Raw genomic sequence first — 59613 nt, forward strand, 5'->3', positions numbered from 1 at the left:
CGGGAGCAGCATAGATTTTCCGGAAAAGCACTGATGATTTTACATGAGATCGTCAGTTCTTTTCTGGAAATTCAAGCGGCCAGTGTAGACAGCTGGCAAGTTTTTCCGCAAAATCATCTGATTTTGCGGAAAAACTTGCCAGTCTAGACACAGCCCATGGGTATGTCTACACTGGTGGGTTATTGTGCAAGAACCTGCAACGCGTCCATACTACCCACCCACGCTCGCTCAAGAAGATTTACAGTACGGCGTCGGAAGAAAGGGCTTCTTCCACATGAGCTACACTCTTTTCTAACAGGTGTATGAAACTTATACAAAAGCAAATTTTCAGGGTTTTTGTTGAAAATGAAAGAATTTTCAATTTCTGGCAACCAAATCAGCAAAATAGTCTGGCTTGTAACCAAAAATGCAAAACTGAGGTATACCGAACGTTTTTCAACAAAAAGTCTCATCAAAACCTCAAATTAACAAGTTTCAACGAGCTCTGCTAACCATCTGTCTGCCTATTGTCTGTGCATTGTCAGAGTCCTATTTCCGTTCACACTTCTACCTCCTTAGTAACTCTCCTGACTCTGCAGAGCCGGCCAGTCCTGCCCTGCATGCGCCTCCTTCTCTTTCCCATTCTTATGCTGACTCTTGCTCTTCCAGAACCTTCCATCTCTACACGCACCCCTGACTGACTCCCAAAAACTAAGAGCCTGGAGCTTTCCCCCACCCCTTGTGACATACTTGACTCACTATTTGGCTCTTCCATTTTCTAACCCACGCCCATCCCACCACCATTTCCTGTAACTGCACTGGCCCCTGCAGAACCTCCCCCCACCTGCACTATCCCTAATTAACTGCCAGGCTCTGCCCCCAAGAAAATGTAGTTTTTCTAGAACCTTCCATCTCTATATTCCTGACGGCCATTACACCCGCCCTTCACTACTAAACCCCTCACTTCCCAACACTGTCCTCCACACAGCACCTCCCACCCCCTGCTAGCCTGTCCCTGCCCCCACCTTATCAACTACCCCAGCCCTGCCTAACTCTCCTCCACGGCCCCAGTGATATCCCTGACAAACAACAGACTCCCCACTGCCCTGGTCCCCGTCCCCCCTTCCTGCCTCTGCCCCCAACGTCTCCCCCTACCCCCACTGCAGCCCCCTGCCTGCCCAGAGAGACCCTGGCACCTCCCAGAACTTCCCCCCCCCCCCCATGTGCCCGGCTGGCAGAGGCTGCTCTGCACTGATGGCAGTTACCTCCCCCAGATACATTTCCACCCCCCACTGCTTCACAGGAACCTCCCCCCGCCCCACGGCCCTGACCCACTGCCAGTCTGTGCCCCACGGACAGAGCCCCCCTCTGCCAGCCCCTCCCCCACTGCCCGTTTGTGCCCCATGGACAGAGCCCCCCTCTGCCAGCCCCTCCCCCACGTTCCCCACTAACTGCCAGTCCGTCTCCAGACTCCCCTTTTACAGCCCCTCCCCATATCTCTGACTAACTGCCAGTCTGTGTCCCACACACAGAACCCCACTCTTGCAGACCCCCATACCTGACTGCCAGTCTGTCCCCCCACTGAACCCCATTTTTCTAGCTCCTCCTTCCACATCAGTTCTCTCTGTTATTAATAGCTATAGTAAAGGAAAGAACAAGCTCTACGATCCTCCCCTCTCCAGCAGCCAGACCCTCTCCCTGTTAGTGCCAGGGAGATCCCAGCAGTTCCTCGCTCCCTGCTGCCTGCTTTATACTCTTGAGCCTCAATGCCCCCGGCTGGAGTCTGCCCCCTTCCTTCTGCTGCAACCTCCGCTCTGATGGCAGAGCCCTGGGGTCCTTTCCCCCCAGGCTTAGAGAGATTTAACCCTTACACCTCCCCTGAGACTCCCTCAGCCTTAGGAGCCAGGCACTGAGCAGTGTGTGTAGGTTGAGTGATGCCAGGGGAGATGGTCCCACCGATTAGATTGGATACAGCTGGGGTGGTGAGGTAACCCAACCCACTCAGCCATGGGCAGCACTGCAGGCTGTTTTGCCTCTAACACTCCTCCCTTTCCTCTCTCTTCATCTCCAGCGCCCGCAGTGCTAGACAGGCCTGCCAGACCAACCTGTGTCCATGGGCCTCTCTGATGCCCATGAGTAAACCTGAGGGCAGGTGATGCCAGATGGAACGAAAGCTCTTTGCTGCCACAGAAACCAAATGTAAGAAAATCCCTCAGTGCCATGACTAACCATCTCCCTATGGAAACCCAGGTCCGGCTCATTCCCTACAGCCCTTCCCCCAGGGCTCTGACCTGCCTGATCCTACGTGTGCCCAGCCACAGGGCCTCAGCTCTCCCGCCTATGAGAGACAATTTCACAGCCCAACAAACCCATCAGTCACCGAGTCTTTCCTCAGCCTCCCCTGTAGGGACAGACCCCGACCCATATGGGAATAGGAGGAAAAGCTCAGACCCTGCAGACAAAAGAGGTTTCCCCAGATCCAAGAAGGGTGGGGAGAAAGGCAAAGACACCACCAGACAGACAGGGCCCCAGAACCTAGTTCCCATGGGAGGGTCAGATCCCTGTTGGAGTAGCAGAGGCGCCCCAGGACCCAGTCAAACATAGGAGGTTATGAAGAGCAGCTCAGGCACCCCAGAGGGGAAAGGCCCCCTGGTCGCTGGCTCACAGAAAAGGAGGGAGAAACCCTCCAACCTTGGTGCACACAGTGGGTACAGAGAAGGAACTTCTTTCCTCTGAGGGGACAGCTCCCTCCAGATCCTGACAAACCCATGAGAGGGGAGAACATGGAGGTGATAGATGCTCCAGCCTTATTCTCCCCCAACCCCCTGCCATTCACCCTCGTCCCTCCCTCCCATTTTCCCTCTCCTCTACTCCCCACCTCTTCTCCCTTACCTGTGTCCCATGCCTCCCCCCCGTTCTCTTTTTTTTCTCTACCACCCAACCCCATTTACCCTCGTCCCCATAACTCTTCTCCTCTCTTCTCAGCAAGCATTAGCTTGTACTATTTATTTTATTTTCTAACCCAGTTTAAGCACTGTCAGCAGAGAAGCTAGTAGGGTCTAGTGATGGGCTCAGACGTGTGTGGGGAAGGCGGAAGAGTTGGGTGTCACTTGAGTTCAGAGCCTGCACTTCCTGTGGTTTCTCATGGGGAGGGTCTGTGCTGCTTTGGGAGGTGAGCCCTGAGCTGCAGAGCCTGGCGGTCAGTCACTAGCTGTTCTGTTCCCTCCTCTGAGTACCTGCTGAAAAGGATTCACAGCCGGGAAAAGCTTGGCTAATGGAGGATGAAGAGGGTTATACGTCATTACACCTTCGCCCAAAGGTGAGAACAGCAGACCGCTCACGTCAACCTGAGACCCAAGGTAAGTGACTCACTGTCTCTCTGGGAGTCCATTCCCAACTCTGCCTTTACATGGTACTTTGCAGGGAGGGGCCAAGGGGAAATATCACTTATGAATGGGAATTCTGGATGTGCCAATGTGACATGCCAGTGACGGCACAGAGAACTGCAGGGGGCGTTGGCTAGAGGTGACAAAGTGAGGGTGGGGCTATCTGGTGGAAGAGAGATTGCACAGAAAGGCTGGACTCTGCCTTAACTAGAGTGGGAGCAGACTTTTGGCATATGCAGTAAGTAGGAGTTGGGAAGATTATTTACGGTAGGAGCTGGGGGAATGCTAATGAGTGTGGAGGAGCCTTCTCTAAGGTGAGACATCTGTCCATTGGGGATGTTAGTAATATCAGGGGTGCAAGATCCAATAAAAGACAGGACATACAGGGATGCTACTAGGGAGGCTGTGCAGGATAAGATCAAAAATGTAAATGATACAAACGGGCATCAAAAGATTTAAATAAAAACAGGCCGATGGTTAAAAGTGAAACTTGTAAAAGTCTGTCCACAAATGCGAGAAGTATCAAAGCAACAAGCCGGTGAACTGGAATGGAGTCAGAACCCCGGACATAACAGGTGGTAGAGTTGATCAAATTAATGGGGCACTATAGCACATGTGTAAACAAAAAAGGAAGCAAACATTAGATTTTGGAGGCACAATATGCCAGTGTAATTCCAAATGCTCATAATACAGATACACTTATTCTCACACGACTGCACCAGTCTCCTGACTTTCAAAGAGCTTTTGATAAAGTCCCTCACAAGAAGTTATTAAGGAAAATAAGGACTCGTATATATAGATACATTGACCAGGACAGTGATTTTAAAAGTGATTTTTTTCAGAAATAATTACTATGCTTTGAAAGGGCACTGCTTATTCTGGAATAAAGTGATTTTAATTGGAATAGAGCATATAGAGAGCTATTTGGGAAAAACCATCTGGTCAATTTCCCTGTGTAGACAAGCCGCTGGTATTCAGAAACTACAAGCTGGGAATTGAGACTTGCAGGAGACAGGAAAGAAGTAGTAGGACTTAGTGGTCAGTTTCATTGTAACAATAACTTAGCAGGAGGCTGGCACAAGGTTCAGTGCTAGGCTGGTGTTTAATATACTCCTGATCTGGAAAGGAGGTTGGTCATAGGCTTCAAAGCTGAAGAATGTCACTAGAGGCTATGTCTAGACTGCAGGCTTCTTTCGAAAGATGCTCTTTCGAAAGCATCTTTCGAAAGAGCATCTTTCGAAAGATCGTGTCTAGACTGCAGGCGGATCTTTCGAAAGAAAAATCCGCTTTTTCGAAAGAGAGCACCCAGCGAGTCTGGATGCTCTCTTTCGAAGACGGCCTCTTTACATTGAAGAACGCCTTCCTTCGAAAGAGGAACTTTCGAAGGAAGGCGTTCTTCCTCGTGAAACGAGGTTCACCGCCATCGAAAGAAAAGCCGCGTTCTTTCGAAATAATTTCGAAAGAACGCGGCTTGAGTCTGGATGCAAGGGAAGTTTTTTCGGGAAAAGGCTACTTTTCCCGAAAAAACCCCTGAGTCTGGACACGGCCCAAATGAATTATGTCAGTCACTCCGGATTTACTGTATCTATACAGGAGCAAGAACTGTGCTCAAACTCCATCTAGAGCTGAGCTAGTTATCTTCTCCCCTGTGAGTGCTGTAATATACAGCTCTTCAGAGCCTTTTCTCCTTTCTATATTTGGGTCTTCTGGTTCAGTTCTCCTATAGAAGCATCCCTCCGACCTCAGAGTTATAAAATCAGACACCAGTAAATGCCTCATGGTCACGTCCTGGAATGAAACTTTTCACAGTGCAATACAAACAGGTCCCTATTGCCTCCTTGGGCCAGGAGGCAATACGCAGCAGAAGCTGAGGTTGAAAGTGCCTGATTTTGCATATCCTATGATGGCAGTTCTGGGTGTCTGGGAGTATATAAGTGGGCTCCAACTTGTTTCAAGTTGCCAGACAAGACCTGGAGCTAATGGGGTGTGGCAGAATTTTGCCGTATGTCTACACTGGGGCTAAAGAAGTGAGCTCAGTTGGGGGAGATATATCTACGGTAGCCCATATGAGCTACTGTACTAAAAATAGCAGCATCTCTTGGGTTAGCCACCCCCAGAGTAATCCCATCCAAGGTGCTAGGTATATTGTCACACAATTACAACAACAGGAAACTTGGAAATGGCAGAAGTGCTTAACAACATCTTTGTTTCGGTTTTCACCAAGAAGATTGATGGGGATGGGATGCCTAACACAGTAAATGCTAGAGGAAATGGGGTAGGTTTAGAAGTTAAAATAGGAAAAGAACAAGTTAAAGGTTAGTTAGAAAAGTTAGGCGTCTTCAAGTCACCAGGGCTTGATGAAATGCATCCTAGAATACTCGAGCTGATAGAGAGGGTATCTGAGCCTTTAGCTACCATCATTGAAAAGTCATGGAAGTTGAGAGAGATTCCAGAAGACCGGAAAAGGGCAATATAATGCCCATCTATAAGAAGGGAAATAAGAACAAGCCAGGAAACTACAAACGAGTCAGCTTAACTTCTGTGCCAGGAATGATAATGAAGCAAATAATTAAGGAATTCATCTGCAAATATCTGGAAGATGATAAGCTGATAGATAACAGCCAGCATGGATTTGTAATGAGAGAAGCAGGCAATTTAGAATAGCAAAAGGCTGGGCATTCCAGTCACTAAGGGTGTGTCTACACTACTGCACTAATTCGAACTAACTTAGTTCGAATTAGTTAATTCGAACTAAGCTAATTCGAACTAACGCATCCAGACTAAAAAACTAGTTCGAATTAGAGTTTCGTTAATTCGAACTAGCATGTCCACATTAAGTGGACCCTGAACAGGGCTTAAGGATGGCCGGAAGCAGTGCCGGCAGGGCATCAGATGAGGACTTAGAGCGTGGAGATGCTGTCTCAGGCTAGCCGAGGGCTGCGCTTAAAGGGTCCCGACCCCCACCCCGACAGACAGTTCTCAGGGGTGCCCCACTTGCAAAGCAGTCCTGGCTTGGATTGCCCAGAGTACCCACACTGGGCACATCACAGCACTTGGCCATCAGACCGGCTGCACTTGCCGCAGGCTGCCATCTGGGGAAAGGGGACAATTGGGGGGGCTGCAGGAGAGGTTCCACCCCCAGAAGCCTGCAGAGCCAGCCCAGTCCTCCCCATCGGGGGCTCGTACCCCATTCCTCCCTCACCTCCTTCCACTTACCCCTCTCTAGCCCCCTTCCTTATGTACAAAATAAAGGACAATTGTGTTCAAAAATAGAATCTCTCTTTATTGAACAAAACTGGGGGAGACTGGGAAAAGGAGGTGGGAGAGGGGAAGAGAGAGGGTGGGAGAGGGGAAGAGAGAGGGTGGGAGAGGGAAGGGCAACTAAAATGATCAGGGGTTTGGAACAGGTCCCATATGAAGAGAGGCTAAAGAGACTGGAACTTTTCAGCTTAGAAAAGAGGAGACGGAGGGGGGATAGGATAGAGGTCTATAAAAGCATGAGTGGGATGGAGAGGGTGCATACAGAAAAGTTCTTCATTAGTGCCCATAATAGAAGGACTAGAGGACACCAAAGGAAAAGAATGGGTAGCAGGCTTCAAACTAGTAACAGAAAGTTGTTCTTCACAAAGCAAAGAGTCAACCTGTGGAACTCCTTGCTGCAGGAGGCTGTGAAGGCTACAACTAGAACAGAGTTTAAAGGAAGTGAGATCAAGTAATGGTGGTTGGGTCCATGGAGTGCTATTAGCCAGGATGTAGGAGTGGTGTCCCTGCCCAAAGTTTGTGGCAGGCTGGAGAGGGATGGCACGAGACAAATGGCTTGGTCACTGTCTTCGGTCCATCCCCTCCAGGGTCCCTAGGGTTGGCCACTGTCGGCAGACAGGCTACTGGGCTAGATGGACCTTTGGTCTGTCCCAGTTCGGCCATTCTAAGCTCAGGGCTCAGGGTCGGGGGTCTCAGTGGACCCTCTTGATTTTCATGCACACCTGCTCCTGGGTGGCCAGGCTGGCAGCTAGCCTGCCCTAGACGGCCACTTTCCTGTGCCTAGTGCGGAGGTCATGGATGAGGTCCACGATGTCTGCACTAGACCAGGCGGGTGCCCGCCTCTTGCGGACCTGGGCAGGCTCCTGGGAGCCGCCAGCCTGGTCCCGGGAAGAGGCGGAGGGCTGGTGGCAGCGGGTGGCTGGCTCGAGCCGTGCCAGGTGCAGGGTCTGCTGGCTGGGTGCTGGCAGGCTTGCACCTGGCATGGACACTGTAGCCAGCCCGTGCCCCTTTAAGGGCTCCGGGGCCGGGAGGGGGGCAGACAAGTTTCCCTGGTGTTGGCCAGAGTGGCCACCAGGGAAAGCTGGGGAGGGCTAGCCTCCCACTAGTTCCAATTAAGTGGCTACACAGCCCTTAATTCGAACTAGCTAATTCGAACTAGGAGTTAGTCCTCGTGGAATGAGGTTTACCTAGTTCGAATTAAGCGCTCCGCTACTTCGAATTAAGTCTGAACTAGCGGTTTGCTAGTGTAGCGCCTATCAAAGTTAATTCGAACTAACGTCTGTTAGTTCGAATTAACTTTGTAGTGTAGACATACACTAAGGGATTGTTAGATCATCATGAAAAGACTGCAGCAAACTGCACTTAAAAGGGATTGAAGCAAAGCTTTGATATGTAACGTCGTCAGATACACACCACTCTAAGAGGACTAGAACCATGTTGTGACATAATTGACAGTAGGAATTTGTTAGTATTTTCTTCACTTTGGCAGTATTTTTCTCTTTCATCACCAGGGTGCCCTCAGCATGATGTAGCTCTTAACTTACAGGCTTTAAACTATTCCTGGTATGTCAGGAGGAATATAAATATCCATTGATGGGTGATGCACATGCACATCCATTATTGCTTGCTCTATGTGCTGAAGATCTTTCACCAGACTCTGCCTCTTACAGATCATCCTCCGTGCCCCTGCTGGCATCGGCTCGCTCTGCGGCTGGGAGCAGCTTGGTTCCTCGTCCAGGTGGCATCTGTGATTCTGAGGGGCATTTGGGGTAAGCACCTCCAAATTAATTTGTGCCAAATGCAACACCTCGAAATTTCCCCATCTCCTGCATTTCTGATTCCAACGCTCTTGTGAATAAAATCCCAGACACGTCACTAGCACCAAAACAGGATCAATAGGACATTTACAGGACAAAGTTGGAGCTTGATACACGAACCCCATGTGAGCCCTCTCCTAGAGCTTCACTGCAATCAGTGAGCAGGGCAGAGTGGGAGACACCGAGCGCTGTGCAATAACTGCAATAGTCTCTCATCTTCTCTCATGTTCTATCTCCCTGGCCCAGTTCTGAATGTGAAAGCTGCAGTATGTCATGGGCTGCTGATCCCTGAGCAGTAGCTGCCATTCATGCTCATGCTGTTCTGAAGTTTTTCAGCCCAGACGGTGTCTGAATTGCCTGGAGAACAACAGTACCGGGGAGAGACTCATCCCTCAATGCAACGGCAGCTGTAACCGGACAGATTTCCAGTCCCGCCTGAAACAATTTGTGTGTGAATCATCTCCCAGCAACTCAGCAGGTACCTCACCTCCTTCTCTCAGCTGCGCCTTGCACTGCAGCACCACCTACTGGTCTCTTGGGGTAATGACACAAACTACTGCAATAAAACGAGATTGGTGGGTGGGATCAAACCTGGGACTTCTGAAATTAGACATATGAGATTCTACTGCATGAGCTAAAAGCCACAAGGCCTTAGCTGAGTCTGTAGAGCAGACTCATGAATCTCTAAATGGTCTCAGTGACACTACACAGGAAGGTGTGAGAGTTACACAATAAATACCCTATTGCTACAAAATACTTAGGGCAGCTGGCAGCAACTCCTGTTTAGAATCAGAGGGGTAGCAGTGTTAGTCTGAATATGCAAAAGCGACGAGGAGTCCTGTGGCACCTTATAGACTAACTGAAGTGTAGGAGCATAAGCTTTCGTAGGCAAAGACCCACTTCGTCAGATGCATGTAGTGGAAATTTCCAGAGGCAGGAATAAATATGAAGGCCAGCAGTTTCTCTTTGAAGTCTGGTCCTGAAGTTTTTTTGCTGCAGGATGGCTACTTTTAGATCTGCAATTGTGTGTCCAGGAAGATTGAAGTGTTCCCCTACAGTACCTTCAAAGAGAAACTGCTGAGCTACAGTTCATCTTTAAGTTTGACACAATCAACTCTGGATTAAACAAAGACTGTGAATGGCTTGCTAACTACAAAAGCAGCTTCTGCTCTCTTGGAATTCACACCTCCAGATCAGCTGCTAGAAGTGGGCCTCATCCTCCTTGATTGGATCCACCTGGTCATCTCCAGCCTGATCCTGGCCTGCATATTTATTCCGGCCTCTGGAAATTTCCACTACATGCATCTGACGAAGTGGGTCTTTGGCCACGAAAGCTTATGCTCCTACACTTCAGTTAGTCTATAAGGTGCCACAGGACTCCTCGTAACTCCTGTTTAGTTTCCCTGCTTCTCCCATTGTAAACAGGTCCTGTGGTACCTTTGAGAAGCTTTTACACTTCCATTATTCAAACCAGGCCTTGGGAATACGGGATGAGGGGAACCGTCGGGCTGATGAAACAGGCTTTCTTTGAGCCAGGAAATGCCATGCAGGATTTGCTGAGATGTGGACTCTGAAGAGTCGCCATTTCCCCTCTGGCTTCTGATGCTCAGGAAGACTCTGCAGCACGACACCCGTAACAGCATGAACAGTCAGAAATGCTGGGCTCACCCTGGTATGGCAGCTATGCTGTGCTTAAAAGATCTTTTTCAGGGGGATAAGGCAACATGCCACATTTATTGAACATACATAGATCAATCAATACTTATCATATGTATATGATACATTACACTCATGCAGTCTCTCTCTCTCTCTCTCTCTCTCACTCATACACACACGTACACAAGCACACTCCATCTTGTTGTTACCAATAGTTGCTCCCCCTAACTGCACTGGCCAGGTGAGTTAGATGGAGAGGGAGGGAGGGAATGGAGCCAGGCTTCTGCAGATCTGGATTGATGCTCCCATGTAGACAAGATGAAAACCCGGGGTCCCTCTGCAAGATGCCTCCTATTTATCCCTCTCTTGCAGCCAATTAGTAATCACCTCGCCTTTCCTAATACTGCTTCAAAGAGAGTTCTTCCAAGGGCAGGCACTTGCTTTACTCCCAAGGTGTCTGTATGTCCAGTCTTCTTAATGAGTTCACTTCACAGGTATTGTCTTGGATCTGGCTCCCAGACCTTCACCACCCTGGCAACTGCTGCTGGAGGTGCTCCCCTTTCAGTCTCCATTCACACCTCATTCATTTCAACAGGGCAATCAAGAAAAGGGGAGAGTTCAAAAGACATTTTTATCTTACAAGATCTATATATCTTAATACAAAGCTATAGGAGAAATGTTACAGAGAGACTATAAGAACACTTAACAAAGATAGATCTAAAAGGACAAGATCTTAATACAAAGTATAATATTACAGGGATTTATCCACAGCTCACTCTGCACTGGGGGCTACCCATAGAGGTGGGGAAGGGGGTGAGTTCTGGGCCATGTTCTCCCTCACCCAGCACACAGGGGCAGCAAGTTTGTAGAAATTTTGGTAGGGTCCAGAATCCCTGCACCCCTCCCCCACTCAAAGTCCCCGCCCCCAACATGTGCCTAAGGTTCTGCGAGGGAGTTTAGATGCTGGATGCAGGCTCTGGGCTGGGCAAAGGAGCGGGGCGGGGGGAGGGGGGGGCAGAAGGGGGTTAGGATTACAGGGTCTGTGATGGGGTAGGAGGTGCAGGAGTGCAGCGCTTACCTGGGGGCATTGCCCTCTGGCAGCAGCTCCTAGGCAGGGGGAGTCCGGGAGGCCTCCGTGTGCTTTTCCCCACAGGCACCACCTCGTTAGCTCCCATTGGCCACAGGGGTGCCCGGGGGGAGGGACAATGTGTGGAGACAAAGCTTCCTTTCCACCCAGGAGCTACACGGACACGCTGGCAGCTGTGCATGGAGCCAGAGATGGCAGGAAGTTGCTTTAGCCCAGCTATGCTGTAGATGGCGGGGGCATCTGGAGACATTTTAAATCTCCCAGGGGCAGCAGGTGAAGTTGGGGGATGCATGGGGGTGAGCACACAGAGGCAGCAAGTGAGGCCAGAGTGAGACACAGTCTGAAACTTTGCTGGAGCTGGACCACTAATATTCCTGGTGCCCAGGCTGCAAAAAACTTGCAAGCTCTGCCAGCACATGGCCCCAGTGGTCTGTTGCCTCCAGGGACACTACATGGGGCAGAAGCTCCTACTGGGGAGGAAGACAGAGCTGGCTGGGCTCCCACTGAACACTTACCCCCTGCTTTCTGCCCTCATGAGAACAGATTCTCCAAGTCACCCACCAGCCCTGAGTGAGAGCAGTGAGCATGGTGCTGAGCCAGGTCTAAACCGTGCTACTGGTTTAGGAAGGGGAAGTTATTCCCGTTGCATATAATAGAATTTCTGTATTTTAATTTACTTTTTTTAAGAAACTGAAGCATGACTGTGTGCAGGACGGTTACAAAGCCAAACTCCTGAAAGTGAGGAAATGGCAGATTTACCGTTACCCGCACAACCATAATCCAGCCCCCATTTATGTGTGCCTTGCGATACAGTCTCAATTAAACGGTTACTTACTGTTTGTCTCCCATGGCTGCTGCCTTATTCTGTGTGTACACTGATCTGGTGCCCATGTCCATGATGGGTCCCCAAACAAACATTCCCTGCACAGGAATAACCCACAGTCAGGCTGAGTGACAGCCGCATGGGCAGCCATGAACGTGGCGTTTCCAACTTTGACTTTGTGACCTAAATGAAGTTCTTTTAGATTTGCACAGGCTGTGTTACCTGGAGTGCAAACCACAATGGCTGTTCAGTGGGACACAGGAACCCTGCAGCAGCTGATGGGAGGGAGTGAAGGAGAATTCCAGCTGAGCCTGACCTTCACAGGCCGGTGCTGTTACTCACAGCTCACAAACCACACCAGCAGCCTCCTTCCTGGCCCACAGCTGCGAATTGGTTATGGGACCTGCCTTCAAACAAAGCCCCAGCAATGGGGCTACTGGAAATGTTGAGCCTGTGCACAAGTTCAATGAAGTTCAGAACTTCCAGCTCCATGACGCGTTTCCATTTACCCCTCCAGAGGGACCAGGGTGCAAGCTCTGCCCCCCAGACTGGCTGCTGCACCGGGACAAGTGCTACTGGGTGTCTAAAAATAGAACTCCCTGGAACGAGAGCCGTGATGACTGTTCAGGGAGGGGCTCTCGACTGCTAGTGATCCAGGATCAGGCCGAGATGGTAAATAAAATGTGTCCTGGGGATGTGAGCATTGCTAGTAAGAGTTAACACACAAAACCCCTGTGCTGTGTCTGACAGGGTTGCTCTAGTAACACCCACACAAGTGAAAAGGCAAGGAAATGAAGGTTAAGGCTACCACCCGCACAGAACCTGCGCTTTATAAAACTAGGGCTTTATTTCGAACTACCGGGTCCCTGCTGCGTATAGACACGGGCAGTTAGTCCTGACTTGTAAATTTCCCAGCAACCAGCCGGGAAGATGCAAAGCAAGTGTGAGATATTTAAATCCCGGGCTTGATTTGCAACTTCGAATGCCTACATTAGCCTCCCTAGTTCGAACTAGGAGGCTAGTGTAGACATACCCTAAGGGAAGTCGGAGGAAGAGTGCTCTATTTCTAAATAAGAGCTTTGTAGATGCTCCCAATTTCAAAATAAGTTATTTTGAAATAAGCTACACAATTGACGTAGCTTAATTTCCATCGCTTATTTTGAGTTATGCCCTGCTGTGTAGACCCACCTTTACTGTGCTGGGGGGTCATTACTCCAACTCTGTGCCTGGGCTAGGGTAGATCAGGGTTTTTGGCCCAGAAGGACAGTGAGACAGGGTATCCCAGTGGGCAGGTAGGAAGGCTCAGTGGTATGATCAGCCCATTGGGTGACAATCTCAAAGTGATCCCCGTGACACATCCCTTCCCAGGGCCCACTGTCTATAGAGCCTGGGGCCTGGAACTGCTGTCAGTAGGCCTAGAGGAGGAGTGGGGAACTAAACCCAGCTCCCAGCATCTCTGGCTAGCACCTTAACCACTTCATCCTCCTTACCCCCTTCTGTGTCATTTACAGACTTTCATTCAAACGAATTCCAAAGACACAAACGAGGTCTGGCTTGGACTAACCAGTACATCCCCCACAAGGAATTGGACTTGGACGGACGGCTCCCTGTTAAATACAACACTGTGAGTGGCTTTATCTGCTGGGTCCATATAAGGTGTGCAGGGGGAGTTGTTGCTTTTCAGCACTGGTGAGAGCAGAGGCTACATACACGCAGGAGGAATGTGAAGCACTAGCCATAAAGAGATGAATCCTGAGCTTCATTCCATGGCTTCCATCAGCAGTTGAGCTAATCCTGCTGGGTGGGCTTGGTAATATGGACCCATGTTTCCAGAAATAGACCCAGCCAAACAGCTGCTACTACAGGGTCATAGGATAGGGAGTGTTTTATCAATCAGGGCTCTATAAGGAACAATTCAGCAGTTAATTCAAGAAAGGTGTCAGAATGAGGAAAAGCTGTTAAAAATCTTGTTCACATGTTCTAAACAGGAATTTGTTTATGTTATTTCTCAGGTTCAAGGCAGTACATCCCCCTAAGGGAAATACCAGCTGTGGGGTGATAAAAGCATATGAGATTCATTTTGAGAGCTGCAGTGCTGCATCTAAATGGATTTGTGAAAAAGACGCTTTCCTGGTATAGAGAGAAACACACTCACTGATGTCATCTCTGTGCAAACAAAAATCTTCTTTAGTTTCTGTCTGTCACATGAATGATGAATATGAAGAATGTAAAGCTTCAAAAAGAACAAATGAGCTAGCCCCTCTCCCCCCCTCCCCCCCCCCCCCCGGTCCCTTTTATAAGGTGTCTAAAGAGAGCCAGAAAAACCTTTCTTGCATTTGAAATTCAGGTCCTGTCTAGGCTGGAAGATTAAGGTACAGGGAGAACTAGTGAAGTGACATCACAAGTGGGGGTTAGGAGGTTCCAATGAATACTTTATTTCTCCCCAAAAATGCAGTTTCAGGGCTTCAGGTAAAAAACAGGGAGAAAAATATCCTGGTGGCTGTGCAAATAAGAAACCACCTTGGGCAAAAAGGCAGGGTGGGAGCGCAGCCTGCCCTTATCCTTAAAAAAGACGATATACAGGGGGTCCACCATTAAAGTCCTGAGTTCTGACACTCACCTGGCCAAGGTAATGGCCACCAAGGACAGCTTCCAGGAAAGGTGCAGAAGGGAACATGTGGACAACAGCTCAAAGGGGAGGCCCATGAGCCTTGGGAAAACCGGATTTAGGTCCCACGAGGGCAAGGGCTCACGCACCTGAGGGTAATCCCTATCCAATCCCTTGAGAAACCGGTGCACCATTGGGTCTGACAAAATGGTCCTGCTCCCCAAACCAGTATGGAAAGCCGAGATGGCTACTAGGTGCACCTGCATGGAGGAAGGAGCCAGGCCCTGAAGGCTGAGCCCCAGGAGGTAGCTGGCACAGGGGCGTCCAGAGGGGGGAACCCCTTGTCAGCTGAGCAGATTATGATACTTTCCACTTTACCAGGTAGGAAGATTAGGTGGAAGGCTTCCAGCTCCCCAAAAGCATTGCTTGGACCTGCTCTGAGCACTGTCTCTCTCCAGCTGTCAGCCACGGAGCTTCCACGCCATGAGGTGCAGGGAGCAGAGGTTCGGGTGCCTGAGCCTGCCAAACTCCTGGGAGATTAGGTCTGGACACAGTGGGAGTGCCAGAGGCTGCTCCACTGAAAGTGCGAGGAGGTCCAAGCACCAATGCTGACGAGGCCCAGTCGTGGCTATCAGGATCACCGAGGCCCAGAATTTCCTGACCCTGCGAATCGCTGTGGGGATCAGTGGGAAGGGGGGAAAGGTGTACAGCAGGCCCCAAGACCGGGAGATCCTCAATGCATCCCCCAGAGAGCCTGGGCTGTGCCCGATTAGTGAGCAGAACCAGGGACACTTCCTGTTGACGAGGGTGGTGAACAGATCCAGGAGGGGAAACCCCCACCTACAGAAAATGGAGAGGGGTACCTCCGCCTTTAGGGACCATTCGTGCCCATGCAAGGACTTGCTGAGGCAGTCCGTCAACTCCTTCTGAGTCCCGGGGAGATAAGCGGACACTGGGTGAATATGGTGAGCCACACAAAGCTCCCATAGGAGGATAGCCTCCTTGCACAGGGGATAGGAGCGAGTACCGCCCTGTCTGTTTATGGAAAACTCCGCAGCCACGTTGTTGGTCAGAATCAATATATGCTTGTTTCAAAGCTGCAGAAAGAAAACCCCACAGGCGAAACGATTAGCTCACAGCTCCCTGACATAGCTATGAAGGGAGAGATCCTCTAGGCCCCACATACCTTGCATCTGTAGCTTCCTGAGGTGGGCACCCCGACCTGTATCGGGAGCATCCATTACGAGCTGGATGGATGGAGAAGGACTGAGAAACGGCATCCGCTGGAGCACCGTCTCCACGTCAACAGCCACCAGTCGAGGGAACTCAGCACATCTGCGAGCACCGTCACAACCCCGTGCTGAAAAGCTGGGTTGTGGATCCATGCCAGCCACAGTTGAAGTGACTGTAACCTTAGCCTGGCCAACCTCACTCATATAAGTACAGGCCGCTGAGCCCCAGCAGCCTCCTGGCACAACAGCCCATTGTGGTGGGAAAAAAGGGAGCCATAATATGCTCTCTTTCAGTGTCGAGAAGCACTTTCTGGGGACGGAAGCCCTGGCCCTCATTGCATCCAGGAAGGCTCCCACAAACTCTATGGTTTAGGTGGGACCCAGAGTGGATTTGGCCTCGTTCAGTATAAGACCCAGTTTGAGGCAGGTATCCCTTATAAGAGTTATATGGCTGATCACCTGCGACGGGAAAGAGCTTCTTATGGGCCAATCGTCCAGGTATGGATAAACCTGGACCTGTCGCTTCTTCAGGAACGTAGTCACAACTGCCATACACTTTGTAAAAACCCTGGGGGATGTAGAAAGTCCAAAGGGGAGGGCCGTAAACTGATAATGGTCGCAGCCCACCATGAAACGGAGGAACTGCCTGTGAGCATGTGTGATAGAGGTGTGAAAATAGGGGGTCTTTGAGATCAAAGGCAGCGTACCAGTCTCCTATGGCTAGGGAGGGAATGATGGAGGACAGGGTTACCATCTTGAACTTGGATTTTACTATGAGAGCATTCAGGTCCCTCAGGCCCAGAAGGGGACAGAAGCTGCCCTTGGTCTTTGGGACCAGGAAATAACAGGAGTAGAAACCCTTTCCCCTGAGATCTGAAGGTTAAGAAACTTTTGCACTTCCACCAAGAAGATGCTGGTGAGAGGAGCAGGTTTAAAACGAATACAAGAAAGTTCTTCTTAACATAGCACATAGTCACCCTGTGGAACTCCTTGCCAGAGGAGGCTGTGAAGGCTAGGACTATAACAGAGTTTAAAGAGATGCTAGATAAATTCATGGAGGTTAGGTCCATAAAAGACTATTAGCCAGGGAATAGAAATGGTGTCCCTGGCCTCTGTTTGTCAGAGGCTGGAGAAGGATGGCACGAGACAAATGGCTTGATCACAGTCTTTGGTCCACCCCCTCTGGTGCACCTAGTGCTGGCCACTGTCGGCAGACAGGATACTGGGCTAGATGGACCTTTGGTCTGACCCAGTACGGCCGTTCTTATGTGTCCCTGAAGAGGGACGGGAAAGGAGGATGGGAACGGAGTGGAAGGGGATGAAGCATCCTTGCCTCGCCGTGTCCAGAACTTAACAGTCCGTTGTAATATGCAACTAGACATGATGGAAGGGGAAAAGGTAAAGGACTTTTGGTCTGAGCCTGGTGCACAAGACAATAGCATTGCCAAGGGCAGGGCCTGGATGCCCAAAGGCAAGGAGCCCGCTGTGCGGGGAGCACTCCCTGGGCCAGGTGGCATGCCCAGCCTCCATCTGGCCACAATGTCCAGTCCTTGGTCCTGATCCTGGGGCAGGCCCTGCAGTCTGGCCCCCATATAACCACAGGAAGGTCTAGCGGCAGCTTCTGTCTTCTACAACGTGGGTTGGAGATGAGGCCATGATTCGGCTGTGGCAATCCTGGTCCAGCCCCTCGTCTTGCCAGGTGCAGCTCAACCTCACCCAGGTAAGGTAATCTGGCCCCAGGGCTCCCCCACCTCCAGCACCCACCCTGCCCTGCCTCCTGCACCTCCCACACATCCCAACCTGCTGCCCAGAGCTCCCCATACACCCCAACCCTGACTCCTGCCAGGCGCAGCAGCAACAAAAATGCTATTACATAAAGTCTGTGAATACAATGTTTCATTTAGTGTTCTGTCAAGTAGCAATAACATTAGGTTGTATATTTTCAGTCTGCAAAAGGGCATTCTTACACGGCTCTTTGTTGACCAGTTGTTCTGAATTTTGGTGGAGTTTGGCTCTTTGGTTTGAAAAGGTTGCTGACCCCTGCCCTAGAGGGAATGAACAGAAAAGGGAATCAGCAAGTGGGCCCACCCCGTCACCCGACCCAGCGTTATGGCGTATGGGAAATTTTATTTTTATACATTTTCTCTTCTGTGCTTTTACCCTAGAAAAACGCATCAGCTGAGGAATGGCTCTGATAGCTTATAAGTGCTGGCCTATCCTTAGTTCAGAGCAGAAGCAAAATGCAGGCACTGGTTTGCAGAAGGGCTGGCTTGTGGGGACAACACCGTGCACAGAAGGGAGATGTGAAGCCTTAAATGCCAGGTCAGCTGGGAGTGGAAGAGGCCCCCTGCACGAAGTGATAGAGCAGCGAGAGACCCAAGCCCTGACAAAGGTGGGATACAGAGGCACTTCCTCTGAAACTGAGACATCTGCCCTAGAGAAGGCTCTCAGACCCCAGCATCAGGGAGATTCAAAGCTAGGACCAGGCAAAATTCTGGAGGCAGAGTAAGAAACACAGAACAAGGCTGCAGCACGAAGGGGACATGAAGGGGGACCAGATCCAGGCTGTGTCATATCTGGTCTCCAATTCCACTCAGTTCCCAAGTCCCTTTCTAAAACATGCACCTCTAGCTATGTAGAGGCATCGGGTTTGCTGCAGAGCCATTTCCTCAGCCTACTGCAGCTGGAGCTGCTGATTGTGAGGTCTTCATTTAGGTAGGTGCAGTCGGCTCCTCCTTGTATTTCAAACCTGCAAGCCAGAGGCAGTAGGAGTTAGATTCAGCATGTGCCAGGCAGAGACCAGGACAGACACCCAGATGAGGGATGGGAGCTGCTGCACTCATAGCCCCTCAGGATCCCCGCTCCCTGTGCCAGCCCAGACCCCACTCCTGGCAGTGGGGGAAGCAGCCAGTGAGGCATTTCCATCAACTCGGACCCAATGCAGAAAAAGAAACAGACTCACCGACGGTCGAACTTGGTGCCATTGACCCATCTCCAGACCCCACCTGCGTCCTTCTGGAGGCCAATCCAGTGGTCCAGTCTGCCTGGGTAGGGCAGCAGGGAAGCCTTTCAAATACAAGCAAAGTTGTCAGCTGAGTTAGACCCTGGCTCTGTGCTGCCCCCACCTCCCAGGGAGTCCAGGGCAGCCAGGGATTTCTAGAGACATCAACCTTTCTAATTGAGTGAAGAGATCAGATCCGTGTTAACCCTTCACTCTCCCTGGGGCTGTAGCATCTACTGGATAAAGCAGGGATTGAGCAACAAGATTGACCAGCAGGGCCCATCTCAGGGCACAGGAGGGCCAGGGGAGAGGAACTGTGGCAGGTGGGAAGGGGGCACAGAGCAGGTCCCATTTTCAGCTGGATCCTCCTTCTCCATCCATAGGGAACCTGGAGACTGGGGCTCAGCTGAGGAGGGAGGTTCACAACCCAGCAGGCCCCAGGCAGCGACTGGAACTGACTGAGAGGGCCCAGCCCTGTTCAGGGGGAGTCTTCCACCAAGGCTCTGAGCAGGTGCAAGGTTGGGGAGGCTGGGGCCCTAGGCTCTTCCCTACAGTGGCTGGGCCCAGCCTGACTCCAGCCCGGCCTGTGCTGCCGGCGATCACTGGGCTCGGCACAAAGCGTCCGTGCTGCTCACCAGCTCCTGCAGATTCTCAATCCCAGTCAGGGAGGCAGCGTGTGAGGCGCAGTTGTTCTGGCTTTCGGTCCAGTCCCTTTCAGCCTTAGAAAAATAGTAACATTTCCCTTCGCTCCTGAACCAGCCGTCGGGGCACCCAGGGGCAGCAGCGGGGCAGGGAGGCGGCTGCCTAGATTTTTCCACTTAAAAAATAAAAAGAGAGAAAGTGAGAGAGACAGAGAGGAGATGGACAAGGCAGAAAACACCCAGATAGGAGATTGATGCCTCCCTCGTGTCTCCATGGGGAACGAGCAGGAAGAGAAGCGCAGGAACGGCCAGACTGGAACAGACTGATGGGCTACACGGCTGCTCTCTGCGAGCCGCCACCAGCGATTTCAGAGGGAGGCAAGACACCCCCTAGTGGGCAGTGGTGGCAATACCTGCCCCAGGGAATATCCCCCCCAAAGTGGGAAGGTTTCTATTCCTTCCAGTCGTACCCTGATCCAGAGAGAGTGACCTACCCGGAGGGGCAGGAGAGCACGGCTGATTCATCCCCCTTTATAGAGGACACAGTGTCTCCTCTGGATGGTCTCATGAGCCACATCAAGGTCCAGTCCCATTATGAATCCTGCTGAGCTCTAGGACTCAGGACTCTCCTGTGCCAGCGAGTTCCCAAGGCTGCTAGTTACATATTCAATGCAGCCATAATTCAGTCAATTCCACAAAATGGCCACTAGAGGGGATCAGACCCCAAAAAGGGGGTTTGACCTGCTGCACTTGCTGCTGCTGGTCTTGTTCCCAAAGACCATGTGAGTCTGAAATCTACTAGAATTCCTTGAAGGGGCCAACAAGCGTGGGGGGAAGGAGGGACCAGTGCATGCAGTGTGCTTACACTTCCAGAAAGCCTTTGACAAGATCCCTGTGACCGGGTCTCCCTGGGGGTGGGGTGGCCTAGTGGATGGGTCTGTGGATTAGGCAGCAGAGAAAGGCTGCAGGACCTTGCTGCTGGTGCCCCAGGCCTAGGAACTCTGACCTACTATACTAGGATAGTTCTTAAGCTCAGGGCCTGTCCCCAAGAGTCCAGGTTCCTCCCTTAGTTAAGGTTCTAGCAGGGTCTCCCCTTTGTCCCATGGGGTGAGGTTGGAAGCTGACTTCCTCCTGTGGCTGGCCAAGTGAACAGGCTTGGGTTTGTGTCCTGCAGTCTGCGGAACCAAACTCCCATTTCCTTGCTGGTCAGCCCCTAAACGAGCCAGGTTCCTTCATTATCCTCCCTCCTGACCTGGCATTGGGTACAGATAAAGTGGGGTGGGACTAGCTGAGCCAAAAGGTCCTGTTTCACCCCTGCGATGCCAGGCCTCCTCTTTTCACTCCCTCACATTCCCTTATCCAAGGCATAAAGTCATGACAAGTATGGAGAAAGTGATTAAGGAAAAACTATTTACTTGTTCTCATAACAAAAGAACTAGGGGTCATTTAATAAAATTTATAGTTAGCAGGTTTAAAACAAACCAAAGAAAATATTTCTTCATGCAGTGCACAGTGAACCTGTGGAACTCCTTGCCAGAGTTATATAGATTGGCAAAAGCCAATATAACAGGATTCAAAAAGGAACTAGCTAAGTTCACGGAGGTTAGGTCCATCAATGTCTCTTAGCCAGGATGGGCAGGGTTGGTGTCCCTAGCCTCTGGCAGAAGTCTGGAAAGTATAATGAGATGGATCAATTCACTCTATTCACTCCTTTTGAAACATTTGGCATTGGCACTATTGGAATACTGCCTTCGTTCTGTCCCAATATGGCTGTTTTTAGTTGATTTAGGCTTTTTCTCCAGCTAAAGGAAACTCCTGGTGGAATTCTGCATCACTGCAGGCCTTCAGAAATCTTGATGAGGTAGCAAAGGAAAACCTCAAGAGTGGTCATGTGCACATGCTGCTGGGAAGGGGACACATCATTCCATGCCAGTCCACACATGTGTAGAGAGAATCCCCAAATACAGAAAGTAGCAACAGAAGGGGCTGGGATCTGAAACAGAGTGACTGTCTTGTGTTCACTGCCCTGTGTGACTGGGATCCAGGAAATCCAGATAAAATTCCAAGCCATGTCCGAATCCCTGCCTGACCCTTGGGTCTGGATACAGGCAGGGACAGAGGCATGTGATGTCCTAATGATTTCCTAGACAAGTAAAATTTCAGCATTGCAAGGCTGGACAACGGGATACCCAAGGACTGCCCTGGGCACCCAGATGCCCCATGCAATGAATGGGGAGAGAGAGGTGCCTACAAATGGGACCCACAACAGCCAGAAGGTTAGACAGCGGCTGCCCAAGCCAGCCAACAGGAGACAGCGACCAGGGATGTGCCCTGCACCTCGTCCCTCTTGCAACTCAGCACCTAAGCCCTGGCTGCAGGGAGGAGCAGCCCTGCTAGTCTCCTGCAGCAGAAATCCTGCCCTAGACACAGGCACCCATGTCAGCTCTTGGGAGAAGTTGACACCTAACTCCCCTGGAAATGGCTGGGGGGGAGGGGAGGAGAAAGGGCAATCTTCGAGATGACCTGTAACCCCTCGGTAGGGCTCCCAGCTGGATGTGGGAGACCCTGCTCAGTCCCCGATCCCTGGTGAGCAGGGATCTGAGAGCGGGGGGCTCCTACCACTCGGGATACTAGATCAGAGGGTTCTAGTAAGTCATTGTGGAATTAAATAACTGAAGTGGAACAACTTCCACAGGCAATATTGAGGATTCTTCCCCTGCCTCCCCCCAGAGCTCAGTGGCTGGGCCCTCCCCTGGGAGGTGGGGAATCCCTGCTCAGACCCTCTCTCACCTCATGCAGAGGGGACTGGAACCAGGGTGTCTCACACCCCAGGTGAGGGCCCTAACCACTGAGTCAGGGTTAAGAGGGGAGGTCTCATTGTCCCCCCACCTGTTTCACAGAGGCTGGCATCCTAAGCACATTTGCCAGATCCTGCCCTACGGCTACCACAGGCAAGGCCAAGCAGCAGCACAAGCCCAGAGACAGACACAGAAGCACCGAGGGAATGTCTATGGCAAAACTGTCATCCCCGGGGGGGCTCAGGCGCCCCAGGGCTCAGCAGTGGCCATACAGGGGTTTGGTGGATCACAGGGTGCCTGAAATTGGGACGTGGGTGTCTTGGTGCCTTTTCTGCAAAGAGGCCTCAGTGCCTGTGCCCACCACATAAAGGGGAGCCGCCTCACAGAACTGTGAGGAGAAATCTGCTTGAGTCTGTGATGCCCTCAGCTCAGACAGTGATCGGGCAGGAGGGGACACGGAACTAAAAGGAAGCCAGAGACATTCCTGGAGGATGGCTCCTAGGAGGATGGACAGGAATGGAGTCCCCACCTCTGTTGGTCAGAAGCTGGGAACAGGCGACAGAGAAGGGATCACCTGATGAATCCCTGTTTCTGTTCACTCCCTTTATGCACCTGGCCTTGGCCACTGTTGGCAGACAAGCCACCGGGCTACATGGACCTTGGGTCTGGCCCAGTCTGGGCTTTGTATGAAAGACCCTAGAGCAACTCTGAGAGCCCAGGAGCAGACACCAGGGCGCTGTGAGCAGCAAAGGCAGAAAGCTCCACGCCCAGAGACTGAATGTTCAGGGGGTGGGAACTTACCTCCCAGAGCTGCTGCTAAAGCAACGACGACGACCCCCAGAGCCACGATTACGGCTGTGAGGACAGCTGGACGTTTCCATAGCGCAGGTTTAGCCTGATCACCTGGAAAATAAAACCCATCAGTGAGACCAGAACGGCTGCCGTCAGGATCTAATCTGAAGGGAGGAGGATCAAGGAGCTAGAAAACTCTGACAAGAGACTGGCAGGCGAGGGAGAGTTCGCCATGGAGGGCAGGGGAATGAGCTGGGGCAGCACAAACAGTCTGTGCAATAACACATGGAACAGAAAAGGCAGCTGGGAGCGTTTGCTAGTGAAGGTTTGGGCAGCCCCTGCTCGCCCCCTGGTGGCCGGTTGTAGCGCTCTGGGTGACCTCTCCTCAGTTTCCTCTTGCTGTAACAGTTGTTACCAGATTTGTCCCTTAATTTTAAGCGTGCTCATTTTTTATGGTTACACTTTGGGGGAGGGGGTGATAATTCTATTCACATGTTGCAGGTATTCTCAGAAGGAGTGATGCCTCTCTCTGCTGCCAGTTCCCTCCCAATGGGACTGTCCCCCCGGCTACGTCTAGACAATGCTGAGCTATCAGAATAAAGTATGCAAATTGTGCAAAAATTTGTGGGCCAAATTTAGGAAAATCCTTGTCTTTCTGAAGAGCCCTTCTTCCTCATAGAACGAGGCATACAGGGCTTCTTAAAAGGCACGTCTGCTGTTCCACAAAAAAAAAGGGGGGGGGGGAGCAGAAGCATTCCCAGGACACCATGCATTTTTTCCATGACACTGGCTACAACTACTCAAGAGAGAGATCTTGGAGTCATTGTGGATTGTTCTCTGAAAACATCCATTCAGTGTGCAGTGACAGACAAAAAAGCAAACAGGATGTTAGGAATAATTTAAAAAGGGATAGGGAATAAGACAGAATGTCTTACTGCCTCTCTCTATATATTCAGTTCCATAATATATTGAATATTCCAAACAGATGTGGTCACTTCATCTCAAAAAAAGATATACTGGTTTCGGAAAAGATTCAGAAACGGGCAACAAAAATTATGAGGGGTTTGGAATGGGTCCCATATGAAGAGAGATTAAAAAGACTTGGACTTTTCAGCTTAGAAAAGAGGGGAGGTCCATAAAATCATGACTGGTGTGGAAAAAATGAATAAGGAAAAGTTATTTACTTGTTCCCATGATACAGGAACTAGGAGTCACCAAACGAAACTAACAGGTAGCACATTTAAAACAAACAAAATGAAGTGGCTCTTCATTCAGCACACAGTCAACCTGTGGAACTCCTTGCCAGAGGATGTTGTGAAGATTAAGACTTTAACAGGATTCAAAAAAGAGCTAAATAGATTCATGGAGGTTAGGGCCATCATTGGCTATTAGCCAGGATGGGCAGGAATGGTGTCCCTAGCCTGTTTGTCTGGAAATGGAGAAGAGGAGAGGGATCACATGATGATTACCATGATGAATACCATACTATTGCGTTCCCTCCCTCTGCGGTATCTGGAATTGGCCACTATCAGCAGACAGGATACTGGGCTACATGGACCTTTGGTCTGAACCAGTATGGCCGTTCTTATGTTCTTACTTGTGCACCACTGGAGCTGCACATGCTACAGCAGCCACGCTAGAGAGAAGCTGCACATAACAAGCTGAGTCCATAGAAGAAATACGGCCCCTGCTGCACCAGGGGATGGGGGGAAGAAGGCAGTTACACCCACCACTATACGTCAGCATCTCGACATCTCTCCTTTGCCAGTCCCTAGGCAGGGAAGCTCCAGTTACCTGGTTTTCCTTCACTCTTCAAATCTCCTGAGGCATTAAGAGGCCGCGCAGAGGGGCCCGTTTCCTCTCCCTCCCTCATCTCTCTTCTCAGAGAAGCAGCGCTGCCTGCTGGACTTTCATGAAGTAGGCAGCTGCACAAAACAGCCTCTCACAGCCATGGCAGGGTCTGTTCTCGTAGGCAACAGTCCATGGCTTTGGCTCCTCTCCTGGCTGACCTAGAATGAGAAATGAGTCAGGGCAGCCGAAGGGTCAGTTGGTTTGTTTGTGGTATCCCATCCCCCAGGGTAGATAAACATAAATTATTTTTTAAAATGACAAAATACTAAATGTCTCATTTAAAAGTAACAGCTACAGTTGCTCCTCATCACAAATGTGCCAGGCCTATAGTCTCGTTCTGGCTTCTGGAATGTTCTGTACGTTCAGATTTCTGTTTCCCAGCAGACTAAAGTAACATGTGCAAAGAGACACGAGCTGGATTGGACTGTTCTGTGTTTACGTGATGGTGAATCAGGGCTAAGCATGGCAGAAGAGTTAATCAAGACAAGGATTGTCAGACCGTGATTAATTGAATAGTCGTGTAACTGCACAAAATATTATAGGTTACACAACTATTATAGAGACCACAGTGGCAGGGCCAGCAGCTTCCCCAAGCTCCCCATGGACAGGATGTGTGCCAGCATCCCATGCTCTAATAGAGGTAGCAGTGTGGTAGGGGGAGGTAGCAACATGGAGCCAGGGCTGGCTCCCCACATCGCCAGCTTCTGCCTCCCCACCCTCTCCACTGTCTAGGTAAAGGCAGCAAGGGGTAAGGGCAGACGGGTCCATGGAGCCGGTATGCATGCAGAGCGAGGTTAAAAGCTGGCTCCCCATGTGTATTTGGTCCCACCTGTCCTCTGAACAATCCAAGCTGCTGCCTCTCTATCAGAGGGAGCACCATAGGTTGGGGAAGGCTATCTGCTGGTCTCGGGCTCACGCCCTCCACTGCTTGCTGCCTCTGATACAGAGGTAACAAGGAGTGGGGGAAGTGGGGATGTGTTTAGTTGACAGGATTATTGCTTAATCATGCAGTCGTCTACATGTTGACATCCCTAGTGCTGGGTTGCAAACTAACATGTTTCAGTGATCAGATTTGTGCCATCATATATATAGTAGCCCAGTGTCTTAGAGTTTGTAACGCTGCAATGCTGGTTGTTCCCTCTGGGGGGCGCTGTTGCCTGAAATTCTGGCTGTTCCCTGGGGGGGGGGAGGGGCACTGTCGCCTGAAATTCTGGCTGTTCCCTGGGGGGGGGGGGGGCTGTTGCCTGAAATGCTAGCTGTTCACTCTGGGTAGCCCATGCTGCATGGGGAGTGCGGGGCCCAAACAGACACTTGCGCTGCTTGCTCCCCCGTGGCAGCCCAGGTGAGCGGCACAGAAGTCAGCTGAGTGCCACGGTGGGAGGCAAAGGGGGGCGGGGCGGTGATGTGCGGTCTGACAGCGGCTCCAGGCCCCGCCCCCTGGCCATGAACATCATCGCCCTGCCCCCCTTCGCCTCCTGCCGTGGCGCTCGGCTGACTTCTGTGCGGCTCAGCCAGGCCACCGCATGGGAGCAAGTGGCGCAAGCGACCATTTGGGCTCCGCGCCCCCCATGAAGCACAGGGAGTGTGGAGCCCAAACAGCCATTTGGGCTCTGCAGTCCCCCGAGTGAGAGGCAGGACGGGGAGGAGAAGAGAAAGAAAGAGACAGAGAGAGAGGCAGGAAGTGGAGGAGAGCTGGGGCGGGGAGGCAGTAGAAGGAGGAGAAAGAGAGAGAGAGAGAGAGAGAGAGAGAGAGAGGGAGAGAGAGAGAGAGACCGGAGGCTCAGGAGAAAAGACCGACATGGAGGAGAGACCTGAAAATCCCGTCTTATGATGGGCGAATTGCCTAGTTGTTTAAGAAACATCAAGAAATATCATTGGGATACTTGATTTAAATCAATTATTTTTGTTGGTGATTTAAATGCTGGGATTTCAATCAGTCCAGTTGCATCCCCTGTGAAAAGAACCAAGAATGACCCGGCAGTTTGTCTCCCTCCAACCATTCTAGTCCATTCCTGCACAAACCAATGCTGATGGCCTATCACACATGCACTGCTAAATGCCTGGCTGAAGAAGGGAGGTCAGGACTCCAAAGGGGATTTTACCCAAATGTATGAACTTGCTTTTACTGAGGATAGCTCAGTAGGCTGTGGCTCCTGTCTCGATTAAAGAGACAGAGGCTGTGTGGAGGGCTACAGTGAGTCCCTGGGGCTAACACTAGTACAAGATCCACAGGAAATAGCTGGAGCTTTGCCACACACCCCCACTGCTCAGAACAAACCCCAAAGCTAAGAACAGCGCAGTAAGTGATGCTCACTGATTAACCACTCACGTCCAGACTTGTACAGAACCCATTCTCGATAGATTTGGGTGAGCATGCCCACATCCATGGCACAGAGAATGACATTAAGGCACAGGCAATAACCAACCCCCTGCCACGTCCACAGAGTCACTCAGGCGGTAGCAGCTGTAGGAACAGAATCCAGGCATCCGGACTCAGCACTGTGGTTTAACGGTTACACAGCTCTCTCCCACAGCTGGGTTCAAACTGTGTGCCCTAGACAACCTCCCCTCTTCTAGTCACAAAGTGGAACAGTAACTCTCATATAACACAGACTAGATAGTGATTAACAGCAACTGTTGTTGGACAAGTCCAGTTATTTGCTCCCCAAATGCAGTTGGGCCCTTCATCCCTTCACCTGGAGTAGGGTGGTGAAACACTAGTCGACCCACCCCTAGTTGCTTCTATCAGGAAGAGGCATCAAGAGTGGGGGGAAGAGGACGGGATACTTCAAAGCGGCAGCTCCGCATAGAGCCCACGGACAGCGGGGGAAGTCCTCGGCTGACCCATGGCTCCATGCAGTACTGCCGCCTTGAAATGATACAGGAAGCCCTGCACTAGCTGGGAACTCCCCAGCTGGCCCCAGGCATCCCTCAGTGCTTCAAAGAGGCAGCACCACATGGAACTTAGGGTAACTTAGCTGACCTGGGCTCCCTGCACCACAGCTACTTTGAAATGCTGCAGGTAGCCCCATACAGCGTTTCAAAACAGCAGCGCTGCATGGAGCCCTGGGTCCGCGGGGCAGTCTCCAGTTGACCCTGGGCTCCATGTGGCGCTACTGCTTTGAAATGCCACAGGGAGCACTGGGCCAGTGAAGGACTCAATCAGACCCCTGATGGTCCACCTGTTCCCTGCATCACTTTAGCCTTTGAAGTGTAGCAACAGCACTGGGACAAGGCACCCTTATTGACTATTCCATTAGTTTATTGATAAAAATGTAAAATCCCTATCTGGAGAAAATGGGGGGAAATCCTGCTCCTGCCCACTTATCTCCCCACTTCGTCTCCGGGGAAATTATATTTCAAAGTGATTCCCTTCTCCAAAAAGGTAAATGCTTCCAGAGGGAGGGGATGCAGAGAAAGGATGTTTCTGCCACTAGGAAAAAAGGTGATTAAGAAAGAACTACAAGTTTAGGGAGCCTCCACTCCAGTAAACAGCTTTCAGTGTGTGCGTGTGTTGGGGGGAAGCTGTTCCACTGAGATTTGGACTGTTCGGACACAGCTTCTGTTCAAGTAAAAAGATGAGAGCTCAAAACCACTGTAAAGTGACATGGGTCACCTAAGCACTGCTGCAATAGAGATCATGAGGTTTCTAAATTTCCTGCTGGGAAATTCTCACACCCTGTTACCAGCTGTGATTTTAGGATAGTTGGGGTTTTCCAAAGCCCAGCTCCTTAGGCAGTGCTTTTTTTGTAAGAAAAAGAGTGCCAGTACTCCAGGCTCAAAGTTGCTGAGCAAATAAAAATGGGGCATGTCCCAAGCTGCGTGTCCCAAGGGCCTTGCGTAGGGAGCCAGGCCGCCCCAGGAAAATGCCAATAAATGAATCTTATTTAAGTAAGGCATGATAGGAAAATAGGTGCTGGTATGCCATCCCAGGGCAAACAGTTAGGAAAGAATCGCAGTTTTCATTTTTTTTTTAATTATTAAAGAACATTTCCAGCCTTTGTGGATAGAGAGAAAAGTTTGAAAATGTGACCTGGTTCCATTCCAGAGACTGAGAAACCAGAAGATGAAGAGGGGAACTCCAATTTTTAAATCTCATTTTTTGAGTCCTCACTCAGTTAAGAATGCTTAAAATTACAACACAGAGAGTGACAACTCAGATCCTTTGTGGAGCGGGCAGGGGGAAGCCTGTAGCACACTCACTAGAGGACCAGGTTACAAATGCTCCCAGGTTTAAGGACTCAGGCTCTAGTTCAGTTCTCTGCCTCCCCTGTGCTCTGTTAGAGGGGATTAAGGTTTAGGTGCCTCTGTCTGGTGCTGATCTCATCTGTGGAATTCAGTTCAGACACAAGGGGTGGGAGGAACCTGCAGCCAGAGGGGCAGATAAGGGAGCTGAGAGATCTGTGCACCTGCCTGTCACCACTAGGGATGTTAATCGACAGTCTAGTCAACTCGTCGCTTCCCTCTCCCCTTGCTGCCTCTATCAGCTAGAGGCAGCAAGAGGGGGGAGGGGAAAGAGGGGCGTACTTCAAAACTGCAGCTGGGGAGTCCCCAGCTGACTCTGGGCTTCATGTAGCCCTGCCACTTTGAAACCCTTGTGGCATTTCAAAGGGGCAGCTCTACCCTTTCGACTATCCGATTAGTCAATTACACGATCCTTTACATCCTTACTCACCACCATAACCCAGCTGTGTTCATGCAGCTGACTGTCCTGCCACCACAGTGGCCTCTACCCGGCCCAGGTAGTACTGCAGCCCTTCTCAGGCTCAACATGTTTCAACTAAAGAAACTCCGCCCTGCTCGAATGCGGGTTGCATGACTGTGCTGTGGGAAGGGAAATGGTTTGGGGGAAGCCACAGATCAACCGCAGAGGTTCTTAATGAATTCTTTGTTTCGGTTTTCACCAAGTTAGATTGGGGTGGGCAATAATTTTTGGCCACAGGACACTTCAAAAATATTTGCAGTGGCCCTGGGCTACCCTGTTAGGGGTGGGGCCTAAATGGGAAGGGGAGGGGCTACCCACTCCCAGACTATGATTGGTCTAAGGCGAGGGAGCCCTTTGGCCCCCTTCCCACTAGACACCCAGGCCCTGGAAGAGGCTTGGCACGCTCCCCCAGTCCCAGCCCAATCAGGGCCAGGGGGCAATGGAGCATGGGAAGCCTCCTCCAGCCCTGCAAGGAGCCCGTGTCACTATGAAGCACTGCAGGCTCTTCGCAGGGTGGAGGAAGCTTCACACAGCTCCCTCGCCCCCGGGCCCTGATTGGCTGGGGGAGGGGGGAGGCAAGAGCATGCAAAGCGTGCTCCACTCTCCCCACTGCCCTGTGAGCAGGGCACACACAGCAGGACAGGAGGAGGCTTTGCATGCTCCTCTGCCTCCAGGCCAATTAGGGCTTGGGGCAGGGGAGTGTGCAAAGCCTTGTCCGCTCTGCCCCGCCCTGTAAGCAGTGCGCAGTGGGGGAGAGCAAAGAAGGCTTCAGGCACTGCCCCACACCAGGCCTTAATTGCCCTGGGAGCAGGGGGGCAGCAGTGCCTCCGCAGGCCGGATCCACCTGCTTTGCAGATCTGGCTCGCAGAGTCTATTTTGCCCACCCCTGAGTTAGACGAAGGGACGCCTAACATAAGGAAATCCAGCGGAAATGGGGGCAGGCTTAGAAGTTCATAGAATCATAGAACCATGGAGCTGGAATAAGAATAAGTTAAAATAAAAAAAACCAAAAAGTTAAAAATTACTTAGAAAAGTTGATGACTTCAAGTCACCAAGGCCTGATGAAATGCAGCTTAGAACAGTCAAGCAGCTCATAGAGAAGTTATCCGAGCCGTTTGCTCTCATCTTTGAAAAATCATGCAAGTGAGGAGAATTTCCAGCAGACTGGAAAAGGGCATATGTAGTGCCCAGCTATAAAAAAGGAAATAACCTAGGAAATGACAGACACCTGTCAGGGATGATCTACACGGTGCTTGGCCACGCCCGTGAGGACAGGGGACTGGACTAGATCACCTCTCAAGGGCTCTTCCAGTTCTACTTCTAGGATTTTATCAACCTAGCAGCCATGTTGCCCTGTTGCGTTAGTCACTGGCTAACCCTGAGCTCACTTTGCTCTGAGCAGCCACAGGGCAGCGACTTCATCAGTGTTCGCCCAGCTCGGAGCCCACCCCACCACAGGGTGAGACGGCTCGGGCTGAGCCGGGAACCTTGAGAACCGCCCTCCTCCCCCAGCTCCAGCCCCAGACCTTGGGGAATGGGATGTAAGGGGGGAATCACCCTGGCTCCGCCTCTGGCCAGAGCTGGGCTCCGGACACCCCAAATACCCGCTCCTCCACTTGCTCGGTCCCTCTGGGCTTCCAGCCTCGCCACAGGCGGGAGCAGCCAGATGCGGGAAGTGCAGCAGCAGCGAAACAAGGCGCTGAACCCTGCTCGGCCCCGCCAGCTGGCCACTGAGGCAGGCAGGGACTGGGGCAGTTTTCCTATCCCCCTCCCTGCCTTGGTCTCCGGCGGCTTCTTACCTCAGCGCCCTGCAGTGCGCCAGGATATGGCGAGAGGAATGGCTGCTCCAAGGAATAGGCTCCACCTCTTCCCGAGAGTAGTAACATGGAGAGGCGGGGGTGGGTGGGCTGTAGCGCTTAGAGATAACCAGTCCATGGCAGGTTCCGGCCAATCCATACACACACAACCCAGGTAACAGCGCCGGATTCCTCAGTGAAATCTGCCAAGAAATAACAGGGACAAAGCAGCTGAGGGACGATCCCAGCTCACCCCGCAAAGCGATAGGGCCAGAGGAGCCATTAGAAAAGGATTCACACTGCTCAGGCTGAAATTAATGCCCCCTTGACCCACTGAGGGCACTTTCATGACTTCGGGCTGTTTCTGTGGCCCGAGGGACAGGTATTTGCCATGTGACAGGCTGATCTGAATGAATTTCAGAGACCCCCTTAGTAGGGTTGCCAGATGGTTGAACCAAAAATACCAAACACCCCCTCACTCCCCCCAAAAAAGAGGGGGAAAATTCTGTTGAAGAAAACAAAGGGGGGGGGCAAGAGACCAAAGTTGTTGAGCAAAAAACTTAGCTTCCCTGTGGAACCAGGTAAGCATGAGGTCTGGGAGGGGGGCGAGAAGGATGCCGGGCATAGCATTGCGTGTTTGTAGGTTGCCAGGTGTCCGGTATTTTTCCCTCCTGGCCAGGAAAAAAATCAGAAAATACTGGACGTTTCAGGTGTCCGGTATTGTCTGAATGTTTTTACTGGACAGGAGGTGAAAGTACCGGACTGTCCGGGTCAATACCGGACACCTTGCAACTCTGCCCATTTGGGAGAAGGTTGGGCTGGGACGGCAGAATCACCTGGACTCTGTGGAACTTTTGTTCCTCAACAAAACTGACCACAGGGAGAGGGGAGCAAAGAGCATCCTACCCGCTGCTTTTGCGCAGAAAGCCTGCAGTGGAGACGTAGCCTTCATGTCTCAGCCCACCAGCTGCCTATGCACCACAGCAGAACATCAGAATGGCCACACTGGGTCACACCACTGGTCCAGCCAGCCCAGTATCCTGACCTGTGACACTGGCCAGAGCCAGATGCCCCAGAGGGAATGAACAGAACAGGGCATTTTATGAAGTGATGCTTCCCTGTCGTCATGGATGGACCTATCCTCTGTTAATTGATCTAAATCTTTTTGGAACCCAGTTTTGGAACCCAGTTGTTGATTTTACAACATCCTCTGCCAATGAGTCCCACAGGTTGACTATGCATTGTATAATGTACTTCATTCAGTTTATTTCACTTTCTCCACACCAGTCACGATTTTATAGACTTCTGTCATATGCCCTCTTACTCTTCTCTTTACTAAGCTTGACAATCCCAGTCTTTTTAATCTCACTCATATGGAGGCAGTTCCATATACTTAATCATTTTTGTTGCACTTCTTTGTACTTTTTCCAGTAGTAATAGATCTTTCTGGAAATGGGGTAACCAGAACTAGATGCAGGATTCAAGGATCCATGGATTTTTATAGAGGCATTTTGATATTTTCTTATTAGCCCTTTCCAAGGAGTTCGCGATAGGGATGCAAATGCCTGTTTAACTGGTTAACCATTTAAATGTGCTGTTTAACTGGTTAATCGATTAAACGGAGCAGTTGGGGAACCACAGGCACTGGCTGCTCCCGCCTGGTCCTGTCCATGGCGGGCCTGGGCACGTCAGAGGCAGAGGCTGTTCTAGTGGTCCCCAGCAGCCTCTGCATGAGATGTGCCTGGGTCTGCCATAGAGCGAGGCTGCTCAGGATGGCCAGAGCACCCTCTTTGCGGCGGGGTTTCCTTGGGACTGGAGCAGGCCCCATTGATTAACCTTTCATATCCCTAATTCCTAACTCTGTAGATCTGGAGCCAAAAAATGGAGTGGATGTGTTCAGAGAATTAGCCACAATGACTCTAAGATCTCTGCCATCAGTGGTAACATCTATTTTAGATAAGAACTGAAGAACGGCCATACTACAGCAGACCATAGGTTCATCTAGCCCAGTATCCTGTCTGCTGACAGTGGCCAATATTAGATACTCTACAGAGAGAGAACACAACAGGTAATCCTCATGTGATCCCTCCCCTGTCTCCCATATCAAGAGAAACAGAGACTAGAGACACCATTCCTACCCATCCTGGCTAATAGCCATTGATTACCAAACCTCCATGAAACTATCTAGCTCTTTCTTGAATCCTGTTAAAGTCTTGATCTTTACAACATCCTCTGGAAAGGAGTTCCAAAGGTTGAAGAAAAGCTTCCTTTTGTTTATTTTAAACCTGCTGCCTATTAATTTCATTTGGTGACCCCTAGTTCTTATATTGAGGGAATAAGCAAATAGCTTTTCCTTATTCACGTTTTCCACATCAATCGTGATTTTATAGAACTCTATCATATTCACCCTAAGGCTGTGTCCACACTCAGGGGTTCTTTCGAAAAAAGTAGCCTTTTTTCGAAAGAACTTCCCCTGCATCCAGACTCAAGCCGCGTTCTTTCGAAATTATTTCGAAAGAACGCGGCTTTTCTTTCGATGGCGGTAAACCTCGTTTCACGAGGAAGAACGCCTTCCTTTGAAAGTTCTTCTTTCGAAGGAAGGCGTTCTTCAATGTAAAGAAGCTGTCTTCGAAAGAGAGCATCCAGACTCGCTGGGTGCTCTCTTTCGAAAAAGCGGATTTCCTCTATCGAAAGATCCGCCTGCAGTCTAGACGCGATCTTTCGAAAGAGGCTCTTTCGAAAGAAGCCTGCAGTCTAGACACACCCTTAGTGTCCTCTTTTCTAAGTTGAAAAGTCCCAGACTTTTAATTTCTCTTCATCTGGGATCCATTCCAAACCCCTAATCATTTTGTTGCCCTTTATGAACCCTTTCCAATGCCAATATATTTTTTCTGAGATGAGGCAACCACATCTGTATGCAGGAGTCAACATGTGGGCATCCCATGGTTTTATATAGAGGCAAGAAGGTATTCTGTCTTCTTCTCTGTCCCTTTTTAATGATTCCTAACATTCTATGTACTTTTTTGACTTCCGCTACACACAATGACACCAAGATCTGTCTGAGTAGTTGTAGCCATATTAGTCCTCATCATAATGTATGTATAGTTGGGATTATTTTTTCCAATGTGCATTACTTTACGGCTGTGTCTACACTGGCAAGTTATTCCGGAAAATCAGCCGCTTTTCCGGAAAAACTTGCCAGCTGTCTACACTGGCTGCTTGAATTTCCGGAAGAGCACTGATGATCTAATGTAAAATCATCAGTGCTTTTCCGGAAAAACTATGCTGCTCCCGTTTGGGCAAAAGTCTTTTTTCGGAAAACTGTCCTGGAAAAGGGCCAGCGTAGACAGCACAGTAGTGTTTTCCGCAAAAAAGCCCGATCGCGAAAATGACGATCGGGGCTTTTTTCCGGAAAAGCGCGTCTAGATTGGCCATCGACACTTTTCCGGAAAAAGTGCTTTTCTGGAAAAGCGTCCTGCCAATCTAGATGCGCTTTTCGGAAATACTTTTAATGGAAAACCTTTTCTGTTAAAAGCATTTTCGGAAAATCATGCCAGTGTAGACGTAGCCTACATGTATCTCATTCTTTTATACATATAGCTCAGATTATTTTTCCAAATATGTATTACTTTGTACTTCTCAACTTTTAAATTAACAAGAGAGGCATAATCTTTGTGAGAACAAGAGGGAAACTTTCCTGGCTGGGTGGGAGGTAGAGGCAGATCCCTTAGCAAGACACTTTGAGCAGCCAGACACCAGAGATCACATCTTGGGGCAGCACAAACCAGAGAAGCTTTGAAGGACAGTTTCATGAATGGCCAGTTTTGAGACTCATACACGTTGCTTTCAGTAAGTAGCGCCGTATTTCCTGTGTTTGCCTTTAATCCCCCATCCCACCTCTGCAGTACACTGAGGGGGACAGCAGGGAGCTGGTACATGTGGAAAGCCAGCTATCAAGTTGGATCCCCGCACGTATCATCTCCCATGGAGCCACCTCCCCTCCCCTGGCTGCTGCCACTGAAAGAGAGGCAACAGTGTGGAGGGAGGACAGGCAGGATCCTGGAGCAGGCCATGGCAGGCCTGCTCCGTGGGATGCCGAAGCAGCTTTGCCCATGGGGAGCTGTAGCAGCAAGAGCAGCACGGGATGGCAGGCGGGAGCTGGACTGCACAGCGAGTCAGTTTTTAAACTGGTTCCTCCTTCCACCCTATTTGGAGTGGCAGGGGACTCCCCAGGAATGGGCCTGGGCAGAAGAGCATAGAATGCTGGTCCCTCCCCCAGGAGGAGCATTTTAGTAACAGTGTAACTGCTAAAAGTTGTTGCGGCTACACGATTACTAAAATAAATCTAGGAAGAAGCCTTCTCCAGGCATGCAAGCCAGAGGCTCCATCACAGTTGTCAGGGAGGCAAAGATGGTCGCCTGCTGTCTCACCTGGAGAATCTCCTCTCCTGGCGATCCACGATCCTGTTGTGGGGCTCTGCCTGTGCCCACGAGGGAGTTCTTATAATTCATCTGCTCCTTGAATATAACCTCTCTTTCCATTTTTGCCTGAGGATCTGCACCATGCGGACACATGCTGGAGCTGGGAGAGTATACAGCGAGCTGGCTGCTGTTCCCACTGCAGTGAAAAGTGATGAGAGCAAACATTATAGGAAATGCATGGTATTAAACCCAGAGGTCTGCAACCCTTTTAAGCATGAGATCACTTCTTGAATTTAAGGGCAATCCAAGAGCTACCTCAAATATAATTACCCTTGCCCCACTTCCATTCCTCCCCTTTTCCTAGGCCCCACACATGCTCACTCCATCATCCCTCTCTTGCCCATCTCACTCATTTTCACCAGGCTGGGGCAGCGTGTTGGGGTGTTGGTTCTGGTCTTGGATTAAGGGACCTGGAGTGTCAGAGGGGCTCTGAGCTGCTGCTGGGGCAGGCAGTTGGGATTTAGGAAGGGTTCTAGGTACAGGTTCTGGGATGGCATTTGGTTGCAGGGGTGCTTGGGGCTGAGGCTTGGGATGGAGGAGGGGGTTCATGACTGGGGACGAAGTTAGGGATGTGGGCTCCAGCTGGGCCTTGCTTACCTCAGGTGGCTCCGGGTGGGGTTGCAGTGGGGCTAAGGCAGGCTCACTTCTGTCCTGGCCCTGGCTCACTCCCTAAAGCAGCCAGCGAACTCCCTCCCAAGTCCTGTTGTGCTCCTTGCCCTGCTCGGTGGAGATAGGATACAGAGTGGGAGTAGGGTTGCCAGATGGTTTCAACAAAAATACCGGACACACTTGCCATGACATCACAATTGACATTCCATCTTAGTTAGAAAATACCCGACATTTCTATTTTCTCAATTTGTTTCCCAAACAGAAATCTCAAACCCTGGACTGTCCAGTTCAAAACTGGATATCTGGCAACCATAAGTGAGGGGGGGAGCACCCGACATCAGCACTCCTCTTCTCCCTCCCCTGCCCTGCCCAGAAAGCAGGAGGCTCCCCAGGGGAGGGGCAGTGCTAAGGCAAAGAGCAGGAGATTACCAGCAGTGTGGGGAGGAGCAGCTGAAGTGCTGGCACTTTATAGTCTCTTGGCCACACCAGTGAGGATCACCTGTCAGAGGCTCCAAGATCCACCAGTAAATCCCAATTTACTGGTTGGTGACCAGTGTGTTAAACTGAACCCTAATCTATTAAAAGGTCTCTATAAAGACAATGGAGATGAGTTCTGTGCAAGGCCAAATTTTTGCTTTAAAGCGAAAAAGACTCCGAGACTTATTAAGCAAAAAAATCGACTACACTATTACATACCTAGTCTTAGCAGCACAGCAGCCTCTGCCGGGCCCAGGAAGAACTTAAGCTCTTCTCAGGCAGAACGTGTTTGTGCTAAAGAAACTTCACTCTGCCCAGATATGGGCTGTGTGACTGTACAGTGAGCGGGAAACTCCCAGAGAAACCACAGACCCAACCAACCGCTGTGGCCATATTGCCCTCTTTGATGACTCTCTCCCTTTCTCTCTCTCTCTTTCTCTCTCTCACACACATATATATACTCACTGATTCAGTCCTTCTCTGTTATCTTGCCAGAGGGGGAAGCCAGCTGGGGATGGGAAGGGTGCCCCAAGATCTGCCAAGCCCAGTAAAGACAAGGACCCAGGCACTTTGTGTCTGTGTCTCACCTCCCTCCCTTCTCCCCCCTCTTCTTGCCCATGGGGATGAGCCAGCCCAGCCCCAAGATGAGCTTTTCCCATGGCAGTTCAATCCCTAACATTGTGTAGAGACAACCCCCCACAATTATGCTGGATTTCACATTCCCCTCCTCCCACACACACATGGGCATGGGGCGTGAGTCAGCTTCCCCCTCCAGTGAATCTCCCTCCTCTCTATGGTCTCTGTGGGGCTGGGTTGTTCTGGGCTCAGCCATATCTCGGTAGAGGCTGCTGGACCCTGGGGCAAGGTAAAGGGGCCGAGGGCAGGCAGCCCTCAGCATGGCCAGACCAGGGCACTGGGCCCACCCGAGCCCCTACAGCTGCACAGGGAGGTGCTGCTCTAGGCAGTGCAAACACACCTGGAGCTGCCTGCTGCTCTTTCTGTGGCAGCGATGGCTGGGAGCTCCGCTCACCACTGAAATGGCCGGACCTGGGGGCAACTATCTCCCTTGCCCTCCCTCCCCCCATCAGCAGGGCCTGCCCATCCCCTGTGGGCTGTACTGGGAAATACCCCAGCATTGGTCCCCGGCAGCCTCTTACCTCAGTGTCCCACGGGCTCCAGGATTCCGGGGAACAGAGCTTCTGACAGCGGCAGGACACAACATGAGGATGCAAATTCTGTGTAGTTCTGCCTTCCACCACCAATTGCCCCCAAGGTAATCAGGGAGGGGGCGGTTCTACACCCCCAGAAGAGCAGGGTGACAGCAGTCAGTCCTTAGCATTGCCTAGGTCGCCGTGCTCAATTCTCCCAGCTGTGGGCCACGGTGCAGCTCCAGAGCAAGGTCCCTGCCCCGGGATCAGCCAGCAGCCACCACCAGGTTCCCCAGAGCTGAAGCTGTGGCCACGGCAGGACCAGCAGGGGCAGGCCGCATATCAGACAAATATTAAAATACTAACCTTGTTTAGGCTATATAGAGGGAAAGTGGCAAGAGATAAGTCAAAGATCTTCTTTTGTAAGATTTCAGCTTTGTGGGTAGCAAAGGCAGCTGCATTTTCCTAAGACACTTCCTGTGTGAAGCAGAAAGAAAATACGTTGCTGGTTTCCTTTATGAAACTGGGTCTGTTTGAAATTGCAGCTAACCTGAGGCCTACTTTTGGAAACACCCTGTACAGCCACTGCTTCAGAGCCCACAGTTTGTGACTGTGATTGGTTAATACAAACATGCAAACCACAATGTTAATACGTTGTACTACATAGCAAGAGTTTACTTTCCCTTCTACACTAACATTAGAGGTAACCTGAAGAATCAAAAGGATTTGATTTTAATTTATTTAAAGGATTAGTTTTTAACTTTAAGATTATTCTGCTAAAAGCAATTTGCTTTTCCCACTTCCTCTTTTCTCCACAACAGTCAAATGCATCACTTCTCCTAGGAGTTTCTTTCTTTCTTTCTTTCTTTCTTTCTTTCTTTCTTTCTTTCTTTCTTTCTTTCTTTCTTTTTCACTGTGATCTGTTAGCAACTTTTGCTTCCTTCTGACTTAGAAATGATAAATTAAAAGCAGCGTCAGTCACCTCCAACTACTATTTCAAATGAGCTCAATTAATAGGTTACTAGCTGGTCTATTTAGTGTTATGCCTACATGTACAAAAGAAATCCATTCACAGTGTGACAGACACACCCTTCCCATGCTTAATGAAATTTTCTTACGGATACAAATATGCATAACTCAAAGACCAGCCCAACAGGTAGGGTCTGACCAGCCAGTCTGTAATTAAAATGCTGCCATGCACGAGCAGTGGGTGAATGACTCGCAAGCCCCGCTCCAACCCTTCCATTCAAAGCCCTCTGCCACCCCCATTCTCCATAGGAACCAAGCCCTTCTCCCACAGCAGCAGTTTAGCCCTTACTCCAGCCTACTGCCCCCAGCCCTGGAGCACCCCTAGGCTATGTTTACACTGGCCCGTTCTGCGCAAGAAATATGCAAATGAGGTTAAGCATGGAATATTGCCAAGCCTCATTTGCATACCTAATAAGCCACCACTTTTGCAGAAGAGGCTTTTGCACCAGAAGGAGTTGTCTACACTGCCCCTTCTTGTGCAAAAAAAACCCTCTCGCGCAATGCTCTTATGCTGCTTATTTTCAGGAAGAACGGCATTGTGCTAGAGGGGTTTTTTGCACAAGAAGGGGCAGTGTAGACAACTCCTTCTGGTGCAGGAGAGCTGCCAGCCTGGCCACCCAGGAGCAGGTGTGTATGAAAATCAAGGGGGTCCACTGAGACCCCCGACCCTGAGCCCTGAGCTTACAATGGCCGTCCTGGGTCAGACCAAAGGTCCATCTAGTCCAGTAGCCTGTCTGCCGACAGCGGCCAACCCTAGGGACCCTGAAGGGGATGGACCGAAGACAGTGACCAAGCCATTTGTCTCGTGCCATCCCTCTCCAGCCTTCCACAAACCTTGGGCAGGGACACCACTCCTGCCCCCTGGCTAATACCACTCCATGGACCCAACCTCCATGACTTGATCTCACTTCCCTTTCAACTCTGTTCTAGTTGTAGCCTTCACAGCCTCCTGCAGCAAGGAGTTCCACAGGTTGACTCTTTGCTTTGTGAAGAACAACTTTCTGTTACTAGTTTGAAGCCTGCTACCCATTCCTTTCCTTTGGTGTCCTCTAGTCCTTCTTTATGGGAACTAATGAAGAACTTTTCTGTATGCACCCTCTCCACCCAACTCCTGCTTTTAGAGACCTCTATCCTGTCCCCCCTCCGTCTCCTCTTTTCTAAGCTGAAAAGCCCCAGTCTCTTTAGCCTCTCTTTATATGGGACCTGTTCCCAACCCCTGATCATTGTAGTTGCCCTCCCCTCTCCCAGCCTCTCTCTTCCCCTCTCCCACCTCCTTTTCCCAGTCTCCCCCAGTTTTGTTCAATAAAGACAGATTCCATTTTTGAACACAATTGTCCTTTATTTTGTACATCAAGAAAAGGGGCTAGGGAAGGGTAAGTGGAAGGAGGTGAGGGAGGAATGGGGTACGAGCCCCTGATGGGGAGGACTGGGCTGGCTCTGCGGGCTTCTGGGGGTGGAAGCTCTCCTGCAGCCCCCCAATTGCCCCCTCTCCCCAGATGGCAGCCTGCGGCAAGTGCAGCCGGTCTGATGGCCGAGTGGTGTGATGTGCCCAGTGTGGGCACTCCGGGCACTCCAAGCCAGGACTGGTTTTCAAGCGGGGCACCCCTGAGAACTGTCTGTCCGGGGTGGGGGTCAGGACCCTTTAAGCGCAGCCCTCGGCTAGCCTGAGACAGCATCTCCACGCTCTAAGTCCTCCTGTGATGCCCTGCCGGCACTGCTTCCGGCCATCCTTAAGCCCTGTTCAGGGTCCACTTAATGTGGACATGCTAGTTCGAATTAGCAAAACGCTAATTCGAACTAGTTTTTAGTTCTAGACGCGTTAGTTCGAATTAGCTTAGTTCGAATTAACTAATTTGAACTAAGTTAGTTCGAACTAACTCTGTAGTGTAGACATACCCTAAGTGACTTACTGTCTCCCTGGGTATCCATTCCTGACTCTGCCTTTACATGATACCTTGCAGGGAGGGGCCAAGGGAAAACATCCCATGTGAATAGAAATTCTGGATGTGCCATTGTGACATGCCAGATAACTGCAGGGGCTGGTGGCTAGAGATGACAAAGTGAGGGTGGGGCTATCAGGTGGAAGAGAGATTGTATAGAAAATCTGGGTTCTGCCTTAATTAGAGTGGGAGCAGACTTTTGACCCATGCAGTAATTAGGAGTTGAGATGATTATTTAAGGTAGGAGCTGGTGGAAAGCTGGTGTCAAGGAGCTTTCTATAAGATCAGACATCCATTCATTGGGGATGTTGGTAATATAAAGGTTGAGGGAACCGATAAAGGACGGGATGTGCAGGGGGCTGGGCAAGGTAGGATCAAAAAAATAAGTTGTATAAATGGGCATCAAAGGATTTAAATAAAAATAGGCAGATGGACAAAAGTAAAACTTGTACAAGTCTATCCACAAATGTGAGAAGTATCAAAGCAACAAGTTGGTGAATTGGAATGGATGCTGGCAGAACCCCGGACATAATAAGTGGTAAAACTGACCAAAATAATGGTCACTGTAAACAGTACAGGAAGAACACATTAGATTTGGGAGTCACATTATAACAGTAAAATCCCAGGTAATACAGATACACTAATATGCATATGACTGCACCAGCCCCCTGACTTTCAAGGAGCTTTTAATAAAGTCCCTCACAAGAAGTTATTAAGGAAAATAATGACTTGTCGACATGGGTAAATTGCCCAGGATAGTGATTTTAAAAGTAGTTTTTTATTCCTGAAAATAATTACTCTGCTTTGAAAGAAGTACTTTGAAAGCGTACTGCTTATTCTGGAATAAATTGATTTTAATTAGAATACAGTGTCCACCTGGAGAGCTATTTGGGAATAACATCTGGTCAATTTCCCTGTGTAGGCAAGCACAAAGGTATCCATGAGGCAAATGGTAAACTGCTAGTTCAGAACTGAGACTTGCAAGAGACAGGAAAGAAGTAGCAGGACTTAATGGTCAGTTTCATTGCTGGTCAGTTTCATGAGCAGGGAGCTGCCTCTAGGTTCTGCATTAGGCTGGTGTTTAATATGTTCATGATCCGGAAGGGAGGTTGGTCATGAGGCTGCAAAGCTGAGGAATGTCACTAGATGAGTTATGTCAGTCAGGACTGGATTTACTGCATCTGTTCAGGAGCAAGGTCTGTGCTCCAACTCCAGATAGAGCTGAGTTGTTTATCCTCTCCCTGGTGAGTACTATAATATACAGTACTTCAGAGCCTTGTCTCCCATCAGTATTTGGTTCCTCTGGTTCAGTTCTGCTACAGAAGCATCTCATCAGACTCCAAGCTATAAAATCAGACACTGGTGAATGCCACATGGTCACGTTCTGGAATGAAACTTTTGGCAATGCAGTACAAACAGGTCCCATGATTGGAAATTACTATCCCTAAGGCCAGGAGGCCACACACAGTGGTAGCTGAGGTTGAAAGGGCCTGATTTTGCATATCCTGTGATGGCAGTTCTGGGTATCAAGTTTCACGTAAATGGTCTCCACCTTGTTTCAAGTAGCCAGACAAGGCTTGGAGCTAATGAGGAGTGGCAGAATCTTCCAGTATTTCTACACCAGGGCTAAAGATATGAGTTCAGCTTGGGTAGATTTATCCACAGTAGATGAGGTAGTGCACTGAAAATAGAAGCATCTATGGTGCTAGATACATTCTCACACAATTACAGTAACAGGAAACTCGGAAATGGTAGAGGTGCTTAACGATATCTTTGTTTCAATTTTCACGGAATGACTAATATAGTAAATGCTAGTGGAAAGGAGGTAGATTCAGAAGTTAAAATAGGAAAACAACAAGCTAAAGATTACTTAGAAATGTTAGATGTCTTCAAGTCACCAGATGAAATGCAGCCTAGAATACTCAAGCAGCTGATAAAGGACATATTTGAGCCTTTAGCTATGATCTTTGAAAAGTCATGGAAGTTGGGAGAGATTCCAGAAGACTGGAAAAGGGCAAATCTAGTGCCCATCTAAAAAAAGGGAAATAAGAACAACTCAGTAAACTACAGACCAATCAGTTTAACTTCTGTGCAGGAAAGATAATGGAGCTAGCAATTAAGGAATTCTTCTGCAAACCCCAGGAAGATAATAAGGTAATAGGCAACAGCCAGCATGGATTTGTAAAGAACAAATCATGTCAGATCGATATGATAGCATTCTTTGATAGGATAACAAGTATTGTGGATAAGGGGGGAAATGGTATATGTGATATATTTAGGCATTAGTAAATGCATGACCTTCTTATTAATAAACTAGGGATATATACCTAGATAGGGATACTATAAGGTGGGTGCATAACTGGCTGGATAGTCATTCTCAGAAGTTAATCATTAATGGTTCATAGTGATGTTGGAAGGGCATAAGAAGTGGGGTGATGCAGGGATCTGTTTGGGGACCAATTCTGTTCAATATCTTGATCAAAGATGTAGATATTGTCATAGAAAGTAAGCTTATTAAGTTTGACAATGATACCAAGCTGGAAAGGGTTGGAAGTGTTTTGGAGAATAGAGTCATAATTTAAAGTGATCTGGACAATCTGGAGAAATGGCCTGAGGAAAAGATGAGGTTTAATAAGGACAAATGCAAAGTTCTCCACTTAGGAAGAAACAGTCTATTTCAGACATACAGAATGGGAAGGAGTACTGCAGAAAGGGATCTAGGGGTTATAGTTGACCACAAGCTAAATATGAGTCAACAGTGTGATGCTGATGCAAAAAAAAGCCAACATGATTCTGGGATGCATTAACAGGTGTGTTGTGAGCAAGACAAAAGAAGTTGTTCTTCTGGTCTACTCTGCACTGATTAGGCCTCAGTTGGAGTATTGTGTCCAGCTCTGGGTACCACATTTCAAGAAAGATGTGGAGAAATTGTACAAGGTCCAGAAAAGAGCAACAAAAATGAAACATGAGTTATGAGGGAAGACTGAAAGAACTGGGCTTGCTTAGTTTAGAAAAGAGAAGACGGAGAGGGGACACGATAGATATTTTCAAGGACCTAAAAGGATGTAACAAGAAGGAGGGAGAAAACATTGTTCTCTCTGTCCTCTGATGATAGGACAAGAAGCAATGCACCTAAATTGAGCAAGGGAGATTTAGGTTGGACATTAGAAAAAACAACTGTTAGGGTGATTAAAAACTGGAATACATTGCCAAGGGAGGTTGTGGAATCTTCATCACTGAAGGTATTTAAGAACAGGCTAGATAAACATCTATCAGGGATAGTTTTCATGGTGCTTGGTCCTGCTGTGAATGCAGGGGGCTGGACTTCATAACCTCTTGAATTCTCTTTCAGTTCTAGTATGCTAAAATTTTCATCAGCTTTACAGCACTAGATGTCTGTTACAGAGTCCACTCCCTGCTAGCTGCCCCTCCTGCTGGCTGTCCTGGGAATTAGTTCTGCCAGATTTTCACCTGTGGTGTCTCCTCCTGTTCTGTCTCACTCCATAGCCCCTCTCACTTCCAGGACGTGTGTCCTCTCCATGACATGTCACTTTAGCCAGGTCACTAGGATCCTTCCCTTCCTGGGAATGCAAAGTTTCCCCAGACCTGCAGGCTGGCATCTCCAAAACCCTTGCACTGTCATGGTACCCAGACCTATTCTCTACTGAGATGGGTTCCCGCCCAAGGATCGTAGAACAAGCAGCCAAAGTTTCTGTGCCCTTCTGCCCCTTGATGCTCTTCCCCTGGGTTTCTTCCTACATAGCTGGCTTTCCCCTCTCTCCAGGTTTGCCAGCTTCCATCTCCCTCTAGCCAGGGTGCAACTGCAGCCTACTTCTCTACAGCCTTTTCTGGCAACTTCCTAACTATAGATACAAAATAGCTGTTACCACTCAAGAAAAAGATCTTGGGATCATTGTGGGTAGTTCCCTGAAAACATCTGTTCAATGTGCAGTGGGAATCTAAAAACTAAACAGCTAACAGAATACTGAGAAATATAAGAAAAGGAAGAGATAATAAGTCAAAATACCTTTTCCCTCTTCATAGCCAGATATCTCACTTTATCCTCTTTAGCCCCACCTGTTCCTACACCAGCCAATTTGTCCCTCTAATCAGTGCCCTAAGAGTGATGTGGCCTCTCTCCCAAGTTTGAACCACCTGGTTTCATACTCAAGGTCTGTTTAAAGCTGCATGCTCTGACTATAGAGGCAATGCTTAAATGCAACAGAGTTTGAACTGCTTGCAGCTTTGCCTTTGGGGCAGGAAGGGTTGTTATAAAAAGAGAGAGGCGGGCGTTTAGAATAACAAAAGGCTGAGCATTCCAGTCATTAAAGGATTGTTAGATCATCATGAAAACATTACTGAGTACCCACTTAAAAATAGGGAGAACAAAAAGAGTAGGGACTAGTGATGTGCTACAGGGATTTGCATTTTGATCACTGTGTTAAACTCATAAATGTTCTTGAAAAAGGTGTGAATGGGGACTAATCCAAAGTTGACTGCAAAGAGATTTCACAAAACTGGATGACTGGGCAACTCAAAAGGCAGATGGAATTCAGGGTTGATAACTACAAAGTAACACACTTGGAAAAATAAAATCCTAACTATAGATACAAAATAGCTGTTACTACTCAAGAAAGGGATCTTGGAATAATTGTGGGTAGTTCCCTGAAAACATCTGTTCAATGTGCAGTGGGAATCTAAAAACTAAAAAGCTAACAGAATATTGGGAATCATTAGGAAAGGAAGAGATAATAAATCAAAATACCACATTGCCTCTAACACGAGGCCAGAAGGGGCTGAAGCAAAGACTTGCTATAATGTGGTCAAATATATACCACTCTAAGGGTACGTCTAGATTACATGCCTCTGACGAAAGAGGCATATAAAATAGGCTACCCGGCATAGTCAATGAAACAGGGATTTAAATATCCCCAGCTTCATTAAAATAAAAATGGCCGCCACACTGTGCCGGCTCAGCTGATGGTTGGCACAGTGCGCAAGTCAAGGCACGGATCGGTCAACAAAGGAAGCCTTTGCCGACCACTCCCTTATTCCTCGTGAAACAAGGTTTACAGGAGTGGTCGACAAAGGCTTCCCTTGGTGACCAATCCACGTCTTGACTCATGCGCTGTGCTGACGATCAGCTGAGCCAGCACAGCGTGGCAGCCATTTTTATTTTAATGAAGCCGGGGATATTTAAATCCCCGCTTCATTGACTATGCCAGGGAGCCTATTTACATGCCTCTGTCAGCAGAGGCATATAGTCTAGACGTACCCTAAGGGTGCATCTACACTGCAGAGCTTAACTCGAAATAAGCTTATTCCTCGTACAATGAGGGTTACAGGAGTCGGAGTAAGAAGTCCTTCAGCTTGACAATATTTTGACACTATTTCGAAATAACTGCCTGCTGTGTAGATGTGGACTAAGTTATTTTGTAATAGTGCTAGTTATTTTGAAATAGTGTTGCAGTGTATATGTACGCTAAGGGCTAATGTATCGAAAGACTAATGTGTCAAAAGAGGATATGCCTATTCTATGGGAATTTGCACATCTTCTTCCGATCTCAAAGTGAAAGTAGTTTGGATGAAGCTTTTTTTTTTTTTTTTTTTTTTTTTAGGAGGAGGAGCAGCTTTTCTAAAAAAAAGGGGGGTGGATGTTCACTGAAAAAGCCTTGTCCAAACTACTTTCACTTTCGAAAGCTCTGCTTTCGAAAGTGAGATTGGAAGAAGATATGCTAATTCCCTTGGAATTTGCATATCCTCTTTCGACACTTTAGTGTAGTCTAGATGAGCGCTAAGTGGGCTAGAACCATGTTGTTCAACAACTGACAATAGGAATTTGTTAATGTTTTCTCCTCCGTTGCAATATTTTGCTCTGTTTCATCACTGGGGTGCCCTCAGCATGACGTGGCCCTTGACTGACAGGTTTTTAATTATCCTTGGTATTATGTCAGGAGGAATATAAATGTCTGTTGGTGGGTACTGTACAGGCAGATTTCTTGCACTATGTGCTGAAGATCTTTCACCAAACACTGCTTCTTACAGATCATCCTCCATGTCCCCGATGGCATCAGCTTGCTCTGCGTCTGGGAGCAGCTGGGATCTTCATCCTGGTGGGAGCTGTGATAGTGACGGGTGTTTGGGGTATGCACCTCCAAATTAATTTGTGCAAAATGCTACTCCCTGAAATTTCTCCATCTCCCACATTTCTAATTCCAACACTCTCATGAATAAAATCCTAAGGTATGTCTACACTGCTGGCTAAAGCGAGGTAAGATATGCAACTTCAGCTATGTTAATTGCATAGCTGAAGTGGAAGTAGCTTCACTTAAGTTTTGTCGCTGTCTACACAGCAGGAAGTGGAAGGAAGAATACTCTTCCTTTGTCTTCCTTTACTTCTTATGAAATGAGGGTTACCCAGAGTCAGAATAAGAAGTCCTCCAGCTCAACATTATTTCAAAATAAACTGCTGTTTAATGAGCGAGTTGCTCTCTGCAGGCTGGATCCAGTGGATTGCCAGGCTGGATCTGGCTCACATAACAGCCTCTCGCTCACCCTGCTGCACACTGTGTAATAACTGCAATAGTCTCTAGTATTCTCTGTCATGTTCTATCTCCCGGGCCCAGTTCTGAATGTGAAAGCTGCAGTATGTGATGTGCGGCTGATCCCTGAGCAGTAGCTGCCATTCATGCTCATGCTGTTCTGAAGTTTTTCAGCCCAGACGGTGTCTGAATTGCCTGGAGAACAACAGTACCGGGGAGAGATTCATCCCTCAATGCAACGGCAGCTCTGCCCTGACAGATTTCCAGTCCCACCTGAAACAATTTGTGTGTGAATCATCTCCCAGCAACTCAGCAGGTACCTCACCTCCGCCTCTCAGCTGCGCCTTGCACTGCAGCACCACCTACTGGTCACACAGGGAAATGACACAAACTACTTCAATACCTGCAATTGTAACATGGGTAGAAGAGATTGATGGGTGGGATTGAACCTGGGAAGTCTGAAGCTAAATGCACAAGATTCTGCCACATGAGTTAAAAGCCACAAGGGCTTAGCGAAGGCTCAAGAGCAGACTCGTTAATCTCTATGTGGTCTCAGTGCCACTACATGGGATACTACACACAGAAGGAGTGTGGGTTACACAACAAATATCCTATTGCTACAAAATACTTAAGGCAGCTGGCAGCAACTCCTGTTTTTAGTTTTCCTAATTCTTCCATTGTAAATGAGTCTTGTGGCATCTTTGAGAAGCTTTCACACTTCCATTATTAGAAGCAGGCCTTGGAAATACGGGGTAGGGGAGCCCTGAGGCTGGAGAACTAGGTTTGCTTGGGCCCAGGAAATTTAAAGCAGGATTTACTGAGATGTGGACTCTGGAAGAGTCGCCATTTCCCCTCTGGCTTCTGATGCTCAGGAAGACTCTGCAGCAGGACACCGATAACAGCATGAACAGTCAGAAACGCTGGGCTCACCCTGGTGTGGCAGTGCACCCTGCACTGGGAGCTATCCATAGAGATGGGGAAGAGGAGAGATCTGGGGCAGGTTCTCCCTCACTGAAAACATAGGGGCAGCAGGTTTGTAGAAATTTTGGTGGTGTCTATAATGCCTGCACCCCTGCCTCACTCATAGGGTTTTCCCCACATCTGCCTGAGGTTCTGGGAGGGACTTGGATGCTGGGTGCAGCTCTGGGCTGGGGCAAAGGAGTGGGGGAGGCAGGAGGGGTGAGGGTTGCAGGCTCTGTGAAGGGGTAGTGGGTATAGGATGGGGATGGGCTGCAGCGCATAGCTGGAGCACTGACCTCTGGCAGAAGCTACTATGCAGGGGGAGTTCAATGAAGTTCAGAACTTCCAGCTCCAAGATGCATTTCCATTTTCTCCTCCAGAGGGACCAGGGTGCAAGCTCTGCCCCCCAGACTGGCTATTGCACCGGGACAAGTGCTACTGGGTGTCTAAAAACAAAACTTCCTGGAACGAGAGCCGCAATGACTGTTCAGGGAGGGGCTCCCGACTGCTGGTGATCTGGAACCAGGATGAGATGGTAAATAAAACATGTCCTGGGGATACCTTGCTAGTAAGAATTGGCACAGAAAACCCTGGCTGTTCTATTCACACCCACACAAGCTAAAAAGCAAGGAAATGAAGGTGAAGGCTACCTCCCGTATAGAACTTGTGCTCTGTCACCTCACCTATTGCATGACCCCCGTACATCACAAACACAATGGGTAGGCCTTCATTCTAGTCCTACCAGGACTGAAAAAACTTGACTCATGGTCACAAAGGAAGTCAAGGGTAAAGGAGGCAACTGGGTGATTTCAAAGGACCTTGGTACACCTTACATGTATTGCTCATGTGCATGAAAAAAGCAAGAGGGAAAATGCTAGCAGTGCAGGTGAAGCAAATGTCAGACTTCAGAGGGTGCATGTGAGAATGTGCTCCCCTGTTTTAAGGAAATATTTATGAATATGAATGTGCAAAACTTGAAAATGCTTTATGCAAAACAGGGCAAGTGACCTACTGTTCAAGAGCATGCGATCCCCTGAATGTGTGTACTCTATTTGCGTGCATGTAGCATTTTTGTACGTGAAGTTAGAAAGATGAAATGCAAACCTGCTTATTAATGTAGGTCTTTTAGTGAGACCATTGGAGGTATTTAAGGAACTTAATGGCCCAGTGCTCAAGGCAATGGTCTAGGTGGTATTATTTTTTCTATAAGCCCAAACTGTGGTTGGTTCTATGAAGACTGGTGACATGCCAACTGCTGCTGTAATCCATCTTGAATTTGGTCCTTTTTAGGTGGAGAAGAGACTGGAACAAAGAGTTTCCACACTGGGAAAATTTTATTTTAGGGATGAGAAGCAATCAATAATGGTTGTCAGTTGGCTTTTGAAACTGCCTCCCCACTCTAAGAAGAAATACAAGAACACCTGGAAAAGAAAAAAAACTGTAACCAGTGGGGTGGAGGGTATTTCCAGACCTAGGTTAGAGAAAAAGTTCAGACCTGGCTTGTGAAGAATTGCATTTTAAATAAAACCAGGTTGAGAAACATGATTTGTAACAATTTCACTTAAGCCAAGTCTGCACTATGGTGGAAGGTCAAATTAAGATACGCAACTCCAGCTATTGTAATTACATAGCCAGAGGTGACATATATGAAATCAAATTTCAGTGCCATTCCCACAGTAGGAGGCCAATGGGAGCAAATACTCCTGTTGGTTTCCCTTAGTCCTCACAAAAGGAGGAGTATTGGACGCCAGCCTGAGCTGCCCTCAGCATTTGATTTACAGGTTTATATTACACCCACTAAATCAAATGCCAGAAGATAAACCTCTGGAGCTTCCATCTTCCACATAGTATAGCCGTGGCCCCAGTGTATTAAGCTTCGTTGGCTTGTTTTGTTTTATATTTGCTTAGTAATGTACTTTGATCTGTCTGTTTTCACTTGCAACCAATTAAGAAATTGTTACCTGAGGGGTGGGGGGGACAACAACATCTCTCTCTTTCATTGATAGAGAGAGAAAGCATATGAGCTTTCTCTCTGTAAAGCTTTTATACTGTGTAAGATTAATTTATTTGTGGGGTTGGTTCTATTTGGGGTTGTGCTCCTGGATGCTGAAAAGTCCCTGTAGCTGAGCTCTCCCAGAGTTGAGCAGTTCTCAGTCTGTTAGGGTACGTCTACACAGCAACATGATTTCAAAATAACTTAGTCCACATCTACACAGCAGGCAGCTATTTCATAATAATGTGGAAATACTGTCAAGCTGGAGGACCTCTTACTCTGCCTCCTGCAACCCTCATAGAATGACGAGTAAGGGAAGTCAGAGGAAGAGTGCTCTATTTCGAAATAAATGCTGTGTAGATAGCTTTTTTTGAGTTATGCCCTGCTGTGTAGATGCACCCTTACTGTACCGGGGGCTGTTACTCCAATTCTGTGCCTTGGCTAGGGTACATCAGGGTTTTTAGCCCAGAAGGACAGTGAAGCAGGGCATTCTAGTGGGCAGGTAGGAAGGCTCAGTGGTATGATCAGCCCATTGGGTGACAATTTCAAAGGGACCACTGTGATCCATCCCTTCCCAGGACCCACCTTGTATAGTAGTACCTGGGTCCCAGAATTGCTGTCAGTAGACCTAGCGGAGGAGTGGGGAACTGAACCCAACTCCCATAGTCTCTGCCTAGCACCTTAACCATTAGATCCGCCTTCCCGCTTCAGTTAATTCTTCCCTGTCATTCACAGACCTTCATTCAAACGAATTCCAAAGACGGGGTCTGGCTTGGACTCACCAGTACATCCCCCACAAGGAACTGGACTTGGGTGGATCGCTCCCTGTTAAATACAACACTGTGAGAGGTTTTATACTCTGGGCAATGTAAGATGTGCAGCAGAGGGTGCAGGGTTGTTGCTTTTCAGCAATGATGAGAGCAGAGGCTACGTACAGGCAGGAGGGATGTCAACAGTTAGGCACAGAGAGATCCGTCCTGAGCCTCATTTCATGGCTTCCATCAGCAGTCGGGCTAATCCTGCAGGCTGCGTTTAGTAATATGGACCCATGTTTTCCAGAAATAGACCCAGGCCAAACTGCTGCTACTACAGGGTCATGGGCTAGGATGAGTTTCTATGAACCAAGGTTCTGTAAGGAACAATTCAGCAGTTAGGAAGAAATATGAGACAGGTGTCAGAGTGAGGAAAAGCTGCTGGAAAAGCAACTTGTTTATGTTGTTTCCTAGGTTCAAGGCAGTACATCTCCCTGCAGGGAACAACAACTGTGGAGTGATAAAAGCATATGAGATTCATTGTGAAAGCTGCAGTGCTACATCTGAATGGATTTGTGAAAAAGGTGCTTTCCTGGTATAGAGAGACATCAGTGAGCTGTGCTTTCTAGGTGCAAACAAAAATCTTCTTTGGTTTCTGTCTGTCACATGAATGATGAATACTGAAGAATGTGAAGCTTCAAAGAGAAAAAAATGGGCTTGCCCTCCCTTTTATAAGGTGGCTAAAGAGAGCTGAAAAAAACCTTTTCTTGCATTTGGAATTCAGGTCCTATCTAGGCTGGAAGATTAAGGTGAAGGGAGAACCCGTGAAGTGACATCACAATAGAGGTGTGTGTGTGTATGGGGGGGGGGGGGTATTTCTCCCAAAAATGCAGTTTCGGATCAAACAAGACTATTCCCACATTGGAGTTGAATTCACTGAATAGTTTCAGCCCAAGTGAAATAATAATAATAATAATAATAATAATAATAAATCAGGTAAAGTTTCCAAGAGTACTGGAACAGGAGATAACAGCTAACCCCATCCAATAGCCAAGTGGGTAGTGAACCAGGTTTGAATCCCCGCTCTAGAACAATGCTAATGGCATAACCATGTATGCCAAGACACAGCTGAGCTATTTTAAAGACAGTTTTCTGTCAGCAACTGGCTCCAATCTCAGGAAAGAGTTCAAGATATCCAGTAACAGAGAGGAGTAAGACAACATATTGCAGTGCAAGGTTCCACATCGCAGACACCTGCAAAAATCAAAAATGCTTCTGAGAAGGCATCTAACTGAAACTGGAAATAACTTGGTAAGAAATTAGCAGACCGCACATAATTTGCATTGCAGTTTCTAATAAAAGAATTGTAAGAAAATAAATACTTTAAGATCCTTAAAAATACAAATCTACCCCCGGAGTGCAGCCTGCAGATGTGAAAATCAACAGTCCGTAAACATGGGCAGCATAATTTTGGCAGAGGGGAAAGAGGAGCTTTCTGAAAAAGGAAACAAAGGGTGTGTTTGTCAAGCTATCCCCCCAGGGCAAATTTTCACAGGGGCGTTCCCAGGTCAGAGGCTGGGTTAGCAAGAGGAGCCCCAACACTCTGCGTCTCACAGGGCAGCCCCGCTGCATTGCTGCCTGTCGATAGCAGAGCAGGACAGAGGGACTGCAGGGATGGAAGTCTGCAGAAAGGAATGTGTCAGATATAAGGGTGCCATTTACGAGATAGGGGGACAGTAGACACCCCTTTAAGGTTTGAACACCCTGGATTTCATACTTCAGGTCAGTTTACAGCTGTATGCCCTGACTCCAAGGACAGTTTTAAAATGCAACAGAGTTTGAGCAGCTTGCAGCTTTGCCTTTGGGAAAAGAAGTTTGTTATAAAAAGAGGGAGGGGCAGGATGATTGAGAAGAACAAAGAGCCAGGCATTCCTGTCTTTGAAGGATCATTAGATTATCATGAAAACATTGCTGAGTACTTCACCTGAAAGACGAGGGGAGGAAGAATAGGAATGAGTATTGTGCTGCTGGGATCTACATTTGGATTACTGTTGAAACTATTATTCTTCTTGAAAAAAGGATGAACGGGGACTAATCCAAAGTTGACTGCAAAGAGCTACAAATGGATTTCACAAAACTGGGTGACTGGGCAACACAAAGGTGGATGGAATTCAGTTCTCAGAAGTACAAAGTAATACACGTGGAAAAATAAAATCCTAACTATAGATACAAAATAGCTGTTACCACACAAAAAAGATCTTGGAATCATTGTGAATAATTCCCTTAAAATGTCTGTTCGACGTGCAGCAGCAGTCTAAAAACTAAAAAGCTAACAGAATATTGGGAATCTTTAGGAAAGGAATAGATACAGGCAGTCCCCGGGTTACATGGATCCGACTTACATCGGATCCCTACTTACAAACGGGGTGAGGTAACCCCGCACTAGCTGCTTCCCCCCAGCAGACCAGGGAGACGCGAAGCTAGTGCCCCTCTCTCCTAGCAGACCAGGGAGATGCGGAGTGGCTTTTCTCAGCAGACACCTCAGCTTGAGAATAAAGGACTGAGGGAAGTGAGGTGTGGGAGAATAAAACTGAGCTCTGGAGAAATGTTTGGCTAGAGTTTCCCCTACAATATGTACCAGTTCCGACTTACATACAAATTCAACTTAAGAACAAACCTACAGTCCCTATCTTGTACGTAACCCGGGGACTGCCTGTAATAAGACAAAATACTGTGTTGCTTCTACATAAAATCAGTGTATGACCTCATCATGAGTACTGTGTGCAGATCTGGTCACTCCATGTAAAAATAGATCTATATTGGATTTGGGAAAGGTACAGAAAAGGCAACAGAAATTATTAGGGGTGAGGAACAGCTTCCATAGGAGGAGAGATTAACAGGACTCAGACTTTCAGCTTGGAAAAGCAATGATTAAAAGGGTGGGGGAATATGTTTGGGGGTTAGAAAATCATGAATGGTGTGGGGAAATAGAATAACAAAACGTAAGTCCTTCCTTCACCAACATAACACAAGAAGCTGACCTGGGGAGAGGGGAGGAACTGCAAGAGGCAGGAGATGGTGTAGCCAGACAGACTAACCCCATATCATCCATCTTATTTGCCTCTCTGAAGCACAGGGCAGAGAAGGAGCAATAATATCAGCATAGTCTATGCTGGCTCATCTGATCCTGAGGAGCTGAAAAAAACAGATATGTGGATAGAGAGCAGTTAAGTCAATAAGCTGGCCTTGAGGCTGCGGCTAGCACCTATGTTGATTCGAACACACACACAGTCCCTGGGAGAGGAATTTCCCACTGAGAAAAGAATCCCCAGTAATTCCAATTTAGTTATCTCTCTTACAAGTGTAAATTAAGCTCACAACTCCCTTGTAAGAACTGGTCTCACAGCAGACAGACCAGCCCCATTTGGCATGACAGACAAGAAAGAGAAATACGTGACCCCATGAGTATAAAAGATAGGTCCAGCACACACTCACTTTGAGTGTCATTCTACCCTCTACCTGCTGGTCGGGTTAGGTGTTTGACCTCCCGAGGTTCTATGGGGACCCCCACCTCGTATTTTCGTCTTTCCTAGGAATTGAGGGACCGGCCCTGGCCTGACATGCTGGAGTCGAGAGGCACAGAAGGGGGTAAAAATTGTACCTGGATGTGGTCCTCTGTCTTAAGTGTACACATAGAAAGAGTAAGCTGTTACTTGGTACCATTATTTCTATTTTTCTATCTTTATCTTCTTTGTAACCATTTTTAAGATCTATATTTTGCTAGTAGTTAAGAAATAGAACAATAGCCATTGCAACCATATGATTTATAAGCTTCCTCAAATAAACCTGTAACTGTTTAAGTTTTAACCTGACTCCTTCAGTTGCTGTAATAGAACCAAGCACAATTTAAAAGAACTTCAGCCGGTCTTAAGGGACAGATATAGGGAGCCCTGACCATCGGCTGACAGATGGCATGGGAGGGGCAGACAGACCCCTGCCATCAGAGCAGGGCAGGGGGAACAGAACAGGCCTCACCTTCAGCTGAATCTCAGTGCCTCACCCATAGGGAACTCTGGGTCTGCGGCTTGGCTGGGGAGGCAGGTTCTTACTTTTGCAGGCCCCAGGCAGCTACTGGAGCTGACTGAGGGGGCCCAGCCCTGCTCAGGGGGAGTCTCTCACCAAGGCTCTGAGCAGGTGCCAAATTGGGGAGGCTGGAGCCCCAGGCTCTCCCCTACAGGAGCTGGTCCCAGCCTGACTCCAGCCCAGCCTGTGCTACCGGTGATCGCTGGGCTCCCAGGCACCCAGGGGCAGCAGTGCGGCAGGGAGGAGGCTGCTTAGATTTTTCCACTTAAAAAATAAAGAGAGAGACAATGAGAGAGACAGAGAGAAGATGGAGAAGGCAGAAAACACCCAGGTAGGAGATTGATGCTTCCCTCGTGTCTCCACGGGGAACGAGCAGGAACAGAAGCGCAGGAACGGCCAGATTGGAACAGACTGATGAGCTACACGGCTGCTCTCTGCGAGACGCCACCGCTAACACCAGGGGTTTCAGAAGGAGGCAAGACACCCCCTAGTGGGCAGTGGTGGCAAAACCTGCCCCAGGGAACATCCCCCCAAAGCGGGAAGTTTTCTATTCCTTCCAGTCATACCCTGATCCAGAGAGAGCGGCTTACCGGGAGGGTCAGGAGAGCACGGCTGATTCATCCCCCTTTATACAGGACACAGGGTCTCCTCTGGATGGTCTCATGATTCACATCAAGGTCCAGTCCTATTATGAATCCTGCTTAGCTCTAGGACTCAGGAACCTCCTGTGACAGGGAGTTCCCAAGGCTGCTACTGTTCAATGAAGCCATAATTCAGTCAATTCCACAAAATGGCCACTAGAGGGCATCAGACCCTAAAATTGGGGGCATGACCTCCTACACTTGCTGCTGCTGGTCTTGCTCCCAAAGACCATGTAAGTCTGAAATCTACTAGAATTCCTTTAAAGGGCCAACAAGCATGCGGGGAAGGAGGGTCCAGTGAATGCAGTGTGCTTACACTTCCAGAAAGTCTTTGACAAGATCCCTGTGGCTGGGTCTTCGTGGGGGTGGAGTGGCCTAGTGGATGGGTCTGTGGATTAGCCAGCAGAGAAAGGCTGCAGGACGTTGCTGCTGGTGCCCCAGTCCTAGGAACTCTGTGCATCCAGAAATATAATTTATGCTATCATGTGCCGAAAGTATCCATCTGCTATGTACATTGGGCAAATGTCTCAGACACTTCGCCAAAGGATCAATGCCCACAAAACAGATATTAGACAGGACCACAAAGAAAAAACAGTTTCTTGTCATTTCAACCAAAAAGGATATTGACTCAACGACTTAATTACCTGCATCCTGCTCCAAAAGCCTTTTAAAACTGCACTTGAAAGAGAATCCTCTGAACTGTTATTCATACTAAAATTCGACACTTTACGCCGGGGTCTTAACAAAGAATCTAGTTATTTTACCCATTACAAAAATAGCTTCCCCAATTATCACCTCTAATATCATTAGCTCAAAGACATTTATCTTCTGTTCTGAAACTTGATTTGTCCTTTTCATATGTGTTCATTTTTTTAAATTGTATCCTTTGGTATATATGGTTGTGACTATTTTCTTCCACTGTTTGATCTGAGGAAATGGGTCTGGCCCACGAAAGCTCATCATCTAATAAACCATCTTGTTAGTCTTTAAAGTGCTACATAGTCCTGTATTTTGTTTCAAGACTGGGATTCTTATCCTTCTGAGTGACTCACTTAACTTCAGCTGTAACAAGCTGCTTATAAACAGAATTCTTGCAAATTAGAAGCTTAAAAGCAACTTGATGCCTAATATGCATGTAAAGATCTTGGAGGAAAACAGCATTACAGTTCTCCTAAGCCCTGTTGAGCAATCCTAACGTAACAACATCTCAAGCAGTGGTGTTAATTGTTCACTCGCTGCTCTCCTCTAAGGCTAAGTCTACCCTAGAGACTTTTGTCAATACAGTAAAATGTCAGCAGTGAGACTTTTTGGTGATCTCTACATACTATACTGGTAAAAGCCAAGATATAGATGCAATTATACCAATACACGTACTTTTGAGGGTTTGGCATCTAATTGGTCTTGAATGAGGAAATTTGCTTGTCCAGAGGAAGTCCCTTACCGACTCCCACCTCACTGCCAGCTCCACTTCCAGCCTATGGTCTTTAGCTGGCAGTGTTCCTGGCCCTGTCTGGACTTCCTGGACACTGTCCCCACCTCAGCTGCAGGGCTTATGGCCATGCTGCCAGCCACCCACCACATGGCTTCTGGCTGTACTGTGGGCTCCCAGCCACACCACCAGCCCTTCTGCCTCTCAGCTCTCTGGTCCAGGAATCCATAGGGTCCATTTGCCTTTTGGGAGTACTGATGTCAGGGCCATCCCTAGGGATACCCTGGGACCCAGGGCACTCCCTGCCCCAGGGGCAGCTGGTCCAAGCCATACAGCTCTGACTGACATTACACTCCTATGATTCTGGTATAGCTCAAAGTGGTGTGGGGGGGAGAGGGGCAAGCCTGGTGGTCTAAGGCTGATCGAATTGTTTTGCTAACAGGCAACATTTTGGCAACAGTGAAACAATGGAGGTGTACACACTGCAAAACCACTTTCAGCCACAGAACTCCTCCGTTTAGCAACATTGTAAAACCACCTCCATTTGCATCAGAAAACTCTTAAAGCAGAAGTTTTTGCCTTTAAGGCACACTTGATTTTTATCACTATTGAAGGCATCACACAATGCCCATCCTGAGTGCTTTGGTCAGAAGTTTCAGCTCTGTTATTCAGTAAACTTTCTTCTAGTCTTTAAAGCTCTGGAGAGTTTTCAGATTCCATTTCCTGTTTGCTTGGCATGGAGGTCTTACATCCTGCTGACTATGGTGGCTCTATGCAGAAAGCACTCTCCCGCGTGGAGCACGGCAGAGCTTCTGGATCTGATCAGTATTCGGGGAGAGGAGGCTATGCAGTTCCAATTGCCCTCAAGTCTTGGGAATTTTGATGGGCAGATTTTATGCAGCTTGCTGGGATACCCTGCAGTGCAGTGCCAAGGTGAAACAAACATTACCGGTTTTCATCTTCAAGGTATAGCCTCAAAGCCTTTCTGAACCCCCATTGTCCCAACTTGTGCCCCTCTATTAGCCCAGAGGTATGGCTGCTCAAAATCAGCAGCCAGGCAGTCATTGCCTTCACAAATGCAAGATAACTCTATTGCCATTTGTGATGTGACAGCTAGCAGTGCAGCAGAGAGCACTGCAGGATCCATTGTTGTGGTTAAAGATGGTGGGGTGAGCAGAAAAAGGATGTAGAAAAATGCTGCAAACTGAAGAAGGAAACCCATGAAATGCTGGGATAGAAATCAGTGCATCAGGGGACTGTGAGCATGGACTCATGTATTGTGGGGAGCTACCCCCAAAACATTGCTGTCACTATTGTTTGACTGCCCATGTGTGTACGTGCCATCCAGACAGAGGGAGACAGTAGAAGCACCCAACAATGATTTTCTTTCAACACTTTTTGATCATCAAATTTTGTCAAAAAAATTCTTCCAGTTTAGACAAGGCCTACGTCTATTTTCTCATCCAGTAACATCCATCTGAATGGGTATTACAACCCATTTATGTGAACTGAGCTCTGCTAAACATTCTGGGGTTTACTTTTCAACAAAACAACAGGCAAGATGTCAGTAGTAAAACTTAACACTTCAAAGTGCAGTGGTGGGTCACTCTCAGCAACAGAGCTACCTTTTTATAAAGCATCTTCCCGCTGATCAGTGTAGTAGAATAGACTTGTTTACTAACTACTCCCAAAAGCAGGTATGGGCAGGCCATCCTTATTACCACTTGTTAACCACCAATGGTGCAAGTTTCTTTGCTTCCTGCCTCTGCTAGCAACACTTGCAAGCTGTTCTGCACAGCCTTTCAAAATGTTTCATAGAATCACAGAGTGGAAGAGACCTCAGGAGGTCACTGTGTTTACAGTTCTGTTTCAAAATGCAGTTTCTTTTGGCTGGATACTCTTGGACTACGTCTACACCCGCATGATTTTCCAGAAATGCTTTGAACAGAAAAGTTTTCCGTTATCTTACCCATTACAAAGATAGCTTCCCTAATTATCACCTCTAATATCATTAGCCCACAGACATTCACCTTCCTCCCCCATCCCCCTTCTATTCTGAAATGTGATTTGTCCTTTTCATATGTGTTCATTTTTTT

General features: G+C 48.7%; 2 protein-coding genes across 4 annotated transcripts; one reads left to right on the top strand and one right to left on the bottom strand.

Moving 5' to 3' along the window:
- Positions 1 to 2032: 2032 nt before the first annotated feature.
- On the top strand, positions 2033 to 14278 carry LOC142823222 (killer cell lectin-like receptor subfamily B member 1B allele C). The gene is made up of 6 exons (XM_089770644.1): positions 2033 to 3338; positions 8297 to 8395; positions 8772 to 8921; positions 12527 to 12681; positions 13521 to 13633; positions 14022 to 14278. The coding sequence occupies exons 1-6, from the start codon at positions 3254 to 3256 to the stop codon at positions 14146 to 14148; spliced, it is 729 nt and encodes a 242-aa protein (XP_089626770.1). The 5' UTR covers positions 2033 to 3253; the 3' UTR covers positions 14149 to 14278.
- A 3450-nt stretch (positions 14279 to 17728) lies between these two features.
- On the bottom strand, positions 17729 to 39640 carry LOC102449646 (C-type lectin domain family 2 member B-like). Of its 3 annotated transcripts, XM_075913850.2 has the most exons (7): positions 31437 to 31636; positions 24876 to 25090; positions 23091 to 23192; positions 19486 to 19667; positions 18812 to 18915; positions 18475 to 18598; positions 17729 to 17894 (listed from the first exon to the last, which is right to left on the bottom strand). In XM_075913850.2, the coding sequence occupies exons 2-6, from the start codon at positions 24952 to 24954 to the stop codon at positions 18481 to 18483; spliced, it is 585 nt and encodes a 194-aa protein (XP_075769965.2). In that variant the 5' UTR covers positions 24955 to 25090; positions 31437 to 31636; the 3' UTR covers positions 17729 to 17894; positions 18475 to 18480. The 3 variants fall into 3 exon arrangements, with proteins under 3 accessions (XP_075769965.2, XP_075769967.2, XP_089626772.1); XM_075913852.2 differs by lacking the exon at positions 31437 to 31636 and adding an exon at positions 31242 to 31428 and having other exon boundaries at positions 17729 to 18598; XM_089770646.1 differs by lacking the exons at positions 17729 to 17894; positions 18475 to 18598; positions 18812 to 18915; positions 19486 to 19667; positions 23091 to 23192 and adding exons at positions 35864 to 36050; positions 38158 to 39640 and having other exon boundaries at positions 24952 to 25090.
- Between the last annotated feature and the right edge of the window lie 19973 nt (positions 39641 to 59613).

This window comes from Pelodiscus sinensis, chromosome 19 (genome assembly GCF_052426305.1).
Source record: "Pelodiscus sinensis isolate ZL-2025 chromosome 19, ASM5242630v1, whole genome shotgun sequence".
In the NCBI taxonomy this organism is placed as follows: Eukaryota; Metazoa; Chordata; order Testudines; family Trionychidae; genus Pelodiscus; species Pelodiscus sinensis.

What these genes read in the sequence shown, in the direction of transcription:
- LOC102449646 (XM_075913850.2), bottom strand. Translation starts at nt 24,954, where the DNA reads ATGAGGGAGGGAGAGGAAACGGGCCCCTCTGCGCGGCCTCTTAATGCC. An exon ending in GAAGAGTGAAGGAAAACCAG is followed by an intron (nt 23,193 to 24,875) that starts GTAACTGGAGCT and finishes TTTATTTTCCAG; the next exon opens with GTGATCAGGCTAAACCTGCG. An exon ending in GGCACCAAGTTCGACCGTCG is followed by an intron (nt 18,599 to 18,811) that starts GTGAGTCTGTTT and finishes TCTGGCTTGCAG; the next exon opens with GTTTGAAATACAAGGAGGAG.
- LOC142823222 (XM_089770644.1), top strand. Translation starts at nt 3,254, where the DNA reads ATGGAGGATGAAGAGGGTTATACGTCATTACACCTTCGCCCAAAGGTG. An exon ending in GATTCTGAGGGGCATTTGGG is followed by an intron (nt 8,396 to 8,771) that starts GTAAGCACCTCC and finishes GCTGTTCTGAAG; the next exon opens with TTTTTCAGCCCAGACGGTGT. An exon ending in TCCCTGTTAAATACAACACT is followed by an intron (nt 13,634 to 14,021) that starts GTGAGTGGCTTT and finishes GTTATTTCTCAG; the next exon opens with GTTCAAGGCAGTACATCCCC.